General features: G+C 42.3%; 1 protein-coding gene and 1 pseudogene across 1 annotated transcript; both read left to right on the top strand.

Annotated features, from left to right (window-relative positions):
* The first annotated feature begins 3,286 nt into the window (after positions 1-3,286).
* On the top strand, positions 3,287-8,928 carry LOC117557232 (zinc finger protein 8-like). The gene is made up of 2 exons (XM_034232955.1): positions 3,287-3,637; positions 4,124-8,928. The coding sequence occupies exons 1-2, from the start codon at positions 3,457-3,459 to the stop codon at positions 5,566-5,568; spliced, it is 1,626 nt and encodes a 541-aa protein (XP_034088846.1). The 5' UTR covers positions 3,287-3,456; the 3' UTR covers positions 5,569-8,928.
* Positions 8,929-29,546: 20,618 nt separating this feature from the next.
* LOC117557229 lies at positions 29,547-70,029 on the top strand (annotated as a pseudogene).
* Positions 70,030-70,903: the final 874 nt, after the last annotated feature.

Below are 70,903 nucleotides of genomic sequence, written 5' to 3'. Positions count from 1 at the left end.
ATGGAATGACTTCGAATAATTACACTTCAAGTCTTACCTCTGCAAGTTCGGAGGGAAAACTAATGTTGAGGCTATATATATATATATATATATATTTATATATTTTTTTTTTCTTCTTGCAATTATTATTTTTTTAAATGATTATTAACAGTATTTTAAATGTATTTGACAGTGATATATGGCCATAACAAAAGTATTTTTGTAAAATACAGAAAATGCAACACATTTTGCGAACAGAAAATCATTTATTTTTACAGTTAGTTTGTTAAATTTGCATTTTAAAGGGGACCCATCTTGAAAAATGTGCTTTTTGATGTCTTTTATACATAAATATGTGTCCCCGGTGTGTCAGGAGACTCACACAGTGTCAGAAATTAAAACCCTTTCTCTTTTCCTCCGTACCCAAATCTTTTAAAACACAGGGGGTAACAACGAGCGGATACAGATTTGCTGCCGATATGACGCAAAATCGGCGGCGGACCCACAGAAAGTTGCTATCAGAAAACAATGCCTGACGTTGTTTTGGACATAATATGGTCTGTGTTTACGTTAGCAAGCATCGCTAACACTCAGAGCTAGCCTGTACTGGAGAGCACAGTGTTTAAAAAGCAGGAAATAAATAAAGGAACTCACCTTCTGATAAACCTGCAAGAGAAAAAGCATTTGAGCTCCATACTGTCTTAGAAATAATCCTTGATGTGGTTTAGAACAGGATGGTGTTTTATCACAGCAGAATTTAACTTTATCTCCGGTAGAATTCTGATCAGGCATTAGCGCCGCCTCCTCTTCTTTCTTTTTTAAGCTAAGGACCCAAAATCAGCAGCTGGAATAGAGGAATGTGAGGGATGTCTAAAATGCATGACCTGTTTTGTATTTTGAGCAAAACACATAGACATGTTTTTATATATTTGTATGTATCTGAGACCCATAATATGTGCCTTAAAATAGCCGATAGGAGATCTTTAAAAGCTGCTAAAAACAGATATTTAATGTATTCCATTTATACAGTTTTTCTTTTGTTAAAATACATGACGCATTTCAATAAACCGTTTATTCTTGTAATTTGAATAGGATTTCCTGTCATTATGAAATACATAAAACATTTTTTATTTTTGGGGAGAAAAACTGTAAAACAGTGTAACTAATGTATGAGGCATGGCTTGGTATTTTGGTACGAAACACTTCAGAGAAATGTTTTGTATAGATATAGACATTTTTAAAAACCAAAACAGTACTGAATTGTAAATAATCCTTTAGAGATGGTCATTCATCATTTTGCAATCATTTGTTTATAAGATTAATTAATTATTTTCTTTTTTCTCTTGTTCTCTGTGATTAGGACAATTCTGGAGAACTGGATCTGCTGAGGAAGGAGCTGCCATCCACACAGGACCCCCGTGGTGCTGGAGGAATCTAAACAGCATCAGGGACATCATCCTCCCAAATCTCTGCTTCCTGCCGTCCAGCTGAACAGCAGCTCAGGAAGCTTCAGAGAAACAGTGTGTTCAACAGAGACTGAAGCTTCAGAGAGAAACAGTGTGTTCAACAAGACTGAAGCTTCAGAGAAACAGTGTGTTCAACAGAGACTGAAGCTTCAGAGAAACAGTGTGTTCAACAGAGACTGAAGCTTCAGAGAAACAGTGTGTTCAACAGAGACTGAAGCTTCAGAGAGAAACGTGGTTCAACAGAGACTGAAGCTTCAGAGAAAACAGTTTGTTCAACAGAGACTGAAGCTTCAGAGAAACAGTGTGTTCAACAGAGACTGAAGCTTCAGAGAGAAACAGTGTGTGTTCAACAGAGACTGAAGCTTCAGAGAGAAACAGTGTGTTCAACAGAGACTGAAGCTTCAGAGAGAACAGTGTGTTCAACAGAGACTGAAGCTTCAAGAAACAGTGTGTTCAACAGAGACTGAAGCTTCAGAGAGAAACTGTGTTCAACAGAACTGAAGCTTCAGAGAGAAACAGTTGTTCAACAGAGACTGAAGCTTCAGAGAGAACAGTGTGTTCAACAGAGACTGAAGCTTCAGAGAGAAAGTGTGTTCAACAGAGACTGAAGCTTCAGAGAGAAACAGTGTGTTCAACAGACTGAAGCTTCAGAGAAACAGTGTGTTCAACAGAGACTGAAGCTTCAGAGAGAAACATGTGTTCAACAGAGACTGAAGCTTCAGAGAAACAGTGTGTTTAACAGAGACTGAAGCTTCAGAGAGAAAGTTGTTCAACAGAGACTGAAGCTTCAGAGAAACAGTGTGTTTCAACAGAGACTGAAGCTTCAGAGAAACATGTGTTCAACAGAGACTGAAGCTTCAGAGAGAACAGTGTGTTCAAAGAGACTGAGCTTCAGAGAAACAGTGTGTTCAACATAGACTGAGCTTCAGAGAAACAGTGTGTTCAACAGAGACTGAAGCTTCAGAGAAACAGTGTGTTCAACAGAGACTGAAGCTTCAGAGAGAAACAGTGTGTTCAACAGAGACTGAAGCTTCAGAGAGAAAGTGTGTTCAACAGAGACTGAAGCTTCAGAGAGAAACAGTGTGTTCAACAGAGACTGAAGCTTCAGAGAGAACAGTGTGTTAACAGAGACTGAAGCTTCAGAGAAACATGTGTTCAACAGAGACTGAAGCTTCAGAGAAACAGTGTGTTCAACAGAGGACTGAAGCTTCAGAGAAAACAGTTGTGTTCAACAGAGACTGAAGCTTCAGAGAAACAGTGTGTTCAACAGAGACTGAAGCTTCAGAGAAACAGTGTGTTCAACAGAGACTGAAGCTTCAGAACAGTGTTGTCCACAGAGATTGCAGCTCAGAGAGAAACAGTTGTGTTCAACAGAGACTGAAGCTTCAGAGAAGAAACAGTGTGTTCAACAGAGACTGAAGCTTCAGGAGAAACAGTTGTGTTCAACAGAGACTGAAGCTTCAGAGAGAAACAGTGTGTTTCAACAGAGACTGAAGCTTCAGAGAAAACAGTGTGTGTTCAACAGAGACTGAAGCTCAGAGAAACAGTGTGTTTAACAGAGACTGAAGCTTCAGAGAGAAACAGTGTGTTCAACAGAGACTGAAGCTTCAGAGAGAAACAGTGTGTTCAACAGAGACTGAAGCTTCAGAGAGAAACAGTGTGTTCAACAGAGACTGAAGCTTCAGAGAGAAACAGTGTGTTCAACAGAGACTGAAGCTTCAGAGAAACAGTGTGTTCAACAGAGACTGAAGCTTCAGAGAAACAGTGTGTTCAACAGAGACTGAAGCTTCAGAGAGAAACAGTGTGTTCAACAGAGACTGAAGCTTCAGAGAAACAGTGTGTTCAACAGAGACTGAAGCTTCAGAGAAACAGTGTGTTCAACAGAGACTGAAGCTTCAGAGAAACAGTGTGTTCAACAGAGACTGAAGCTTCAGAGAAACAGTGTGTTCAACAGAGACTGAAGCTTCAGAGAGAAACAGTGTGTTCAACAGGAAGTGGTGATTTAGTAAACATGAGTGTTGTGCTGCTCTCGTTGGTGAAGCAGCGACTCACTGCAGCTGCTGAAGACATCTTTGTTCTGTTTGAAAGAACGATAGCAGAGTACGAGGAGGAACTGTCTCGTTCAAAACAGGAGAACGAGAGACACCAGAAACTACTGGACGCTGTGTTACAGCCTCAGATCCACAGAGCAGGTCTGTTCCCTCTTTATTAGACTCTCTCTTTATTAACAAATAAATCAAGGTTTACCCAGATTTTATTATGATCCAATACATCTGAAATATTACTCTACAATATTATTGCCGGAAGAAATACTAAGGATAATTAATAAAATAGAAAATTAAAACAAGAATATAAATTCATGTCACATTTCACCGATCCAATGCCTACGTTTATTTATTTGCTTCATTTAATGAATTATTTAGTTTTTATTTTGGTAGGTTCCCTCCATAGTAAATTGGATAACCACAGCCTTAAACATTTTCAGCTGTAAAATGCAATATATACATTGATCTAGAAACATCATTTGCTGTGTAAACATATTCTATTAGTCCCCAAAAACATTTAAATGTAAATCAATAGGGGGTCGATGTCTGTCTTATTAGAAATTCTGAATCTTTAAAAAAAAAAAAAGACAGAATTGGAGATTTTACGAACAATTTCACGTGTGTTTCCTGCAGACGTCCAGCAGCTGGTGGTGGTTGAAGAAGAGGTTCCCCCTGAGCAGCAGGAGTGGAGCTCCAGTCTGGACCAGGAGGACCCAGAGCCCCCCCCATACATTAAAAAGGAACAGGAGGAACTCTGGAGCAGTCAGGAGGGAGAGCAGCTTCAAGTGCTGGAGGAGGCTGATATCACCAAGTCCACATTCACTCCTGACCCTGTGAAGAGTGAAGATGATGAAGAGAAACCTCAGTCCTCTCAGCTTCATCAAAGACAAACTGAACACATGGAAACAGAAGCTGATGGAGAGGACTGTGGAGGACCAGAACCAGCAAGGAACTCAGATCCAGAGAGACATTTACAACCAGAGACTGAGGACAACACTCAAGACTCTTCAGAGACTGATGACAGTGAAGGCGATGATTTTTGGAAACAGAGCAGTGAAGGCCTGTCAGATTTAAGCTCATTGAAACATGCATTTTCCTACAGTGGTGAAACATTTAACAGCAATCACCAGGGAGAGGAATTGTTTACGGAAGGTGGAAATCGAAGCCAGCATATTCCGAACCAGGAGGACCCAGAGCGCCCCCCACACATTAAAGAGGAAGAGGAGGAACTCTGGATCAGTCAGGAGGGAGAGCAGCTTCCAGGGCTGGAGGAGGCTGATATCACCAATTCCACATTCACTCCTGTCCCTGTGAAGAGTGAAGATGATGAAGAGAAACCTCAGTCCTCTCAGCTTCATCAAAGACAAACTGAACACCTGGAAACAGAAGCTGGTGGAGAGGACTGTGGAGGACCAGAACCAGCCAGGAACTCAGATCCAGAGAGACATTTACAACCAGAGACTGAGGACCACCCTGGAGACTCTTCTGAACCTGACACTGAAGACAGGGCTGATTGGAAGGAGAACAGAGAACCAGGTTCAAACTCTCAGAGAAATACACAAGACCCTGTCAGTGATTTAAGACGTAGTGCTAGAGAGAAACCATTCAGCTGCTCAGTCTGTAAGAAATATTTTACACAGAGAGGAAATTTAAAGGGCCACATGAGAATCCACACAGGAGAGAAGCCATTCAGCTGCTCAGTCTGTAATAAAGCGTTTGCCCTGAAATCACCTTTAAAACGACACATGAGAAACCACACAGGAGAGAAACCATACAGCTGCAGTGTTTGTGAAAAAAGATTTACACAGAGCTATCAGGTCAAAAGACATAAGTGTGTTGGTCGTCAGTCCTCACAGCTTCGTCAAACTCAAACTGAGGAGAACAGAGAGGCAGAGCCTCCAGCTAGTAGCTCAGCTGAACACATGGAAACAGAAGCTGATGGAGAGGACTGTGGAGGACGAGAACCAGCCAGGAACTCAGATCCAGAGAGACATTTACAACCAGAGACTGAGGACAAACCTGGAGACTCTTCAGAGACTGAAAACAGTGAACACGATGATTTTTGGAAACAGCAGTGAAGGCCTGTCAGATTTAAGCTCTTTGAAACATGCATTTTCCCACAGTGGTGAAACATTTAACAGCAATCACCAGGGAGAGGAATTGTTTACGGAAGGTGGAAATCAAAACCAACATATGCCGAATCAGGAGGACCCAGAGCCCCCCCCCCACACATTAAAGAGGAACAGGAGGAACTCTGGAGCAGTCAGGAGGGAGAGCAGCTTCAAGGGCTGGAGGAGGCTGATATCACCAAGTTCACATTCACTCCTGTCCCTGTGAAGAGTGAAGATGATGAAGAGAAACCTCAGTCCTCTCAGCTTCATCAAAGACAAACTGAACACCTGGAAACAGAAGCTGATGGAGAGGACTGTGGAGGACCAGAACCAGCCAGGAACTCAGATCCAGAGAGACATGTACAACCAGAGACTGAGGACAACCCTGGAGACTCTTCTGAACCTGACACTGAAGACAGGGCTGATTGGAAGAAGACCAGAGAACCAGGTTCAAACTCTCAGAGAAATAAACAAGACCCTCTCAGTGATTCAAGACGTAGTGCGGGAGAGAAACCATTCAGCTGCTCAGTCTGTAAGAAAGCTTTTATACACAGAGGAAATGTAAAGAGCCACATGATAATCCACACAGGAGATCAACCATTCAGCTGCAGTGTTTGTGATGAAAGATTCACCTGGAGTCAACAGGTCGAAGTCCATAAGCGTGTTGGTCATCAGTCCTCACAGCTTCATCAAACTCAAATTGAGGAGAACAGAGAGGCAGAGCCTCCAGCCAGCAGCTCGGCTGAACACATGGAAACAGATGCTGATGGAGAGGACTGTGGAGGACCAGAACCAGCCAGGAACTCAGATCCAGAGAGACATTTACAACCAGAGACTGAGGACAACACTGGAGACTCTTCTGAACCTGACACTGAAGACTCTTCTGAACAGTGATTATTGTTGGGTTTAAACTCTTTGGGTAATTCCCAGTAAGTGATATATAATGCGATAACTCGACTGTTTGTGATAAAATATGTTTGGTCCAAGTAAAGAGAGGACTGTGGAGGACCAGAACTGGCAACATTTATAAACAGAGACTGAGGAGGTTTCCAAATTGGGTTATATAATTAAAACTAAAGTTAATATAATCAAATATAATTTTGTAGAATCCAAAATGTAAAATGCATGATATGTCATGAAGCTCTATACCAGGGATGCCCAACCAGTCTGTAGGAGCCATGATCAATATTGATTGGTTGGCTTGGGTCACATGGGTATGGGTGGCACTCATTATACAATACAATACAACTTTATTTATAAAGCACTTTAAACCTCCAGACCAAAGTGCTATACAGGCAAATAGATAAAACAAAGCTTACAAACAAAGTAACACAGCTCAGCTCACACACCATAAAACAAGTACAAGTAAAAACAAAAAACAATTTAAGTGCAAAAAAGCAACACTCTGAAAGATGTTGACACGCCAAATGTTAAAACGCTAAGGAGAAGAGGTGGGTTTTAAGAAGCGATTTAAAAGCAGGCAGTGTGGAGGCCTGTCTGATCTCCAGGGGCAGAGCGTTCCACAGTTTGGGAGCCGCTACAGAGAAGCAACGGTCCCCTCTGAGCTTTGACCTGGTTTTAGGCACATTCAGGGGCCGTTGGTCCGCTGACCTGAGAGGGCGGTTCGGCGTGTAATGCTGTAGCAGCTCAGCAAGGTATGGTGGGGTCATGCCATTTAGGGATTTAAAAGTAAATAAAATAATTTTAAAATGGTTCCTAAAATAAATTGGCAGCCAGTGGAGAGAAGCTAAAACAGGGGACATGTGGTCATACTTCCGTGTGCCAGTTAAGAGCCTTGCTGCAGCATTTTGCACCCGCTGCAGTCGTGCGAGGGCGGACCCACTGACCCCCATGTAGAGAGAGTTACAGTAGTCCAGCCGGTTGGTGACAAAGGCATGGATTACTGTCTCCAACTGCTGTCTGGAGAGAAAAGGATTATAATCCTGTTCACCTGTGTGAGGTGTGGGTGTGTGGAAGAGAGGGTGATACGGGGCCGTTGTACTTTTTTGTTGACCGCAAGATTACAATTGCTTTGATTATAACAGTGTATATGTCTGAGAACCGAGTTTTTTCATTAAACTACCGTACTACGAAACAGAGCTTTTGATCTCAGCAAGTACTTTTTTAGCGTGTCATTCAACAGCAAACAGGCCCGGCCTCAGCCTCTCAGCGACTTAGTTTGTTTCCTGCTGTCGCTATATTTTGTCAACAAAAAAACAACAAGCACAAAAGGCGTAAGGCGATCATCATCAAACAGCGCATGGATTAAGGATCTATTAGATGAGAATGGAGATATGGAAATAATTCACTGAGGTAAGCACTGGCTGTTAATAGAGACTGCAGTTTGGAAGCCGCATTCAACGCGGATCACAGCCAGGTAAGCCTTACCGCTGAATGTGCACGTATTCACCGCTGTGTATCTCCGTATAACTCCGCTCTGTCGCATGGAAGTCGCGCTGCTCTGTTGATGTGGCCATGTGGAAATGTGATGCTTTGAAGGAATTGTCTTCCGATCTTCGAGTGTGTTGCAATCAAACCAATGCACTGAGGAAGCTTGAATAATCTGACGGAGAAAATGAGTCAAATAAATGTTGATGTTGAAGGTGTTGAAATGGACTATGGGAAAAGAGAACGCACACTCACTGCGAAGGCATTGGTGAATAACATCGAAAAACTTCAACGGGAACGTAAAACCAGTGTGAACAAAATAAAAGCACTCATACCAGAAATAAAAGGACACATGAGAGAAAGGGGAAAAGCCTCACGTGTGCAAACTCATTTAGATAAATTAATTCAACTGGGTGAAAAAGCCATTATTTCACATGAAATGTTGATTCCTTTCCTCCCAGAGGATGAGCTGAAGAAACAAGAGGAATGGTTTGCCAGTATCTTGGAATACAGTGAAAGCTTTCAGAGGGACATTAAATAGTGGTTAAAGGAGCCACAAGAGGATTCTGCCACAATAACTGCTGCTGTGCCGGATACTCCAACTACAGATGACATGCAAGAGGATCCAAGTGACAGTGTGTCAAACGTGGAGATCGGAAGAAGAGCAACCCGATCACAAAATTCTGCTTTGGGGAAAAAGTCTGCAACTTCTACTGCTTCGTCTGCATGCCGTAAAACAGAGGCTGACTTGGCAGCTTTAATGGCAAGAAATAAACTATTAAAGGACAAACATGAACTGGAGGAAGAGGAGGAGCGAATAAGGAGGAGAAAGGAGCATCTTCAGATGGAGGAGGATATTGCAGCACACATTGCTAAATTAGATGTGTATATGTCTGAGAACCGAGTTTTTTCATTAAACTACCATACTACGAAACAGAGCTTCAGATCTCAGCGAGTACTTTTTTAGCGTGTCATACAACAGCAAACAGGCCAAGTCTCAGCCTCTCAGCGACTTAGTTTGTTTCCTGCTGTCGCTACACAGTCGATCGCGAGATGTGTCTAAAAATAGAACAACAATATTCTGTTTTATCTTCCTGTGCCAGAATAATGCACTTGAACGCATCAAAGCTTTGTGATTGGCCGGCGTGACCCCATGTGTCGGGCGTGGCTGGTGGGCAGTGCACTAGTTAGCTGACGTTGTCCGTGTCTGTCACTACCCGATCTGCCGCCCTGCCCTATCTACAGTGTGCATGTGCAAGATGGTCCGCCATATTTGACAACTACATACGGCAACTCAAGTAGGACACTTGACACAGTGGCTTTTGGCAAAGCTCAAAAGGAAAACTCGAGAGAGATGAGTTATTGTTATTACAACGTGACTTCACTATTATTTAACAACTCTTTTTATTGGGTTCTTTTATTTGGGGTTAAGTACATTGTCTTCAGTTAAATACTTGTATGTGTGTAGATTAGAAATAGGTAAGATAAAGGATCTGCAGTATTTTATGAAGTATTCATCGTACAAAGGACAGTTTTATACAAGTAGAAGTGTGTATTTACCTGGTAGTAGGCTGGGTAATGGCTACGCCTCTCTATTTGGACTGGTAGATCTCGGCAGACTGGCAACTTTAAAAGTAGCTCTCGGTTAAAAAAAGATTGGGCACTCCTGCTCTATACTTATATACTAAATGTACAGTTTGTTAAACTGACGTGAAAGAGTGTAAGGTCTGATATAGCTTATCACTAAAGGTGTCACTATTCAGCAGAGGGAAGACACCCTTACTCTCACAGCAGGAGGCCCCTGACTCAATGGGATATTACTGTAAGCTTTAGTTTAGTCTTTGAGGCAAGTCGGGACATGTCCAGACTCACACCTGGAAGCATTGACTCTTCTCCACATACATGGGTCTGTTGGTGTGCATTCACTTCTGCTTCTGTTGGTATGATATAAAAGCAGCAGCTGAGAGAGGAAAAAAGGTCTTAGGGTTCTTAACTGGGAATCTCTCCCTAGATTGTATTACCCGCTGTCATCATGAGGACATTTCTCTGGAGATATGCAGGGAGTTTTAACAGAAAGGAAAACATGCTCACCGGTAAATTAATAATTAATACCAGAGAGTAAGACATTGTATAACTGTCACATTGTAACCAGATAAAGTAAAAAACGGTGTTAGAGTGTGGACCATTTCTTCAAATAAAACCATCCCACCCATTTGGTCTGGGGTAACTTAAATGAATGATGCGCTGTCCTCTTCTGATTTAGGGTAAGATTGCACGACTGCCACACTCACACTTAGGTAGGGCCTCATTACAGATACTAGAATCCTACGGGATCGCTGCAGCAAGATGTTGGAGATCATCTACCAGTCTGATGTTGGAGATCTTCTACCAGTCTGATGTTGGAGATCTTCTACCAGTCTGATGTTGGAGATCTTCCACCAGTCTGTTGTTGGAGATCTTCTACCAGTCTGATGTTGGAGATCTTCTACCAGTCTGTTGTTGGAGATCTTCTACCAGTCTGATGTTGGAGATCTTCTACCAGTCTGTTGTTGGAGATCTTCTACCAGTCTGTTGTTGGAGATCTTCTACCAGTCTGTTGTTGGAGATCTTCTACCAGTCTGATGTTGGAGATCATCTACCAGTCTGTTGATGGAGATCTTCTACCAGTCTGTTGTTGGAGATCATCTACCAGTCTGTTGTTGGAGATCATCTACCAGTCTGTTGATGGAGATCTTCTACCAGTCTGTTGTTGGAGATCTTCTACCAGTCTGTTGTTGGAGATCATCTACCAGTCTGTTGTTGGAGATCTTCTCCCAGTCTGTTGTTGGAGATCTTCTACCAGTCTGTTGTTGGAGATCATCTACCAGTCTGTTGATGGAGATCTTCTACCAGTCTGTTGATGGAGATCATCTACCAGTCTGTTGATTGGAGATCTTCTACCAGTCTGTTGTTGGAGATCTTCTACCAGTCTGTTGTTGGAGATCATCTACCAGTCTGTTGATGGAGATCTTATACCAGTCTATTGTTGCCACTCTTCTTTGATGTGGCTTCTCGTTGGATAACTGGACTCACAATGTAAAATATATTTGTTTAAATCTATATCTTAATTGTCCCAATATACATGGCATTAACATGCTCTTTACAAACAACATAATAATCATGCAACGAAAGGCCAGCAAGGCAATAACAACAAACAAATAAATAAATAAAAGGATAGGGATATGTCTTCATGTTATTATAGTCTTGAAGATACATGTATCTGTTAGCTATTGTTCCAGTCAAATGTCTTTGTTTTGTACGGAGCCCCCCTGGTGACATTGGTGCGAAAAAATATTAATACGTGGCCACAAATTAGTTATTGCGTTCCCACGCATTAGTAATTTGTGGGAACACAATAATTATTACGCAATAACTAAATCCAGATAGTCTATAGAAACTGATGACTGAGTGACAACAAGTCGAGTAAAGTTGGAACGATATTGGCAGATTCAGATTTCACGGATCAATAACTCATGAACAAAACGTTGTTCAGACACAAATGACGTCTCCTAAGTACCGTGGTAAGGTTGACAACGAACTACAATCACATTTTGATCCAAAAAAAAAAGCCAATACGTGCACAAACTGGAGACATTACATTGGTCTCTATCTGCAGCCGGAGAAGAAATGAGTGCTCAGGGACCGTCTGCAAAGTGCAACTCCGAAAAAAGAGAATACAATAATATTCAATCACTTCACTATTATACAGTATATTTGCAGACGGTCCCTGAGCACTTGTTTCTTCTCCGGCTGCAGATAGAGACCAATGTAATGTGTCCAGCTCGGAGCGAGGACAGCGCATATTGGCTTTTTTTTTGATCAACATGTGATTGTAGTTCGTTGTCAACCTTACCACGGTACCTAGGAGACGTAATTTGTGTCTGAATAACGTTTTGTTCATGAGTTATTGATCCATGAAATCCGAATCTGCCAATATCGTTCTAACTTTACTCAACTACGTTTCAAACCGTGCATTTTCAGCAGCCGAATCAAGTGCCTTTTGCTAAGGATGACACTGTGCTTAACTGCAAGGGATTGCAGAATATCATTATAATTCATACCCAAATGAAAATAAAATGAAATCAAATCAAAATGATCCATGCTTCGCGATAATAGCCGTAGCCTACGGTACAGAGTTTAGCTATAGTGTTGTCTATGGTTGTCACTCAGTCATCAGTTTCTATAGACTATCTGGATTTAGTTATTGCGTAATAATTATTGTGTTCCCACAAATTACTAATGCGTGGGAACGTAATAACTAATTCGTGGCCACGCATTATTAATTTGTGGCCACGCATTATTAATACGTGGCCACGTATTAATATTTTTCTCACCAATGTCACCAGGGGGGCTCCGTAGTTTTGAGTCCAATGTTCCCACTTTCTGTTGAGTTTCTTGTAATCTCAATTTATGAATCAGTTGTTCAATCAAAAAGATTTCTTCCACAATTGTTACCCATTGGTTTTTCGTTGGTGGTGCTTCCTCACCCCAGATGTCCTAGTATTAGCTTTCTTACTGGATGTTAGCAGAATTTTGATCAACTATCTGTCACTTGCAATCATTTCCTCAGTGAATTTACATAAATAGAGTACCAAACTAGTTTTAGAAACCTTATACCCTATGATTTGACATATTTCCTCACATATCATTCCCCAAAACAAAATTACAGTTGTTTTCAGTTGCTAACACATAATCTCACATGAAGCAAAATGTTTTAATCTCACACTCAAAGAGCAAAACCTCAGCTCAAATCTCCAAAACTCTTAACACATTTTCAGCTCTTCACCAAATTTGCAATTCAAAAACCTCCCCACAATCTAAAAAGGTTTTTAAAACAATAAAAAGAGGTTTCAGTCTGTGACAGTCCAGAAGGCAGTGTGTGATTGTCTCTTTGTCGGTGCAGAACGGACACTCGGAAGACACGGTGGGATTTATTTTCGACACAAAGGCGTTAACGCCAAGAGCCCCGTGGAGGATCCTCCACTGCAGGTCTCCGTGGAGGTTTGTGAGCCTCCATACAGGTTCACAGCCATGGGCGCGGGAAGGGGGGTGCTGAGGGCGCTGTGGGAAAATGGTGTTATTGCTGCTCCCGCTGTGTATAATCTGTGTAATATGTAGCCAATAAATTCCACATTGTTGGCTACAATTCTGTAGCCCCGGACAATTCTACCTCAATGATATAATACATTAACCGTGCTTTACGTGAACCTCATCATGACACTCGAGTGGACTGCAGGACTGTAATTTCCAGTGTTCAGTGAATGCAACAGAGGCATGACACCAGACCAATCAGATAGTTGCATGGAAATAAAAGTGTGTGTGTGTGTGTGTGTGTGTGTCCTTACGAAAAAACACTATAGTATTACTATTGAGAATTACTATAGAAATACCACAAAAAACTGCTATAGTATTTCTATGGTGTTTTGGGACACACTATAGAGAATTACTTTAGTAATACTATAGAGTTGGCTATGGTGATCTTATAGTGAAGTTACAGTTATACTATAGTGTTTCCTGTAGTATTTCTATGGTTTTTCGACCACTATAGGAAATTACTATAGCTATACTATTGAGTTTTATGTAGTATCACTATTAGTGCTTTATATATTATTTCTATGGTTTTTTGGAACACACTACAGAAAATTACTATAGTAATCCTATAGAGTTGGCTATGGTGATCTTATAGTGAATCTATAGTTAATTAGCTTTAATAATGATGTATTCATCCCTATAGTAAGTATGGTATCAACAAATACAAGTTAGCAAGCAGAGCAGTTTCAATTTGAAAGATAGGGACTTTATTAACAAAATAAAATACATTGTTCACAGAATATGAATACGAATAACTGAAATGTAAAACATTTACAAGAACAATTTAAGGCCGGAAACAGAAATGGTTGGGCAATGAAATTAAGGGAAAAGTGTCCCAACCCCTATATATAAACACATTTCACATTTATACTTACAACCCATGCCTCTCCACCAAGTCAGAGATGCAAACTTTGACAAGTTTGAGGCTGGTCTTCTCGGTAAGAATGGCATTAGTTTGCAGTTCATCAAATACTTCTGGAATTTTCTTCTTAAGTAGATCAGTTAGGCCATTCAGAAGAACTGGTTCTTGGCTGAACAAAACAATAAGAGCAAGCACAGCACAAAGTAAAGTTCTGGCCTGTGTGATTTTTTGAAACACAATTTAACAAGCATGGTACATGTATACCTGAGTTTGACAGACTTCTCTTAGGACAGGCTGAAGATCCGGTGCTTCAGAAAAGTGCACTTGGAATCTGTCAAAGTTACTGATGTTCTCACTTCTATCAACAGCTATAAACTCTTTGAAGTCTGTGTTGTATTTTAAAATCCTATCCAGGACAAATCCAAATTCACCTGTTACTTCCAGGAGATGGTTTGTGCTTTGGACACTGTAGATTCTTCTTTTAATTTCCTTTTTGCTAGGACTTTAACAGATTCCTGCAGCTCATTCCCGCTTCCTGTAATTATAAGAAAAAGACAAATTCATCCTGATGTTGACTAATCATATTATGCCAGATTAAATTAAATGCCATCATCTATCATCTTCTAGTTCAGTGCTTCTCAAAGTGTGGTCCGCGGACCACTGGTGGTCCGTGAGCGCCCCCTAGTGGTCCGTGAGTATATTGGTAAAATGTCACATTTGAAATAAATAAATACATTTCAGTTTTCCGCACTCTCGCGGGAATATCTCCACAATGGAGCGAGGTTAAGTTTCACTTTTGATTGCATGATATAGCCCAGCGCAACACCTTCATCACACATGTTGCCACTTGTTTACCATTTTCAGGCGATTTGTAATCTGTTCTAGAAAAACGATGTGTTTTTTGATATTTGTGGAGTTAGGTGGTCCGCGAGTGTTTTTTTATTGGTTAAGTGGTCCTTGGTATGAAAAAGTTTGAGAAACACTGTTCTAGTTAAACCCATTAATAAACACCTTATATAAATTATAAGCAGTATGGTAATTTTAAGTTAATTAACTTCACCCATAAAGACAACTTCTTGAGAAGCACAGGGGATATTCTGCTCAGCCTCCAGTGGCGTTTTCTCCTGGAGGCTGGGTATTTCTTCATATTTTTTATTTGTGTTAAAAAACATCTCTCCGCTGTTGTCAGTGAGTATTTTAAAAAGACTGAAACAGCGCCCCTCTAAATTAATGTGTGGTGAAACACAGTATTGCACGCTACACTCACTCTATTCTACACCCGCAGTCCGCTGTGTCAGGGACATGTCAAGGAAAGCCCGCCGGCCTTCCCTCCCAACGATTTGATTGGTCGGAATGAAAGCCCGCCGGCCCTAACGTGCCGTGCGTGACGCTGCATCTCACATACACAAGTTGCCTTAGCGACAAGAGGCAGATATGAAATCTCCCTTCTACACAATATAATACTTGCAAGTATAGAGTTGTGGCTGATGTTTTAGTCGGAAACAGGTAAACTGTAGTGTACACGTACTACTAATAACTTTAGTGCGAGTAAGTTACGTATTTGCACTGTAAGAGACTGTATATCAACGCAGCCTCTGTCGGTCTTCTCACTCGCACTTTCCCGCCACATCTGGCCGAACAATGAAACCTAGCCAAAGTAGCTAGATAGCATTACACATATAGCTGCTAATGCTATCAATATAATGCCGATTGAAGAATGATGGTCACAGAAAAGAGTGTAAGCTACATTAAGTTAAGATAAAATAAATATAATAAAAAAGAAGAACGGCTTAAAGGAAAATAATTGTCATCCAGGCAGCTAAACTCAAACAATAGTTAGCTGTTCAACATTGGCAAAACATATTTATTTAAGTTTAAAAATATGTATTTAGACCCCTAGCTTGCTCACATTATGACAATATATCTGCTCACTTTGTTAAAAACGTTTTGTTTCTGTAACTTACCTAGAGTTAGACTCTCCTCCGCTGACATCCATCCTCCACAGCAGCCAGAGGTGAAATGGCAGTTGGGACATTTGATGGACAGTTGGACAGTTGAAAAATGATACATTTGAAATAACTCAACCGTGATTGGGCAGGACAGTGCCCAATGACAGTGCCCAATGACAGTGCCCAGTGTTAGTCAAAACTAATGTGTAGACCAGGCATCCTCAAACTACGGACTCCGATCCGGACCGAACCACCACTGTCTCCGGACTCTGAGCAAATTATACTTTTCATATGTATGATCTCTCTGTATTATATGTGAGACATCGCCACAACGCATTCGCAACGAGTCAAAATTCTCCGCTATGTCCACTGCAAACAGCGCTCTGCATGTCTGACTGTTCCACTGTGTTCCACCTGTGTGTGTCAACGCTTTGGTCCAATCACATTCAGCATCCAGTCAGCGTTTTTCCCCCCCAAACAATCTGCGAATCAGAGGCACAGTAGGGCGGGTCTTCGCGGAATGCGGGTGGGAAAAATGTGTGTGTCTCTTTCAACCTGTCTAAGTCAGAGCGAGAATTAAAACAAAAACAAAAAAAATTCAGAGCGAGAGTTAACAGCTCATCTAGTTCCATCTGTACTGTAGCTAGTAGCCTAGTTTCACCTACCGGGGTGGCAACTGACACCCTAAAAATAGGCCTTGCCACCCCAGCTGCCACCCCAGTTGGCAGCTTTGTTTTGAAAGAAAAGTTGTGGCTCATCGGACATTTATGAGAGAAAGTCTCTAATGTTCGAGTGCAAGTGAATGCAGCACAAGATGCACGTCATGTAACCCCTCCCCCGGTCCTGGCGCGAGCGTGGACATACGATTTGGCGGCGATTTCATTTTTAACTGGACGGCGCAAAACGAGAAGCATTCGGACCCAAGCACTGAAGGAATGAGGTATTTGCGGTCTACAATGACAGAGAAGAGACTGTCAGTTTGGCTGTACTCAGCATTGAATCAAAACGCACTAAAGCGGTTGATCTTAATACGTCTGTGAGGCGTTTTGCTGAACAAGATGGTAATCGCCGCATTCAGCTGTAATAGACATGTCAACTTGATGCTCTGCTCACGGATGAGCATACAAAACTATTAAGATGATGACCTTACGTGTGTAAATATATTGTTTTCTTTGAGGGGGTCTGCCCCCAAAAAACTGTTTTAAGTCCTGAGAAAGTCAAATAAGACGGTGTTTAAAACTACACTGCCCAGCCAAAAAAAAGTAACCACTTTGATTTAACTAGGCCAGTAGGTAAGGACCTTCCACTGGATAATAACTGCAGTATAACATAATGCATGACTGAAGTGATGGCGACCATGTTGAAGGCAAACAAAAAGAGGAAATAACAGGTCAAATCAAGCAAATCCCCTCTCAGATTGCACAGCAACCAGAAGAACATAAATACTGGCTGGTGATTTGATTCATCAGCTTTGTGATGGAATACAAAATGCAGTGCATTTCCTTAGCTGTGGGTGAGTCCACTGACACCACTGACAATGCTCAGTTGCTGGTGTTTGTGAGTTTTTATGATGAGGCAAAGGGGGAGTTTGTTGAAGATGTGTTGGGCCTGACGAACCTCAGTGGACACACAAGGGGGAAGACATTTATAAAGCAATAATGGGAATGCTGAATGAAAGAGGGTGCAGCTGCCTTTATTCATAACTGTGCAGCTCTTACACTGCGACTCTGAGGGGTCAAGCACAGAAACAATAACAATGAAAACTGCTGCATACAGATTATTTTTGTTTTTGCAACCTTGTGTTAAGAATCTTGTTGCAATTGTTTAAAAGTTTGAATGACCGTAATAAACGGACCTTTGTCTTATTGAAACATTTATTTTGGACCTTTAAGATTTGTATTTGAGTACCCCTGGTGTAGACTATGTGCATTTTAATTGTCTACGTACACACATGTGTGTAAAATAGTTCAGAAATGACACTGAATGTGTTGAATTGCCTTTGACACAGCAGTGTGTTAAAAAAAAATGACACATTAATTCTAGGAGTGTAATACTTTTACAAACACAATGGTAATAATATGCATTCATTATGACAATATCATATTACTATAGGAGTGGTCTATAATGTGTTCAAAAAAACAACTACAGAAACACTATATATTATACTATAGTTATAATATTGAAAATAATATAGGAATACTACAAAGATCTAGATACATAGTATTACTATTGAAATATTATAGGGCTACTATAGCTAGTAAAATGGCACTACAGAAAAGACTATAGTAATACGATAGCTGGTGAAAAATACTATAGAACTCTACAAACTTACTATAGGATACTATACAACTCTTATAGTATACTATAGTAATACTATAGTTCATTTTCGTAAGGGTGTGTGTGTGCATAGCCGCGGGAAGTAGGGGTGCTGGGGGTGCTGCAGCACCCCCTGTTGGCGAGTGGTGTACATTTGAAAAACTGAATGACCACCTAAATAAAAATGATTAAACTACATCAAATAGTTATGATTTCACTTAAAATAAAATTAGCTGTATACAGTAGCATATAATAGTCATAGTATATATTTGTATCAGTCAGGTGGCTTGAATTTATTTTCCAAATAAATAAAATCCGAGTCATCTAGGTCGTAGGTCGTGGGAGAGTGACGTAATTGACGCGACACACACACTGCAGAGTGACAACTTTCTAGAATGGCGCAAAAAAGGATTTTTTTCTCCAACAAACAACCCAATAAAAAGAGTGGACCACCAGCTACTCCTCAGCCCACCACCTCTACAACTAGAGTAATATGACACAGAAGAGACTGACACATCTGACTTTAATGCATGTCCATAGTAACATTTTGGACAATGTGGATGTATCTGCTCTAATGAGGGTCTTCATTAGTGCCACCCCAGAGAGGAAGGCTACATTTGGAGTTTTGTGAAGCCCCAACACAAGGTAAGACGATATTTTTTTCTTTAATGCTGCTGCCGCTGTGCAGTGTTTTGCCTTGTCAATCAGTTAAAATTGAATTCATAGTTTTATTAATATTGTAAATAATATTTCCTGACTATTTGTAATGTTATGTAGGTTCGTAAGACCCATAGTTAGCATGTGCAGCTGTTGCTAAGTGATGTAGGTGGTGTATTAAGCCTAACAGAGGCGAGACACCAGGTGAATAGGGTAATTTTTTTTAACTTAAAGATATCAGCTGGAAATCTCTCCAGTTAATTATCTACAATGAGGCAATTGTTTCTTCTATTACAAGTTTTCCGAATATGCAAATTATCCATTATCTCATTAAATTTGCGCATATCTTAACACATTTCAGGAACCGAAATCTGAACTTTGGATAAAGCCAGGTTCAAAATTCTCGTTTCATTTTGTAGTAATATTAGCATCTAAGGCTTTTACAGAAGGGATATTGGATATCTCTTTTTATCACTCCATAAATCAGAAAATACTGTCAACAGCCCTAAAATATCAATTTTCGCCATGTTTCTAGGTATAAAAACTTATAGAATTCAGGCTATGAATGACATATGAACAAACCCTTCTGTAAAAGCCTTCATAATATTGATAAGAATATCACTGGAAGGTGTGGTGTATGTAAGTGCAACTGAAGTGGAAATGTCGGACTCAGAGTAGGAGAAAAAACTCATTTTGAGAAAACGACCTTTAAAGATTGCAGTGAGGCGCTAGCTAAACCCTCCTGTTCTTTGGATGACAGCTTGCGCATCGACGCACTCCGTGAAGGTATTTCATGTTCAGGGTCATTTGTTTTTTGTATAACCTTGCTTCGTGCAAGTGACAATTGTTGTTGTCTTCTATGTGAACGTTTTTTTCGCCGTTCTTTTGCCATTTTGAGATTTCAATTTCTAGCGGAAAGCTAACCAGGAAGTGTTTTAGCACACCACGTGACGCATCTGAACGAATCACGTTGTCAGAAGTTGACACCAGCCAATGAGATTTCGTTTCTTGGTTTAAGACCCTTTTGTACTTTTACGATTGGTTGCTGATACAAAGGAAATGACCATATTTGGATCCGATGAGATTGTGCAAGAGAGACACAGCTTTCCAGCGATACCTCTGTTGACATGGTGCACACAGCGGTCGCGGTACTTTATGTTACGTTAGAATGCTAACTTTTGGTGAATTTAGGAGAAATATACAGATGCAAATAGACAAACTATAGTAAAATAAACACTTAAATGTGTATTTTGTACGTTTTCCTTCCAAAAGCCTGAAAGAAAACATGTTATGGAATCAAAATAGCACAACATCTCAAAATTGACCAGTGCATGAAAAACAATGTTTTTGCCTGCCGTGTCTCGCCTTAAACAAACAATTTATGTGGCTCGTATCGCTGACAGGCGGGCCCGGCCCGGCACCGCACCGCCTTTTTTCTTTTTTTTTTAAGCGCCCCCTCCCCACTTTTGGCAGCACCCCCTGTGCAAAATGACTTATCGCGGCTATGTGTGTGTGTGTGTGTGCAGGGCCGGCCCTTGGCATAGGCAGTATAGGCGAATGCTAAGGGCGCATCAATCAGTGTGGAGCGCCAAAAATTGGAGAAAAAAAAAAAAGTTAGAAATTAAAAACACATTTTTTTTTTTTTTCATAACAACACAATTTCCCGATTTTGGATTAACAAAGTACATCTTATTATCTTATACTAACAGAACTACGCCTATATTGCGTACAGTGTCCATAAACTATGGCGCCCCCCCCCCCCAAAATCAAATTGAACTGCCCCATCCCCATAAAAACCAGAGGTTTATGTGAAATTGTTCTTTTTTTGAAATAATGGTTTTAGTGTGCAATTATAGGTTTTAATTTTGTATTAGTGTTCATTTAAAATAAATCAAACTCCCAAAAAACGTATACAGCTTCTGTGTGCTTTTATTAACATTGGAATTTACTGTGTAAGCGGGGGGGGGGGGGGGGGGGGGAGAGCTTTAGAGAGCTCTCTCCTGAAAGACTGAGCGACTCTGATAACCTCAGTTCAGTGAGGTAAAGGCACAGCTTTATATGATCATTATAGTTATAAAAAAATAAGAGAATAGATTTTCATCTATTCTCTTATAGTATAAAATACTATATGACAGTACAAAAAATGTGTTCTAAACAAGAATAGAGTTTGAAAGGGGAGTGATTTGTAAAATATCCATAAATAAAAAGGAAATCTGCTTACAGTTCTGTTTCATATGGGTGTTGAGAGAGGTATCCATAGATCTTCCCAGGGGGGCATGCCCCCGGACCCCCCAAGAGGAGGTTAGGTCCACCCCCCACTTAAATCATGTTCAAATGGATAGGATACTAAATACATTCCCACACATCTTGTGTCCATATGTTTCTGTTTTGGTGGTCATGCCACAACCGTGCACGTGCATGCATGCGCAAGTCATAGTGAGTGTCTGCATTTGGGGGGGGGGGGCCAGCTAAAATCTTGCCTAGGGCAGCAAATTGGTCAGGGCCGGCCCTGTGTGTGTGTGTGTGTGTGTGTGTGTGTGTGTGTGTGTGTGTGTGTGTGTGTGTGTGTGTGTGTGTGTGTGTGTGTGTGTGTGTGTGTGTGTGTGTGTGTGTGTGTGTGTGTGTGTGTGTGTGTGTGTGTGTGTGTGTGTGTGTGTGTGTGTGTGTGTGTGTGTGTGTGTGTGTGTGTGTGTGTGTGTCCGACCGACCGGTGCCGGCAGGGACCGTGTTGTTAGCATCTGGTTAGCTAGCTGCACTAACGGACATACGGAGCTGTTTGTTCCACAACAAGCTGGAGGAGAGCTCTCCTCTCAGACTGAGAGGCTCAGGTGAGCTAAAGGACTCTGAGTGTTTAGATAGTTCACTTTAGTCTAAGTTATCTCAGTGGGTCTCAAACGGTTTGGTCACAAATTATTCAAAAGATTATTTCCGCGGCACACCTTCATATGATCACTATAGTTAAAAACAGTTATGAAATACTATATGGCAGTAAAACAAGAATACAGTTTGAAAGGGGAGTGATTTGTAAAATATCCATAAAGAAAAAGTAAATCTGTTTACAGTTCTGTTCATCTGGTGTTGAGAGAGGTATCCATAGATCTCTTCATGTTGCTCTTAAAGTGCACCAGATTGATGCTTTTAACTTCAATATTTAACAAAAATAGGTCCGCTCCCCACTCGTAAAAAATAGCACTTTACCCCTGCCTATATGCCGTGAGCTGATTATCGAGCCTTCATTGTAACAGTCGCGGGTATACTGTGTGTTTGCGTGTGGGGAGTGCTTTTGTGCGTGCTCTATAGTGCCCGTAATAGTGTTCACTGAAGTCCAGCACCTCAGCACCCCCACTCAAAATACCTTCCCGCGCCTCTGTGCACAGCCCTCCGGAACGTTAAGCCTCTGTTTCCACACTGTGTCTCTCCTCTCACTTAGTTTCTGTTTGTTCAGGGCCAGAGTGCAGAGTCTATAAAAAACTTTTCCATTCTGCATTTGAATGTCTGATTGAGTTCTGGGTTTTAGTCCATCCTGATTGTAATGGCAATCCTTATTAGAGCGTATTTCTGGCTTATTCATTAAGGTCATGGTAAACCATATCGTGTGTGTTACTCAGTTAAGGTCACACAGAGTTAGAGAGACAATGGTCATTTTGAATTATCAATAGATGTATTCATTTTAAGTGAGCTGATGCCGAGGTCATAGGAAGTGCGTGAGGCTACTCAGAGATAATACACTTAAGTCTTTGTTGGTTAACTACTCCTAAAGACGTCATGAGATGATGACTTTTCAACATATACAAGTATAGCTTTCAGAGAGAAAAACATGTGATGGTCGTGTGGTTGGCTGCATGATAAAATGTGTGTGTTCATTGCAGTGGCTATATGCTGTATGATTGTTGCTACTGGTGGGGGGCATTTCCGTGATTGGCGGCTGTGGCAGGTGATGTTGTACTCCAGATTATTATCGTTGTTGCACAACTGAATAATAATTTAATCTCAACCATGTTTGTGTTTTATTTATCTCTCTCTGTGTTAACATTAAGGTTGGTGAGCCATACATTGCACTAACACAAGTGGAGGTCCTATACCGAGATTGCCGAATGCTGTGGGTTGCTGTGTTTTTTTCTCTCGAAGGTCTCAACTCCCTTGGCCAGGCAGACATAGATAGACCTGAACTTCTACAGGGGGAAAATACCAACTCACAGTAAGCAAAACGTATTTGGAATGAAATGACTTTTGAAGTTGTATTGGTTATAAAGAAAGAGCAGAGGAGAGTGGATTTGGGATTTACACAGCCATGGTTGAAATTAGTTGATTATCGTTTGTTGGTTGTTTGTTCTGTTTGATGGTTGTTTGTTTTGGTTGTTGTTCTTGTTTTATGTTGATAAATGTTGATGGAGAGATCACGTGTATTCTGCTCGTAGTCTGCCTGAGAAGCTTAAGGTTGACTGAGGGAATATGATCTGCTTTGCGAGCTGTAATGACATGTTATGCTGGAGGAATCACTGTATCTGACCTCGTAGTCGTGAATTCTGCCTAGGAAAGTCCTGATGATTTGTCTTAAGGTCCAGCAATTTATTGACTGAGGGAATATGATCTGCTTTGTGAGCCAAGAGCACAAAAACAGGGTGGAGGGGTGCCCATGCCTGTTCCGATCCGTCGGTAATTAAGAGATTAATAAACCCGATCTGAGTTGAGGGAGTTAAAAAGATACAATTCGCCTCGCGACTCTGTGAATTCACTAAATTCAAAAGTGGAGGTTTCCATGTTTTGTCAGGCCGTAATATGAGTTAGAGACTCAGTATAAAGCGCTAAATGTGTTTTGGCAAACCATAGTTTGTTGTTTTTTGGTCAAAGAAGCTGCAGCTTGAAATATGTTCCCCCTTCTCCTGAAAAGGCTGAGGCCCCGGCCACACGAGGACGATAACGGTCGTTTCCGTTACCGTTCTGTGTCATATAGACAATTCGGCTACACTAGGACGACAGAATATGGCACTAAACGACTACGGTAACGATAACGGGTCCCAAGGTGGATAGACCAACGGCTCCGTGTGTACGCCAAGCCCCCAGGAAGTGCACCGGACTCAGATGAAAATATTCGTGGTGGCCATACGGCGGTACTACACGTCCGTTTGGTTGCCAGGCCCGGAAACACTTTTTCCCCATTGACTTACATGGGGAAAGAGTGGTGTGTAAATCGTTGGATAATTTTTTTTAAACTAAATAAACAACCCAGTATGAACACTTGTATAGCCCTTATTAAAAACATTCGTTCCTCAAGTTGTACAAATTTGCTAATAACGTTATTCTGAGAGTTATTTCCCTCTGCATTATGAACGCGCATCTAACCCACGGGACCGCGCCGCCCGTTCTCATAGGAATGAATGAGGCCCCGCCTTCCACGCTGTATCCAGTTCTTATTATAGCCTACATCCATGGTGTACGCCATACGATAATTTTCTGATAATGATGAGGCAATAGCCCCGCCTCTGCTGCTCACCCCCGCGTCAAAGTAAACTGCACACTGAATTCAGATTATTTATCTTTCTCTCGATATGGACATAAACGCGAGTGAAGTATAATCTGACAGGACGGAGACACGCAGCTCTGCTCACCTGCAGCTCCTCCCGCTGTGATGCAGCGGTGAACGGAGCAAAACCATAGACTGTATATATAAATGGACGTAGGGTCCGTGACGTCACCATGGATGTATAATAAGAACTGGATACAGCGTGGGAGGCGGGGCCTCATTCATTTCTATGAGAGTTGCTCATTAGCGCATGATAAAATGGCCCAACTTTTGAGAGAGCGAAACGTCACAGATTACCCAGCATGCCTGAGAAGTACCCGAGATGTAGTTCATTGAGCGTTTCACACAAACAAATGTGTTACTTCACAGTTTTACGACACATTTTCTTTTTTTTTGACTTGCAAAATTATCTTTTAAATTGACAAACATCATATGTGTAATTCGTGGCACAATTCAAACGGGATCGAAAGATAATCTTTCTCTCTCCATTGACTTCAATACATAATTTTTCCGAAATAAGGTCCCATGGAGGTCCACCGGAAGGGGAGGGACTTCGCCAATCTATCGGAAGAAACAGCCCTGCCTAGCAGTTGGCACATTTAATAACACCACAGCATGCGATCTCAGGCAGTAGCCACTTACAATTCTCCGTGAGATCAGGGAGCAGATGTAGGATGGAAGTTTCTCTAACATGGCTTTGTATATAAAAATGTACCAGTGACTGAGCCTCCGTACAGTTAGTGAAGGCAAACCAGCCCTTGCATACAGGGTACAGTGATGGGTTTGTCACGTTTTGTGTAGGAAACAGGACCCAAATTCAGACTTAAGTGACAAAAAGAATTCCTTTATTTCAAGGCTACAATATCTAGATACAGAACAGAACACTCACCGCAGAATTACTCAAAACACAAGACGAACCGACAAAGACAGACGGAAAAACCAGAACTTAAATACACCCAGGACTAATCAAACAAACACGACAGGTGAGGAGGTAGGAGAAAACACAGAGGCACCAGGTTCTGGAGGCGGAAACATGGCTGTAAGGTCCGGTTCTGGAGGCGGAAACATGGCTGTAAGGTCCGGTTCTGGAGGCGGAAACATGGCTGTAAGGTCCGGTTCTGGAACCGGAAACATGGCTGTAAGGTCCGGCTCTGGAGCCGGAATCATGGCCGTAAGGTCCGGTTCTGGAGCCGGAAACATGGCTGTAAGGTCCGGTTCTGGAGCCGGAATTGAAGCCAGAATCATGGCTGCTGGGTCCGGCGCGAGAAGCCTGGACCCTGGCTGTGTAAGCCAGGTAATCCAGTATGGACGCAAAGCTGCGTGGGCCGGTACTGGAGCATGGAGGCATGGCTGCTAGCTTGGCTTTGCGCCTCCTTCTCTTAGCAGCCGCCGGAAAGCTCCGTGGACCTCCATAAGCCAGACGAGTTCCAGCATACGACTCCTGGACAGGAGCAGGAACTGGGGCAGAAGCACTGGCTGACTCCAGACGGACCACACCGAGACGTTTGTAGTCAGCAGGCTGGAAATCACACACCCAGAGGAAGTTCAAAATCCAGCCAGGCAAGAACTTCACCAAGTCTGGTTTCTCCATAGCCAACCGGTGCGCCTCTACCAGAGCGGCCTCTCTCTGCCGAACACTGGACGCTCCACTCCACCAATCACAGCAGCAAGCCAAACAAAAGGAAAATGCTGTAGCTCCACCTCAAATGGATCATCTGCTGGGTCCATTTCTGGTCGGTTCGTTCTGTCACGGTTTGTGTAGGAAACAGGACCCAAATTCAGACTTAAGTGACAAAAGGAATCCCTTTATTTCAAGGCTACAATATCTAGACACAAAACAGAACATTCACCGCAGAATTACTCAAAACACAAGACAAACCGATAAAGACAGATGGAAAAACCAGAACTTAAATACACCCAGGACTAATCAAACAAACACGAGACAGGTGAGGAGGTAGGAGAAAACACAGAGGCACCAGGTGAACACAATCGGGTAATCAGGGAGGGAAAACAGACAGAAAGCAAACAGGCAGGAAACGGGGGTGAACACTTTACAAAATAAAACAGGAAACCCAAAGATAGAAAAAGACAAGACAAAACAACAACACAGACAGATCCTAACAGGGTTAATGCTTTACAGTTTGTCACAAATCTCAGTGCGCTGTGATACGCAGCATCTAACTTGACCAGGCAATGGGCAGGTGCATTCATATAAATCAAATCACCATAGTCCAGCACAGGTCAAAAGGTCACAGAGCCTTTTCCTGGCCTCAAGCGAGAAACAGGACTTGTTCCTGTAGAAGAAACCTAGCCTAACCCTCAGCTTTTTAAGCAGGTTATTGACATGAAGTTTAAAAGAGAGACAATCATCAAGCCAGATACCAAGGTATTTGTAACAGGTAACCACTTCAAGTTTTATTCCTTGCCTAGTTACAATATCTAAAGCTGTCTCTGGTGTCTTTTTAGCTTTTGAAAAGAGCATTACCTTGGTTTTTATCAACATTTAAAAGAAGCTTTAGTTCAGAGAGCTGAGTCTGAATAATGTTAAAAACCCTTTCATGCATGAATTATTAAAGCCTCAGTCAGGATTTTTTTACCAAGTGTTTTTATTGCTCTTGGGGCATAAAAAACAAGATTTGAACTTTAGTTTTTTTTAATCTAGTTTTTTCAAATAGATTTGTATATGTCCACTCAGGTGGACAGTATGCGTTCAGGGTTTGAACTGAAGAGATGTACATTTAGAAAAAATGATAAATAAAGATGTGCACATTTTACATTATAATAACATAAGTATATTGATTTACGGCCCAAAAAGATATTGCAGATGAAGTATTTTCAAGAATAACCAGGGCTAGGGGCCAATTTGAGGCCCCACGCACAGTTATTTGATGAGTGCTAGTGGAGCCTCGCAGCGGCGAAACCGTACCGCGCCACCCTAATTGTGCCACATAAGCGCATAGGTGCGCCTCAGATGAGGCCCCCCTCCGCAAGGTGTGGCCCCCTCCACAAGGTGAGGCCCCACACAGTCTGCATGATCTGCCTGTAGGGAGGGACGGCCCTGGGAACAACAGCAGCAGTACCAGTATGAATTGTAGTTGAAATATAGCCAGTGATGCATGACGTCCACTGTAGTGGAGAGGTGGTTAATCATGATTTCCTGCAAACATAAAATCAATACTTTGATAATTTATGAATTATATGATTCCTTAGTTGTTACTTGATGTCACCACATTTTTTTTATACCTGCAGGGAGTGCTTTCCATGAAAGGATTGGCAGGATATAGATGGGTGACTTGGTCCATGTGGCTTTCTGTCATCCATCTTGGTTTAGAGACATGTACCATGCACTTACACTGACTTTCCACTGAGTGGCAGTGTATGGGATGATGCAATAGGGTCCTATGTAGTGGCTGATGGTGCAACTGTGCAAAAAAACACAATGCATGTACAAGAAAACACCTTTTGAATAGCTGTCCACTGTAGTGACCTCTATGCATGAAAGGGTTTTAAAAACAGCTTGCAATTTAACACCAGCCTCCTTAATGGAGGGACCTGCACAGTACATCACGGTATCATCCGCATAAAAATGTAAAGTTGCTCCATCGACATTTTCATCTAAACTGTTGATATAGATAGAGAATAAAAGTGGACCTAAAACAGAACCTTTAGGAACACCATTAGCAATGTTTAACCACTCAGAAGACAGCCCATCAAAGTGAACACATTGGGACCTTTCAGAGAGGTAGTTCACAAACCACCCACTGCATGGCTGGATATGCCAATACTGAGTAGCCTCTGCTTTAAGATGCGATGATCGACAGTATCAAACGCTTTGGACAGGTCAATAAATAGAGCTGCACAACTCTGCTTATTGTCTAAAATACTCGTAATGTCATTCACCACTTTCATTGTGGCAGTGATGGTGCTATGTTGCTTTCTGAAGCCTGACTGATGTTTAGACAGGATGTCATTTGTACATAAAAGCTCCTTTACCTGTTCACTCACTAGGCGTTCAAGAACCTTAGCCAGAACTGACAATTTAGAGATGGGCCTATAATTAAATACTAAAACACGTGGATCTCAGAAGCTCCTGTCTCTTTCTTAAAGTTTTCCAGAATGTATTCATATTTTCAGCCTCAGAAGAGAGAACAACATGATGCACCTCCATTACAAATAAACAACACATCAACAGTTGTAAAGACACATCTACAAGCAAATAGCAACATACAAATACCAGCACCTTCACCTCTAAAACTACAATGCATGTTAATAAAAGCACCGAATAGCAGTCAAGGAGGAACAGGCCTGCGTGTTATTAAGATAACATAAGATGAGATAAGAAGTACTTTATTGATCCCAACTAGGGAAATGTTTGTGTGGCAGCAGCATAAAAAGACAAGACATTGAACATTAGAGAAATGAAAAGACTAGAAATAAACAAACCAACATGTAAATAATACATGCACTTGTTTTGCTGGATAAACTTGTCCTCAAAATATAAATAAAGTTGTAGGAAAAGAGGATTAAAAATATAATTTTAAATATCAAATAGTTGGCGACCCCCCCCCCCCCCCCCTCAAAAGGCATTTTCCCTGTGTCCTTTCTTCTTGGTGACCAACTTCCATGTGAAATAACATCATATTATTTGTTATTTTATTTCTATTTATATAAATATTTAGAGAGATTACAAATATATATATCCTGTGTTCCTCTGCTGCCACCTTCAGGATAGCTAGACTACCTAAGAAGGTCTGATACAAACACTCTAATTCATGAATGTGATGCAGTGTTAATCAGCACTGTAAAAATCAGAGTTTGATAAAGAATCGTTGATGAATTAGCGTCCCTTCGATTTTGCAAAACATAAAATGTCCTTTTTTTATAAAAAGAAACATAGCAACGTAATCTATCTGTCTGTCTGTCTGTCTGTCTGTCTGTCTATCTATCTATCTATCTATCTATCTATCTATCTATCTATCTATCTATCTATCTATCTATCTATCTATCTATCTCTCTATCTATCTCTCTATCTATCTTATAACAGCAGGGTGATGCAGAGTGGGGTCGCCTATCCCTTTAAGAGAGAGAGGGAGGTGTGGCGCGTGCATGTGTAGAGCGAGAGTGAGCGAGCGTAGTGTGTGTCCGGAAGAGAGCGGGAGTAGCAGCAGTGATCAGTCTGTCTCCAGTTAGCTGTGTAACAAAGTCCTGAGGAAACACAGCGGCCTCCCAAGGAACAGCCTGCCTGTCTGCCTCATTTCAGAGTGGGTTATTGAAGCCGAAGCCTGGTGCTTCAGTCCGGGAAGACTGCAGATAGTCCTCCCCTGTATTCCTCCACTACGGTCTGGGAGCAGCATCTATCTCCACTGTTGCTGTAACCATGTTAATGTCCCTCTGTGGGACCAATAAAGGACTTCTGATTCTGGGACAGACAGAAGAGAGGGGGGAGGGGCGGGTTGGAAAGCTGCTTTCTTCTTTTGAAGAGTCCTCTTCCTCGCAGCCCACCGTATCCCAGGATGCAATGCGCGCCGGTGACGAGGAAACAAACAAAATGTCGGTCCGGTCTCAGAGAGAAAGCAGCACGTGAGGAGTAACTGATAAATGTGAGTATTGGGTTTAACTTACTTTAATATCTGATGAATGTGAGTATCGGGTTTAACTTAGCCTACTTTAATGACTGATAAATGTGAGTATTGGGTTTAACTTTCAATCAGGAGAGACCGTTTTGATGTAACAATACCCATTGCCGGGTATACACGGATGAATGTAATGGTGTTTGCCGATTAGACCCCGTTGTGCTGGAATATCATTCGGGGCGGAAACCGAACCGACGAAGCCCCCACTGGGGTCTAGACACTGGTGGTGGTGAAGGCATGAAGGGATTGATGGAGGTCTGGAGAGGACTGGTTTAAGCTTGACCCTGGATTTGGGAGGTGGAAGGGGTGGAGGAGGGCTGCGTCCAGTCTCCTGAAATGACAGCCGTCAGAAGGGGAGAGAGCAGATTGAAAGGGTTAGCAATGCTCTATGATAGGCTTGTGGGAACAGAGGATAAGTGATAGGTTTAGCTGGGAGTGACGCCCCGATCACTGATTGAGAGGAGAGAGAGTAGTTAGCTGGAAATATGTGAATGAATGACTAAAGACTGTCTTCCTGTTTGAACTTGTGCTAAGCTTCATTTGTACATTAGCTAAAGTGTAGATCACAGGCTCCTCCAACAGTGCAACATATAGGAAATAGAACAAATAAAACAGATACAATTGTGCAAATAAAATAGAAATATTGCAAGAAGAGTACAAGTAAATGGAATATATTAGATAAGTAATCTGTTTTGGTTATGGTGTTAGTGTGATGAGTCCATGTCAGGTCCTCAGTGATGAGTCCATGTCAGGTCCTCAGTGATGAGTCCATGTCAGGTCCTCAGTGATGAGTCCATGTCAGGTCCTCAGAGATGAGTCCATGTCAGATCCTCAGTGATGAGTCCATGTCAGGTCCTCAGTGATGAGTCCATGTCAGGTCCTCAGTGATGAGTCCATGTCAGATCCTCAGTGATGAGTCCATGTCAGGTCCTCAGTGATGAGTCCATGTCAGGTCCTCAGTGATGAGTCCATGTCAGGTCCTCAGTGATGAGTCCATGTCAGATCCTCAGTGATGAGTCCATGTCAGGTCCTCAGTGATGAGTCCATGTCAGGTCCTCAGTGATGAGTCCATGTCAGGTCCTCAGTGATGAGTCCATGTCAGGTCCTCAGTGATGAGTCCATGTCAGGTCCTCAGAGATGAGTCCATGTCAGGTCCTCAGTGATGAGACCATGTCAGGTCCTCAGTGATGAGACCATGTCAGGTCCTCAGTGATGAGTCCATGTCAGGTCCTCAGTGATGAGTCCATGTCAGGTCCTCAGAGATGAGTCCATGTCAGGTCCTCAGAGATGAGTCCATGTCAGGTCCTCAGTGATGAGACCATGTCAGGTCCTCAGTGATGAGTCCATGTCAGGTCCTCAGTGATGAGTCCATGTCAGGTCCTCAGTGATGAGTCCATGTCAGGTCCTCAGTGATGAGTCCATGTCAGGTCCTCAGTGATGAGTCCATGTCAGGTCCTCAGAGATGAGTCCATGTCAGGTCCTCAGTGATGAGACCATGTCAGGTCCTCAGTGATGAGTCCATGTCAGGTCCTCAGTGATGAGTCCATGTCAGGTCCTCAGTGATGAGTCCATGTCAGGTCCTCAGTGATGAGTCCATGTCAGGTCCTCAGTGATGAGTCCATGTCAGATCCTCAGTGATGAGTCCATGTCAGATCCTCAGTGATGAGTCCATGTCAGGTCCTCAGTGATGAGTCCATGTCAGATCCTCAGTGATGAGTCCATGTCAGGTCCTCAATGATGAGTCCATGTCAGGTCCTCAGAGATGAGTCCATGTCAGGTCCTCAGAGATGAGTCCATGTCAGATCCTCAGTGATGAGTCCATGTCAGGTCCTCAGTGATGAGTCCATGTCAGGTCCTCAGTGATGAGTCCATGTCAGGTCCTCAGTGATGAGTCCATGTCAGGTCCTCAGTGATGAGTCAGGTCCTCAGTGATGAGTCAGGTCCTCAGTGATGAGTCCATGTCAGATCCTCAGTGATGAGTCCATGTCAGGTCCTCAGAGATGAGTCCATGTCAGGTCCTCAGAGATGAGTCCATGTCAGGTCCTCAGAGATGAGTCCATGTCAGGTCCTCAGTGATGAGTCCATGTCAGGTCCTCAGAGATGAGTCAGGTCCTCAGTGATGAGTCCATGTCCGGTCCTTAGTGATGAGTCAGGTCCTCAGTGATGAGTCCATGTCAGGTCCTCAGTGATGTGGACACCAAGGAACCTGAAGTGGCTGACTCTCTCCACCTTAGTCCCATTGATGGCGATGGGGGCGTGTCCCTCGCTCTGCTGCTTCCTGTAATCCACAATCAGCTCCTTGGTTTTGCTGACGTTGAGATGCACCAAGATGGCAGGTTTTTTACCTCCCCTCTGTACGCCGTCTCGTCGCCGTCGGTGATCTGGCCGATGGCGGTCGTGTCGTCAGCAAACTTCATGAAATCTGAGACCAGTTAAACACAAAGAAAACTATACTATATATAAATTATACTTTAACTTTTTTGTCAACAACAACATCTGCTACTACACTGATGAACAATACAACCAGAGCATCAAATCAAATGAGACAACAACATCAGAGAATATTTACATACATTTACTAATCCATTCAACATAATTGCTATTTCTGAAACATGGATCGACAACGAAAAGGACATAGACTTTGAGCTGGATGGATATGAGCTCAGATCCAAAAATAGACCAAATAAGGGAGGAGGAGGAGCTGCCATCTATGTGGATACAACTCTGCACTTTAGTGTGGTGGACAGTATGACAACTGTGGTTGACAACCTATTAGAAAGTATAACAATTGAAATCTACAAGAAAAAAAATAAAAATGTCATAAGCTGTATATATATTAGTGCTGTCAAAATTATCGCGTTAACGGCGGTAATTAATTTTTTGAATTAATTTCGTTAAAATATTTAACGCATTTAACGCATGTGCAGAATGGCCCGCCCCATACGTGCCACCAGTGGCAGCGCCAGGGTATGGCTGGGGTAGGCTACACCCATACCAAGAAATGGCTTAGCCCCACCATGAAAAATGATGTTAAAGTAAGCTAAATAAAGTCTGCCAACTCGCGCGTAGTAAATTGCACAGACAGCAGTTAGTAAGATTGATTTCAGTAGCCACGGTTTTGAAAACTTTTGTCACGTAGTGATCGTCTTCTCAATAGAACATCTTTGATAACGGCGTGGTGTTGTTGCAGGAAGTCCCGACGGAGAATAAGTTTGCTGTAGTACAGGGGTGCACATAACTGGTACGCAGGTTATGTGCGTAATCTGAAATGCGTACCGTCACTTGTGTCACAAAGCGCATTTGCGTACCGACGTACTTGTGAAGCTTTTCCAGAAGGCGGTTAGATCACCGGACGACAGAGTCGGTCTCCGTGTGCACAGACAGGGCTGCTGTTAACGTCGGTCTGTACAACGGAATTGTGCCAAAACTACGCCAACCGGCGGCGGAGGGAGACTCCCCCCCCCTTCACTGGAGAACTGCGCTAAAACAGCTGATCACAACGTTCACACTCTGTGGTCACAAAGTATTCCACTAGCCGCCGCCCCCCCCCCCTCTGTCGACTTTCCTGAAGTACTCCCCCGTTGATAGAAATCAACAGGTAATGAATTAAGACCCCACGGTTTGATGATTGATAGGTGTGTGGGTTGTCTTTCATTTTGACACGCAGAAAAATTTTATAATAAACATAGATACTGTGTTAAATGGATATATCCGCCTTCTTTCATTTATCTTTCCATTCCCAACAATATACATAAATAAATGGCATATTTTGGACATAGTTCGAATGGTGATTAATCTGATTAATTAATTTTTAAGCTGTGATTATTCTGATTAAAAATTGTAATCGTTTGACAGCCCTAATATATATATATATATATATATATATGACGCCAGGGTCAAGCATTGACACTTTCACAGACTGGATGGAGGGCATGTTTTCTAAAATAAATAACAAAGCTATCTTCATATGTGGAGATGTTAATATTAACCTGCTTAATCCTAACAAGCACAACACTACTGATGAATTTATCAATACAATGTAGAGTCTGAGCCTATTTCTGAAAATAACTAGACCCAGAAGATTGACATCCCATTGTGCCACCCTAATAGATAATATATTTAACAATGACATTTAAAACCACACAGTAAGTGGCTTATTAATCAATGATATCAGTGATCACTTGCCAGTGTTCACAGTCTATGATAGCAACTACAGGAAAAATAAGCCAAACACAGAAAAAGGATACAGACGGATGCGATCAGAGGAATCCATCAACCCACTGAAAAATGAATTGCTGTAACGTAAAGACACTTTACCAAGAAAGAGACATTGATACTTCTTATGAAACCTTTCTAAGGATATTTAGGTCATTATATGACAAAAACTGCCCACTTAAAGAATACAGCAGAAAACAAAAATATATTCATTGTCCATGGATCACAAAGGGATTACAAAATGCCTGCAAAAAGAAAAATACACTATATGGACTTCATTAAACAAATAACTCAAAGTGCAGAGGATAAATATAAAACATATACAAATAAGTTGACTAATATTATAAGAACAAGCAAGAAAGACTATTGTAAGGAATTAATAGATAAAAACAAAAGCAATATTAAAGGAATATGGGATATACTTAACAGTATTGTAAGAAATAACTCTAAACAGAAAGGATATCCTGAGTATTTTACTGATAACTATAATAAAAAGTATAATGTAGCTAACAACTTCAATCAATTCTTTGTGAATGTTGGACCCGATTTGGTGGGGGAAATCCCTGATCAGGGACAACTGGGGAACATCAAGACCATGTTTTGGAGAGAAATCCCTGCTCAATGTTCATTAAACCAGTTGATGAAAGAGAGATATTAGATATTGTTCAAAAATGTACTCTATCTACTGATTATAATGACATTAGTAAAAATGGTCATTGGGGGGATTTCTAAACCATTAACGTACATCTGTGTATCTGTCATTCCAAACCGGTACTTGTCCAAACAAAATGAAAATAGCTAGTATACCTGTATACAAAACTGGGAACAAGCATCACTTCACGAACTACAGACCTATCTCTTTACTTCCCCAATTCTCAAAAATACTAGAACAAATATTCAACAACAGACTGGACGCATTCATAGAAAAGCTCAAATTAATCACGGACAGTCAATACGGATTAAGATCAAACAGATCAACATCACTGGCAATTATGGAATCAATTGAGGATATCACAGATGCCCTTGAACACAACAAATATGCAGTAGGGATTTTTATAGATATTAAAAAAGCTTTTGACACAATCAACCATGACATCCTAGTATATCAATTAGAAAGGTATGGTATCAGGGGTATAGTTTTAGACTGGATTAAAAGCTATTTAAGCAATAGACAGCAGTATGTAAATATGGGAAATGACTGTTCTTCGTGTTTGGACATTGCTTGTGGTGTCCACCAGGGGTCAGTGTTGGGTCCTAAATTGTTTATACTGTAAATCAAAGACATCTGTAGGGTATCCAATGCACTGAGGCTAGTTTTGTTTGCTGACGATACAAATATATTCTGTTCTGGGGAGGATTTAGAACAGCTAGTGGAGAACATAGAAAATGAAATGCACAAATTAAAAACATGGTTTGACAAAAATAAACTATCATTAAACTTGAATAAAACAAAATGAATGCTGTTCGGTAAACATAGAACAAAAATACAAATGCAAATAAAAATAGATGGGGTTGAAATTGAAAAAGTCCATAAAATTAAATGTCTTGGGGTAATAATAGATGACACAATAAGTTGGAAATTACACATAAAACATGTACAATCAAAGCTGTCAAGAAGCATTTCCATACTAAACAAAGTAAAACAAGTTCTAGATCAGAAATCACTTCGCATTCTCTTCTGTTCACTAGTCTTACCATATCTGACTTACTGTGCTGAAATCTGGGGCAATAACTACAAAAGTGCTATACATGAAGTATCTATTCTACAAAAACAAGCCATACGAATCATTCACACCTTGATCACACCAACAAATTATTCCTGCAAAATCTTGCAAATGTACTACAGACCTGGTAGAATAAAAAGAACAGCACAAATCATGTTTCAGGCAAATAATAACGTTTTACCAGGAAACCATCAAAAAGTATTCACTCAACGGGTGGGGGGGATTTAGTTCAAGACAATTTCAATTCGAAATTCATAGGGTCCGTACAACTAGAATAACTTTTTCTATCTCAGCCTGTGGTGTGAGACTATGGACCAGTGTGAATGTGGAGCTAAAGCGATGTCCAGACATTAACCAGACATATATACATATACACATATGTACATATGTGTATATGTACATATGTGTATATGTATATATGTCAATCAACATGTAAGCAGATTAATAATAACAATAATTAAAACTGCGGTCGCACTTGTGCGCGCAGTGATGAGCGGGCCCTCGCGTCCGTGCGCCTGTCGGGGAGGGCAGCCGGTCGTCCCGGCGTCAAGCAGACGCGCGCGAGTCCTGGGAAATGAGCCGTTTCTCATTTCTATAATTTTCGCGTCCCAGACTCCCAGGTCCTCCGGCAGCAACCCGGAAACGGATGTCGGCGCGCCGTCTCGAAGGAAAACAAATTTCTCTAAAGGGTCGTCGAGGATCGATTATCGAGGAGGCTGTCTGGAGGGGCCGTAACCGAGGATACACTGATTTAGAGGAGAGAGGAGTGTCTCTGGAGGAGCTATAACCGAGGGTACACTGAAGTATTCTCCTGAGACGATTTCAGCCAACAGTGATGTTTAAAAGAGGCGTGACGCATGTCTGGACTTCTGTCAACGAAGCACAGCTCTGCAAACTGTTCCCGTTGTGATTATAAGTTATTTGAGATGATCAAATGTGCATCAGACTTTCTGCCCTTTACCGTTTGTTTACTCACTAATCACATGTCCCCTGGATGTTAGGTGATGTTACAGTGAGAACAGCTGCTGAGGTCAGTGCAGAAAGCAGAACAGTGTATAATATATATCGCTCAATAACAAATGTAACAGGCCTACATGTCACACTTTATTTGTAGGCTTTAGTGCAGGGGTCCCCAAACTTTTTCCTGTGAGGGCCACATAACTTTTCCCTTCTCTGATGGGGGCCGGGTCAGTTTGTAACAGAAAAAGTGTGACGATCGCAGGGGTGTCTAAACGTAAACATTTATTGTGTTCTAGAAAGCCACACATAACCAAATATTAATAACCCTTTCCGGGATCTTCACAGAAAAAAAGTCATGAAATAAATAACACTATTTATGAAATGAATAATAACCAAATAACCCTCTCTGGGTTCTTCACAGAAAAAAAGTCCATTGAAAATTACTGTAACTTTCTGTTGTGCCGTGCACAATCTTAACAGGTAAAAGTTTAGCTTAGTTGTCAGAGCAGAATCTCTTACTCAAATGACTCATATGAGCAGTCTCTCAAAGTTCTTGTGTTCCTTCCTTATAATCCTTGTGTAGGTTCCAGTAGTCTTGTAGACACCGTGTTTGCAGCTCTCTCTCATCAACTTCCCTGTGAAAACCACAAAGCAAGCAAGCTGAGAAACCGAACTAAGTGATACAGCACCTAAACAGCACAATACATTTCACTACCAGTATGGTTGTGGAGATGGATTTTATCGCAGTAGATTTTATTATGATTACATTTGTTTATACTCAGAATGACTCATTCAAGTCAGAAAAGTGAGCTTACCTATGTAAGTTCATCAGTGTGAACCGTGGGCCTGCATCTGGCTGGTGAGAAGTTGAATGTCAGGTTCCATTCTAGTCACAGCCAGTCTCAAACACTGATGCAGATGTTCATCTGTCAATCTTGATCTCATCGGAGTTTTCAGGTGTTTCATGTGTGAAAAGGTTTGCTCGCAGATATACGTGCTGCCAAAAAGTGTAAACATCTTCATTGCGTGTTTTTTTTATGCAGGGTACGTGTCGTTTGGGAGGGCGGCATAGAAGTCAATGAGACTGTTGGGCTTGAATGCGTCTTTCAGAACATCACAGTTCTGTAACTCGGCCAACTCAAACTGATAAGAAGGCTGGGCTTCATCGATGTCGGCAAGAAAGGGGTTCTGGAAAAGACGGATTTCTTTTTGCATTAACATGTATTATCCGGAATCGCACACCGAACTCCGCCTTCAGCATTTCCAGTGCTTCCACACACTTTTCAGCTGGGAACGGGACCGCTGGGTTCTCTACAGAGAGGTTTTGGGTAGCAGGGAGATGGATGAAGTTGTGCTTTTTCACTTGTTCCAAAAGCAGCGCAAGTTTCACCTCAAATGCTTTTATGTGAGAATACATGTCGCAAATGAGTTTCCCCTGGCCTTGTAGCTGCAAGTTAAGGCTGTTCAGCATTTCTGTCACGTCTGTTAAAAATGCGAGGTGCCATTTCCATTCTGGGTCGATCAGCTCTGGGACCGTTTTGTCTTTTGATTGAAGAAATGCGTTAATTTCGGGTAGCAGCTCGTAAAAACGCCTCAAAACTCTGCCCCGGCTCAACCATCGGACCTCTGTGTAGTACAGCACATCGCCGTGTGCAGACTCCAGTTCAGACAGGAATTGTTGGAACTGCCTGTGTTTAAGTCCCTTTGCTCTGATGAAGTTTATGCATGACACCACAACCTTCATGACAGAATCCCACTTCAACACTTTGCAGCACAGTGCTTGCTGGTGAATTAGGCAGTGGACTTGTAGCGGGGCGGTGAGACCCCGTTCTTCCATCTCCCGGTTCATGCGTCCTATTAGACCCCGAGACGCGCCCACCATACTAGGAGCCCCGTCAGTCGTGATGCTGGCAAGCTTTGACCAGTCTAGGTCCAACTCTTCCATGGTTTGGCATACTTTGCCGAAAATATCCTCCCCCGTTGTCCCTTTGAGACTTTGGAGGGCTGCCAGCTCCTCGCACATCTCAAAGTTTGCGCTAATTCCACGAATAAAAATGAGCAGCTGCGCTGTGTCTTGCACGTCCGTGCTCTCATCCAGTGCTAATGAGGTGACGTGCAACAACATTAACCTTTCTGTTGGTCGCTTGTTAGCAGACCCTTCACGCGATGGCAGAGCGAACAGGTACAGGTACAGGCAGGGTCCATAATGATAGCCCTATAGTTTAAATCTACTACCCACACATGAACATATGGAAATGGGTTACTATTTAAAAAAATAAATGTATTTATTAATGTATTTAGGAACCTATCCATGTGATTTTTAGTGGGGGTCGACCTCAAATCCTCTAGGGGGGTCCAGGGGCATGCCCCCCCCCCGGTAAGATTTTATTTTTTATTTTGGAGTTAAATGCATCAATCTGGTGCATTTTCAGGGGAAAATAAAGAGACTAGATCTATGGAAACACCTATATTTAACAGAACTGTATACATTTCAATAATCATAAAATCAAGGCCATAACCAACAACATCCCATTTCCAATATGAAAAAAACACTGAAACTTGTTTATTAATTTATAGTTGTGAGTGTGTCTGTGCTCCTGAATCAGCCTCTCCTGTCTCCCTCCTCTCCCCCCTCTCCATCCTCTCCCCCCCTCCTCTTTGAGGCAGCAGCAAAGACTAGTTTTCTCTCAACAAGTTTTAAAAGTGTATCTTACCTTTTTTCACCTAGTTAACTTTTTATTTATTTATTCATGCATATTTTACTAATCACATTACATTTCATTTAGCTGACGCTTTTATCCAAAGCGACTTATAATGACCGATTACAGGGACATTCTCCCTGGAGTAACTAAGGGCTAAGTGCCTTACTCAAGGGCACACTAGTGGTGGTGTTCCTGGCGGGATTTGAACTCACAGCCTTCCGATCTTCAGCCCACCTCACTATCCATTAGACCAATCACTACCCTCTCAAATGGAAATATGTGTTTACATAAATGGTGACCACACCGTTTGAGACCCACTGAGAACTTAGACTAAGTTAACTATCTAAACACTCAGAGAGTGCTTTACCTCACCTGAGCTGAGGTTATCCCAAGCTTGAATGACACACAGAGACCAATCGAGGGCTTTGATTTATGATCTGTATGACAGTGGCCATGTCGGCAGGCCACATCATGTGGACAGCCAGTCACCCTGTGTGAGGCAGGCCACTTAACAGGCCAGAAGGAGGCGAGATCAGAGCAAGGGAGCGAGGGATCATTGTCTACAAGTTAATCGATCGCAGATGGCGTCGTGGTCACGGACGAATACAAAAAAATATATAAAAAAAGAAATTTATAAAAATAAAAAATAAATACTAAATGGGTCGCGAAATATACTTGGGCGGCCGTTAATATACCTGGGCGGCCCGCCCAAGTATAGTCTGTGTGGGAAACCCTGATCATAGATAACACGGCAGGGTCCGTTACAGTTTGTTTTCATCTGATTTCAATTAAACAAAGTCTTGGCTTTCAGAATATTAAACTTGTTTCGGCAAATTCAGATGATAAATACAGCTTTGAAGCTTCGGCATAATTACAAGCAGAGAACGGAGTAACTTAACGTCACAGCAGGCACAACAACAGCCGGGGTTTCTCGTGAGTGTTTTCCCCGGGAAACAAACACAATACACACAAACGCAAAATTACACAAACACACACTCGCGAGCTTCCCCTCCAAACGAAAATATCTTCCCTCCGTAATATTTTGATCATTTGCTCCGCTAATAATCAATCAGATCGATGGATTCCAGAGAAGAGAAAACTTTGAAGGCCTTTTTCTCAAAATGATGACTCGGTGACAGTCATTATATAATATGACATATTTCGCTTAATATTTGGAGTACAAAAACAATCCTGATATCATTGGAAAGCTAGGAATCTCATCTTTCCAGCAGTGTATACAACTCAAAATGTGTCTTCGGGTCAATGCGACTGATTTCGATAGAGCAGGTCACAAAATGTTGACAGGGGCTAGTCTAGGATTCGCGTGGCCAGACTGAAAAAAAATCCTAATGCGTCTGGTATTGTTCAGGGGGCCGGGCCAAATGTGGAGGCGGGCCGTACCCGGCCCGCAGGCCTTAGTTTGGGGACCACTGCTTTAGGAGATATCTACAAATAAACATTAGGGTTAGGGAGTGTCTTTTGTAATGAATATGCCGCCAGCAAAAGGGTGGGGGGGGTGGGGGGGGGGGTGGGTGGGGTGTGTGTGTGTGTGGGTGTGTGTGTGTGTGTGTGTGTGTGTGTGTGTGGTGTGTGTGTGTGTGTGTGTGTGTGTGTGTGTGTGTGTGTGTGTGTGTGTGTGTGTGTGTGTGTGTGTGTGGTGTGTGTGTGTGTGTGTGTGTGTGGTGTGTGTGTGTGTGTGGTGTGTGTGTTAGCTAGCGGTAGCTTATCTGACATATAATTGGTAAAAAATGGTACATTCTCCGTTAGCCTACGAGCTCCCCGTTTGAGCGAAGGACTATTCCTTCTCAAAGTAGCATGAAGCTGAAGTTGTCCTGGATTGGAATTTTTCCGATCATTCCCCTAGGAGGAGTTCGCAAGAACGTGCGTAAAATGGCTGAAAAACGCACATTTTTCAAAATGGCCGACTTCCTGGGGGGCGGGGCTAATGGAAGGCAATTTGAAATATGTGTGCAATCATAATAGTAATGTATATACAGCGTTTCGTGAATATCGGAAAAACTATATGCGAGCAGTTTGGAGTAATTTGCGCCATGTAAATCGTCAAAAATGGTGTATTCGCTGTTAGCTTATGACCTCCACGAGTAATTTTTCAAAAATGTGCTCCTCAATTAAGTATCATATTGGATAGGGGCTAAACCTGTCCTGCATTGGAATTTTTCTGATCATTCCCCTAGGAGGAGTTTGCAAGAATGTGCTTAAAAAGCATGAAAAACGCACATTTGTCTAAATGGCCGACTTCCTGGGGGGCGGGGCTAATGGAAGGCAATTTGAAATATGTGTGCAATCATAATAGTAATGTATATACAGCGTTTCGTGAATATCGGAAAAACTATATGCGAGCAGTTTGGAGTAATTTGCGCCATGTAAATCGTCAAAAATGGTGTATTCGCTGTTAGCTTACGACCTCCACGAGTGATTTTTCAAAAATGTGCTCCTCAATTAAGTATCATATTAGATAGGGGCTAAACCTTTCCTGCATTGGAATTTTTCCGATCATTCCCCTAGGAGGAGTTCGCAAGAACGTGCGTAAAATGGCTGAAAAACGCACATTTTTCAAAATGGCCGACTTTCTGGGGGGCGGGGCTAATGGAATGTATTTACAAATATATCCGCAATTCCATGAGAAATGTCTGTGCCAAAATTCGTGAAGTTCTGAGAAACTATATGTGACTACCACACAATAGGGGGCGCTAGTGAGCAGTTTTCTTGAAAATGTACGTTTTTTTTTACATTCTCGAAAAGGTCCTGGGCTCTGACGTGTCTCCAAAGTTTTGCGTCCGAAGCTCATTTTATGCTATCGCAATTTAAAAATAATACATAGGCCACGCCCACATTCTGCATTTGTTTCGACACTTTGAATCTAAGTTCGTAGTCGCCCCGAGAGTATGTGTAAAAAAATAAAATAAAAGATTAGTCCATCCGCTCTTGAGTTATAAATTGGTGGTGTTTTTGGCGCCCCCTATAGTACAAAATGAAAATGCTTTGGTGTGCCTATTCCCCAAGACAGACTGAACGTTTCCACCTAAATCTGTGATGTTTGGATACATTGTTGATGAATTATGAGCATTTCTTTCTAAGCCCCGCCTTTTTGCGAGTACGTTTTAATTCATGGCGGAAATATTTATCGTTTGAACATGCTCATCTCCTAGGGTAATGTGTCGGACCCTCCACCGATGCTGTATACGAAGTTTGGTGTTGATAAACTGAAAATGTAAATGTAAGTGAATATTTAACTGTGTATGTAAATTATGCCAATTAAAAAAAGAAATATGTAGGCGGAGTTTAGGGTTCCAATTGGATTATTTGTAGAGCAGGTCCACCCGGATATGTTTGCAACATTTCAGGTCATTCGGAGTTACGGTGCGACTTTGTGAATTTTTCCGAAATGGAATTGAGATAGGTGGCGCTAGCGAGCATGTTGGAATATTTTAACAAATTGAGACCAGCATATTGTAATTTTCACCGATTCTGGAATCTGTGCAAAATTATACAACTTTGTCCTAAAGGCCTCAAAAACAGGAAAGATGGCGACTAAAAATAATAATACCACCAATAACAATAGGTATCCTCGCACTTCGTGCTAGGACGCCGTTGGGTCCTAGCACTCCGTGCTCGGGCCCTAATAATTCATGATAATTATTACAGATTATAGATTATAAATAAATCATTTAGGGACAAGGGGGTGAGATTAAATACATTCTACTTCTTCTCACTCCTTTTCGAACACTAGATGTGGGACTGTTTACGTTGCTAATGCTGTTGTTGTTGTTGTACATGTCATTTTTTTTATTTCTCTTACATGACTATGCACTGCTGTTTTGTTTTGTGTTGTAATTATTTATTTGACTTGTTCAAAATAAAATGTATCAATCAATAACTGTCAGATGTTTTGCAGAAAAAATCACACATATATATATTTATATATAATATATATTTGAAAATAATAATATACATAACAAAAATGTAAACAATAAATAAAATATATTTTAAATAATAATAAAGCAGAATAGACCGGCAATGAAACATTTCAACATTTAACAATAGTCAACATTTTGCCAACATTTTGTGCCAAAGATAACATTTATAAAAACTAAAGAAATCTACCAGTGATGCGCATTTCTACTCTCTCCATTCAAAGTCAGCGATGTTTGTAGTCAATGAAAGCACCTTTGGATTGATCAAGTGCTGTTTTTTGCGGATTGATCTTGAATAGGCATCTATTAACCTGTTAAGCCCAGCAGCCAGGGCTATACTGTATATGAGGCCCTAAAGTATCTGCTCCATTATCTGTATGAAATGCACACATTGATGCCACCAAATGACGCAATAATAACAGAATGTACTACACATAAATTAATGTACATGTTGTGTAATATACAACATGTACATCCAACCTTCACATTTATATTTTAAATCAACATAATATGAGGCAATCTCAGATCATTTGTAGGGCTGTGCGAGTATGGCCAAACGTATGCGAGTAAATCTCACTGTAAGCCATTTAATTATGACCGATCATAACTCAGCTTTATGCACACACATTTAGCATGGTTTAGACGGGTCGGGGGGGTTTGGCGGCACTCTGTGTACGCCGCAGACTCTCTGTGTACACACGCATACACACCGCCGCAGACTCTCTGTACACACACATACACACCGCTGCAGACTCTCTGCACGGAGGAGCGGCGGAGTCCAGGCGGTGCTGCAGCTCCTGATCGGAGAGATCTGCTATTTAAAGCAAAGTCTACACATATCGACCCTAAATATAGCAGGGTTTTAAAAAGTCTTGAATGTGATAATCAGAATTTGAGGCCTTAAAAAGTGTTAAATAAAATAACAAAAATTAGGTCTTAAATATGATTTGAACGGTCTTCAAAATGATCTGATTTGAAAGGTACTTCTGTGTTGCGATCACGTCTAAAATGTGTTTTGGGGGAAATGTCCGGGCAGCAAAGTAATGTGATAACCGAGAGAAGATATAAACAAACAACAAATAGCGTGTGTGTTCCATTTTCACTCTACAGCGAGAAGCTCATGGGGCTTTCCCGAACCTGTGTCGAGAGCTGGAGTTAAGTTAAATTAAATCTCAGATTTGCCTTCTTAATAGTTTGTGTGGGTCCCTCACTTCCCCTTTGCTTCTCATGCACTGATTCGCTAGCTGAACAGCCAATCAGAGTGATTTATTTTGCCGACAGCCTTTGGCCGACTGCCCACCATTTCGACATGTTGAATCGGTGGGTTTTCGGCCGAAAAGGTGTCGGCACGGCTGAAAAGACACAGCGGTGCGGGACATACCAATCTGAGTATGGCGTGTCGACGCTCATCGTTGGCCTGACGCCCATCGACGGCCAAAATCGGCTTGGCAGGGCCGTATCCAGGATTTCCTAAATGCCGAGGTCCAAACATGTTAGGGGGGTTCGGGGGTATACTCCCCCGTGATTTTGGGGATTTTCATGATCTAGTTAGGTGCTTTTTAAGTCCTGTGGGGGGGCACAAATGGATAATATATTGATTTCAAACCATGTCAGTGGGCTGCAGCATACATTATTTTTGAAAGTGTGATGCATGAGAATCAGTTGATTGTTACATATTAATGATCTGGAAGCAGAAGAGGCTAAAATGATCACAACACATTGTCAACATTCATTTTCCATGTCTCTCTACTTTCCATGACCTGCAGCCTCTCTTCCATCTTCTTTAGTCTGTCTTCTTCCTGTTCATTACTCTCTCTGTCCTCTACTCTTTCTCTTTGTTCAATCTCTCCCTCGTTGCTCACTTTTTGCTCCTCCTCACTTGTCGCTCCTGCCAGTGAATTAAAAGCAATTCAGCAGTTTAGTTCATTTCACTTGTTTGTTTGCATTATGTTTTTATTTAAATCAGTTTTGTTTGATTCTCAAGAGAACAAAGATGTCAGCAAAATATGTTTTATACAATTGTATGTTATTATGACATCATAACTGCAATAGATGTATGTTGTTAAAATTATGCCTATTGTCTATATTGTAAATGAAGATAGATGGATAGATGGGGTTATTAAGCCTACATTCTTCTGTGTGACTATACCTGCAGTTCTTCCCTGATTTCTCTCTCTCTCTCTCTCTCCCTCTCTCTCTCTCTCTCTCTCTCTCTCTCTCTCTCCCTCTCCCTCTCTCTCTTTTTCTCTCTGCCTGTCCTGTCTCTCTCTTACCAAAGCTGAGCTTCGACTGACGTAGTCTTTTCATTATATCTGAGTCAGTGTAAAAAGAAAACAATACAATGTTATATCTTCAATGTTTTACTCAAATTGAAATGAAAGAAAAGCATTACAACTAGGGATGCACGATAATTATCGGCCCGATAATTATCGTGCATTACAACTAGGGATGCACGATAATTATGGGCCCGATAATTATGGGCCCGATAATTATCGGTCCGATATTAGGAATGATGACGTCATCCCGATAAACCCGATACCAGTATTAATAGCCCCGATAATATACAATATATTTTTTGGGTAAAAAAAAGGAAAAGAATACTGTGGTGTGGGTGGATTGGGATGAGGGGCGCTTGTTTTTCACTCGGCTCCTCCCGTTTTGCCAGTACTGTGGTATTAGTGGTTTAGGAAGAGGGGAGTTCTTCACAAATCCTGCGCTCCCTAACTCATGCCTGGCTGTGACGTAAATGGTGTGCGGCCGTGAAGCCAGGACAGTAAACAAACATGTCGTCGGTGGTATGGGCGTTGGAGCTATACTCAAGGCATATGCTCGAACCGGAGCTGCCTGGACGCTGCAATCATGTTGCGCACTATCCGTGCTGAGTGTGCTGACTTCTCGTACAATGTCCCACTGTCTGGCTTCCTGCATAAAGTCAAGTGCTCGGCGCAGTTGTGGCGAAATGTCGCTCCTCTGTTTTCATTTAAACAGCTCCTTATAACCGTTAGCGCAGCTAGCTAGCACCAGATGCTAACAACAACAATGCACGTAAGGTCTCTCTCTCGCTCGCTCGGGCCACACATACACACACTCTCCCGGTCCTCCCAATAGCCAGTCGGTGCCTGCCGGTGAGCGTGGAAGTGTGGTCTGCCACAAGCGGGCGGCAGGAGCGGGGCTGTCAGCATCAGCTTGTAGATGGTATTTGAAACTCGATGCGCTCTGAAACTACGGGGCGGCCAAGAAAAAAAAAATACACATGCGTTAATCGCGTTAAAATAATTAGTGGCGTAATTTTTTTTTTATTATCGGTCTTGAGAAGCAGGAAGTTATCGGTATCGGTTTCAAAAAACCAATATCGTGCATCCCTAATTACAACGTTTGTTAAAAGGTAATCCTTCTGACATTGGATGAATGTAATCAACTTTAGCTCTCTAGCTAGTTTATTCAGGCAATTTAAACCAAAGTATAGCCTATAGCTGCAATATAAGTTAGTGTGCATGTTGTCGGACGTCCACTGACTAACGCAGAGTGTTCACACAGGATCTGCTGGTCCTATGATGTCCTGATGAACATAAACACAAGCAGCCCGCTGGACTCAGATCTCTAGATACCTCATCACTCCTCCGCTGCTCCAATACAAGTCCGGGCTGCGGTGGTTTGTTGATACCAGCGCAATCTCTCTATATGGCGCTGGTTGATACGATACATGTCGTCTTCTTCTGTTTGCTTTAATCGAGGCTACGTAGTTATGCAGCGCCCCCATTGTCAGTAAATAGAAGTACTACAAATAACCCCGTTTAATGCCGTTATTTCACACGTTTTTCTATACGCAGCTCGGAAATAATTACCGAGGTCCGGACCTCAATGGTGGATACGGCCCTGGGTGTGTCGGGGCCTTTAGGAGTCCTTTGAGCACTGGAACAAGATGGCTTCCAGGTCTGAACAAAGGAAATGGGGATTACTTTGTGATTTGTGTGTTTTAAAGACTGTTACATTAATTTAGCAGCGGTGCTAAGGCACGTGGGCCCAGTATATTGTGAGCGCGGAGCGCATGGAATTTTGCCCCGCCAATTTGTTTCTATACCAGGGCCGGTTCTAGCCAATTTGCTGCCCTAGGCGAGATTTTATATATAAAGAATAAATGAAAAATATCTACAGAAAACAGAAACTTTTTGACATAGGTAATAAACGTCAAAATGGCTTCAAATGTATTCAGTATCAAATCAAATCAAATCAAGTTTTATTTATATAGCACATTTATAAACTATGTTTGGTGGAGCCAAAGTAAAAATAGCCTACAGTAGAGACACTTTACAGCAAATGCAACAGCACAGATTGTTCAGAATATCAGTATGAGAAAAACGACACCCTCTGTCCTTAGACCCTCATATCGTACAAGGAAACACTTCCAGAGAAAACCCACAGTTTAAGGGAAAAAAATGGGAGAAACCTCAGGGAGAGCAACAGAGGAGGGATCCCTCTCCCAGGATGGACAGACGTGCAATAGATGCTGTGTGTAAATCCAAGAGATAATACATTTTACAGCATATAGACCGAATGTTAGGAAATGCATGTGTCTGTAATAAGAAGATGAATCCACGAGGATGTCAGCTACAATCCTGTGGAAGCCATCAGGGAAGCAGCATGACGAGACCCAAGGCAGGACCGCAGAGACAGGTTCAGCCACGACCCGAAGTCCACGACTTAATCCAGAACTCAGGATAGAGGATCCAAGACACAGGACCACAGCAAGAGGATCAGCCTCGACTCCGGATCCCGGCGTAGATATAGATACAAAACAAGAAAAAAGATTTGGCTGGGTTAATCGGAACAAGAGAAGACACAGACAGAGAGGGAAAAGGTCATTGGATAAAAGTTATTCTTGATAACCCTCTAGAAAGATCTCATGAACTTCCCCACTCAATCTATCAAGGCCCGAGCAGTGCTATTAGATATAGGATAAGAAACAGAGATAGGGAGCACAACAACCTATCTCTTCGTCAGATGCATTCCCCCGCTTATCTAAGCGACTATGTACCCCGTTACCCTCTACAAGGCCATAGACCAGCAGAGGGTACATTGGGGGTGGGTAAGGGTTTTTAAGAATAAACCGCAAGGGTCTAAAGGGGAAAAAGATGAAATATAAGGTACTATATTTTAAGTAATCCTATCTACTATTCGAATAATGTATAAACTATTTTAAAAATACTTTATAAAATCCTATGTTATAAATATTAAAATAAAGAACTAAATGAATAAATAAATAAATGCATGAATAAATAGATAATTAAACAAAAGCCAGAGAGAAAAAGTGAGTTTTAAGTGTTGATTTATATCTGTGCCGACCTCACATGGAGGGGCAAAGTATTCCAGAGCCTAGGGCCAGCCGCTGCGAAAGCCGATGCCCTCAGGTTTTAAGCCTGGTCTTAGGCACTATCAACAGCAGCTGATCAGTCGACCTTAAGGGTCTGCCTGGGGTGTAGCGATGGAGGAGTTCGACTATATAGGCAGGAGCCAGCCCATTTAGCGCTTTAAAAACAAATAAAAGGAGTTTAAAATCTATTCTGAACCGAACTGGAAGCCAGTGCAATGAAACCAGAATTGGGGTGATGTGGTCACGCTTTTTATGGCCAGTGAGAAGACGTGCAGCTGCATTCTGAACTAGCTGCAGGCGTCTAATTGAGGCCTGGTCCATACCCACATACAGAGCGTTGCAGTAATCCAGTCTCGAGGTAACAAAGGCGTTAATAACCCTTTCTAGATCTTTTAAAAGATAAAAACGACTTGGTCTTAACCAATAGTCGTATTTTGAAAAAGCAGGTCTTGACTACAGTGCTAACCTGCTTATCAAATTTAAAGGCGCTGTTGAAGGTCACTCCAAGGTTCATAACAGAGGGGAGGATATTTTTATTGAGGGAGCCCGGAATATCAACCGGGGAGACTGTTGGTTGGAGTCCAAAAAAGATGACCTCGGTCTTGCTCTCATTGAGGGTGAGGAAGTTTTGGCTCAGCCAGGATTTAATCTCTGTTAAGCAGTCCTTCAACTGCTGTAGTGAGTTGGCATTTTGATTGAGAGGCAGATAAATCTGTACATCATCAGCGTAACAATGGAAGGGGATATTGTGTTTTGTGAGAATTGAACCTAGGGGCAGTATATACAATAGAAAAAGGATGGGGCCCAGAATCGAGCCTTGGGGAAACCCACAGGTAAGAGGGGCTTTGGCAGAGGAGAAAGCACCTAACTGCACTGAGAAGCTACGGTCCGTCAAATAAGAAGTATTGTATGAACATGTTTGAATTGGGGGGTGGACGTCACATCCTCTAGGGGGGTCCGGAGGTATGCCCCCCGTGAAGATTTATTTGAATATTTTAAAGTAAAATGCTTCAATCTGGTGCACTTTGAGCACCCAATTACTAGAGACTAGATCTAGGGGGTACAACTCTAAAACACCCATATGAAAAAGATTGGTTTACATTTTAATAATCAAATAAGTATAAGAACATAACCAATAACCTACCATAGCCAATAACAAATAAATGTAACTTATTTTATTTTTGTTGTTCATTCATATCTTATTACATTACATTACATTACATTGCATTTAGCTGACGCTTTTGTCCAAAGCGACTTACAATAAGTACATTCGACCAGGAAGACACAACCTTGAAGAAAACAGAATCATATAAGTACATCAGGTTTCATAGAGCCAAACATTTCAAGTGCTACTCAACTGGCTTTAGGTAAGCCAGTCCTTTATTGGTATAAAAGTGCTTCGTTAATAGTTCTAACGCTCGAAGTGGAGTCGAAAGAGATGAGTTTTCAGTCTGCGCCGGAAGGTGTGCAAGCTATCTGCTGTCCTGATGTCAATGGGGAGCTCATTCCACTATCTTGGAGCCAGGACAGCAAACCCACGTGTTTTTGCCGATGGGAACTTGGGTCCCCCTCGCAGCGAGGGCGCAGCGAGTCGTTTGGCTGATGCAGAGTCTTGAAGTGGATTCTAGCAGTTACCGGAAGCCAGTGAAGGGAGCGGAGGAGCGGAGTGCTGTGGGAAAATTTAGGAAGGTTGAAGACCAGACGAGCCGCTGCATTCTGGATGAGCTGCAGAGGTCGGATGGCACATGCAGGTAGACCAGCCAGGAGGGAGTTGCAGTAGTCTAGGCGTGAGATGACGAGAGCCTGGACCAGAACCTGAGTCGCTTTCTGAGTCAGCTGGGGACGTATCTTCCTGATGTTGTAAAGCGTGTATCTGCAGCAGCGGGTTGTAGCAGCGATGTTTGCAGTGAAGGACAGGTTGTTATCTAGGGTCACACCCAGATTCCTTGCAGTCTGAGTCGGGGAAACAACTGAGGTGCCGATGTTGATTGTTAGGTCAAGAGTGGGACAATCTTTTCCCGGGAGGAAGAGCAGCTCAGTCTTGTCAAGGTTGAGCTTGAGGTGGTGAGCAGACATCCACTGAGAGATGTCAGCTAGACAAGCAGAGATGCGTGCGACGACCTGGGTCTCTGAGCGGGGAAAGGACAGAATTAATTGGGTGTCATCAGCGTAGCAGTGGTAAGAAAAACCATGCGGGCTAATGACTGATCCGAGCGAGTTTGTGTACAGGGAGAAGAGGAGGGGACCAAGAATAGAGCCCTGAGGGACCCCTGTAGTTAATTGACAAGGGTCGGACTCAGACCCTCTCCAAGTCACCCTGTAGGTACGGTCTTTCAGGTATGAGGTGAGGAGGGAAAGAGCAGAGCCTGAAACTCCATGTTTTTGGAGAGTGCGAAGGAGGATCTGATGATTCACCGTGTCGAATGCAGCAGACAGGTCCAACAGGATGATGACAGAGGAGAGGGATGCAGTTTTGGCATTGTGCAGTTCCTCCGTGACAGCAATGAGAGCAGTTTCTGTGGAGTGACCTGCCTTGAAACCAGACTGGTGCGGATCCAGAAGGTTGTTCTGATTGAGATAACAGGAGAGTTGTTTAAAGACAGCGCGTTCAAGTGATTTAGACAGGAACGGGAGGAGAGAGACAGGCCTGTAGTTTATAACATCAGACGGGTTGAGAGTGGGTTTCTTTAGGAGAGGGTTTACTCTTGCCTCCTTGAGACTGTTTGGAAAGTGACCAGAAGTTAGAGAAGTGTTGAAGTGGGTGAGAAACGGTAGAATATCAGGAGCGATAGTCTGAAGGAGGTTTGAAGGGATAGGGTCCAGAGGACAGGTGGTAGGGCGGGCAGAAGTAATGAGGGTAAGAACCTCACTTGGAGAGAGAGGGGAAAAGGAGGTTAGTGTGTTGGTGGAAGGAGGGTCTGGTGACCCAGCGGTGAGTAGAGGTCAGTCAGAAAAAGAAGGGCGAATATCATCAACCTTTTTTTCAAAGTGGGTAACAAAGTCGCTTGACAGAAGTGAGGAGGGGGGAGGGGCTTTTGGAGGGTCCAAGAGGGTGGAGAAGATGGAAAATAGTTTTTTAGGATTGGAATAGGAAGATTGGATCTTATCTTGAAAGAAAGTGCTTTTTGCCTGAGAGATCGAAGCAGAGAAAGAGGAGAGGAGAGCCTGATAGGTTAGGAGGTCGTCATGGTGTTTGGATTTCCACCGTTTCCGCTCTGCTGCCCTAAGGACGGTTCTATTAGCACGCAGTGCATCATTCAGCCAGGGAGCAGGAGGGGACTGACGAGCCTGCCGAGATGTGAGAGGACAGAGAGAGTCCAGAGTGGAGAGTTTCTGCAGCAGAGTTTGGAGGTAGGAGTTGGAACGAGTCCGAGGAAGGGAGGGCTGAGAGCACCGACGAGGCAAAGGTAGAGGGGGAGAGGGAGCGAAGGTTACGGCGGACAAGTGCAGGATGAGAAGAGATTAGTTTGTTATGTTTGGAAAGGGGTAGAGAGAATGAAATGAAGAAGTGATCGGATGTGTGGAGCGGGTTTACAGAGAGGTTAGAAGTAGAGCAGTTCCTTGAGAATATGAGATCAAGGACATTGCCAGCTTTATGAGTCGGTGGGGACGGAGACAGTGAGAAAGCAAAGGCGGTTAACAGAGATGTTAGTTCGTCTATCTTCCCCGTCTGGAGGTTGAAGTCTCCGAGAAGTACAGCGGGAGGGCCAGTTTCAGGGATGAGTGAGAGGAGATTATCTAATTCCTCCAAGAAGTCCCCCAAGGCACCTGGTGGACGGTAGAGAACAACAATGGTTAACTGTATAGGATGGGTTACTGTGACGGCATGGAACTCAAAGGTGGAAGGAGTGAAATTAGGTAGTTTGAAGAGGGAAAAGCTCCATTTGGGAGAGAGCAGCAGACCAGTGCCACCTCCTCTGCCAGTGGGTCTGGGTGTATGGGAGAAGGAATATGCAGTGGAGAGAGCTGCTGGGGTGGATGTGTTGGATGGAGTAATCCAGGTCTCAGTGAGAGCAAGGAAATCCAGAGACTGCAGGGAGGCGTAGCCAGAGATGAAGTCAGCCTTAGGAACAGCTGACTGGCAGTTCCACAGGCCACCTGAAACTAGATGATGGATCTCAGTGGAGCACGTGGGATAGACGAGAGCAGGCCGGTTATATCGATTAGGAGATACACGGGGCCAGTGATAATTGCGAGAAGACACATGAACAGGAATGGAGAAAATACACATGATTATAGCATGAGGGGCTAGAAAACTAAAGAAAAGAGAAATAAGACACCAGCTCAATCAGAGTAGGATTTGCCTCCTCTGTGACTCCCGTAGGACTCCAATGTCTTTGTCAGTCTTCGGCTGTCTGACGCTGAAGCTGACGCTCCAGGAAAGAGCTACCCGAAATGGACGCCTGATTGCTCAGTTCTCACAGCTGTAGGGCCACGCCCCTCTAATTAGTTAACTATCTACAGCTGATGGGCGACAATAGACTGGCCCTGCCTATATTAATGCAGGCTTGAGTGCTGAGACCTGTGAAGCAGGTTTCGCCTGAGCAGATCTGAGATTTAAAATCTCTCAAAAGCGATTTAGCCGTTTAAGCTACAATAACAATTATACAGAGTCGAATAAATGAAACAGAGAAGTCTAATTAAACAAGAATATAACTTACAGTGGTTGCTGCGTCAATAGGTAATGTCGTCACCGGGTCCAGATGCACACTTATTTTACCAGTTAACATTTAGAATGTTAACATGCAGAATATGATTATATCCGTGACAGTGGGAATAACAAACGATATGCTACAGTATAGTAATAAAAGATAAATCCCACTTGTTGTACCTGGCAGAGCAAGAAACACTCCAGCCTTTTATTTAAACTTGTTTAAAACATATCTAAATAAATATGTTTGTCCCGGGCCATGAATGGAATTATGTTGTCAGTTTTCAGATAAAGCCACGGCATCACAATTCTTCTGTATTCTACAATATAGTTATTTTCACCTCCCATATTCCTTTTTCAACCCACCAGCTTTTATGGAGAAAATAAGTTGTATAATTATTAATCCGAGGTGTGTTTCTCACTATTTTATGCATATAAACAACAGGCAGGTGTGTTAGGAATCAGCTGTTTATTTCATATGAGTTCCATTGTGGCAGTGTCCATCACTGCTCTCCCTGGTTGCAATACACAAAGACAGCTATGGGTAACCTTTGGTCTTTGTTTAGGCCTTGGTTCACACAGTATGTTCCCTGACAGTAGTAGTTGACTTCTCAGCTTGTCACTCAGAGGGGGGTGGGGGCAGCTGAATGGTATGGTCAATGTTTGTTTGTTTAAACATGTTTGCAGTCGCGAAAGGTCTAAGCCAGTCAGACATGAACACAAAAAAAGGATTTCAGTCTCTAGAGGCTTCTCGTTTAGAGAAATGAGAACTCCTCTCCTCTGAGCGGTCATATTAAAGCGACGTCCGTTCATTATTACGTGGCAACAGCTGCATCAGCTGTCGAGTGTTTTGTCATAGCGCTGTATCTCTGTTAGATCAGCTGAACATTGTTCCCCCACATATTTACTTTGAATTCATTGAGAGTGCGGTATAATGAGACAATAACAGGCTACAGATGCGGACACACACACACAAATATATTTATATAAATATATACAATTTAAAGTATGAGAGCACTCTCATAATAACGTAACCCAATCAGAGACTGGATATACCCCCCTCTCTCTGGTCGCTGAAATGGGGAATTGAAATTACGGGCCAAAAGTTGTATTTACAAGTAGGCCTATTAAAAGTAAGCAGAGGACACCAAACCAACTGAGACCCGTCTGTCCGCCGCATCTACGCACTGTACCACACACACACACTGGACCCACACACACACCTACACACTGTACCACACACACACCTGCACACTGTACCACACACACCTACCACACACACCTACACACTGTACCACACACACCTACAGCTCCTAAAGCATAATCAGGCTACAGCCGTTGTGTATTTTATTATGTGAAGCACTAAATGGTCTTAGAAAAATATCGACTCTTTGTTTGTAGATATCTACTAAACTAAAGCAAATAAAGAGAGTAGGCCTGTTCTACTGAGTGATATATATTATACACACTGCTCTGCTTTCTGCACGGACCTCACAGCTGGACGCGATGAAAGCAGTTTCTAAAATAATATCCAGGGGATGCATGCAGAGCTGTCATTGGCTGAGATAAGTCCGGCCGTGCGTCACGCCTCCACCGTTCCCGGAAATGCATCCGCGGAGGAGCCGTGGAGGAACCATCAGTGTATCCTCGGTTAGAGCTCCTCCAGAGAGCCTCCTCGATGCTCGATCCTCGGTGTGCATTTAGAGAAATGAGATGTCCTTCAAAATGGTGCGCTGAAATTCATTTCCGGGTCACTACCGGAGGACCGAGGAGTCGAGGAGGGGAAATTTGAGTATTGAGAAGCCTCTTATGTGTCGAGGGGGAACTAGACACCCCTCTTCCTTTACAGCCATGGTCTGGTCTGACAGCACTCAGCTACGGTAGAGAGGAAGAGACAGATCACTGCATAAATACCCTACAGTTGAACTTTACTGCTGGAGAAGAGAGATCAGGGCTGATTGGCCATTAGGTGTGTAGACAAAGAGAGTCACACACACAGCTGATCACCTGAGAGCTGCCGTTTCATTCAGACTATTTAAAAAAAAAAAGACGTTCTGATTTTAACATTGCACAACAATGAACTCAATGTGTGATTGTTATAGCAGTAATATGAAACACTAAGTAAACTATTAACACTGTACATATTCTTGTTTGCCCGTGGTGAGATGACGAGGCTCCATTAAAAAAATAAACCTATTTTTAGTGAATTACTGAGTTTAGGCACGTTAATAAAGTTTTAATGAAGTTGACTACAGCAAATTCATATTTGTTAGTGCTTTCATGTCAATTTGGCGAACATATGATACATTAAATGATCGTGAGGATGATGATTAACATTTTTTTGTTTGAGCCGGGCTGCATTTCCTGATGAAAAAAACAACGTGGATTAAACAACATTATTTTGTGAAATAAAAACATGGTGATGTTTTGTAAATGATTACATGTCTCTTATTTAGCACAAAATATGATCCTATCCGTGATATATGGATCTTAACAAAGATCCAGACCTCAATAGTAATCAGCTGTTTATTTTACATTACATGTCATTTGTTAGACGCTTTTATCCAAAGCGACTTACATACATTCAGTACTGTGGACAATCCCCACAGCAGCAATTTGGGGTGAAGTGTCCAGGGACACAACGACATGCTGACTGCAGTGGGACTCGAACTTGCTACACCCTGATTCGAAGTCCAGCACTCTATCCACTTTGCCACAGCCGCCCATATTTATTTCACATGAGTTCCAGTGTGGCAGCTTTTTAATCACTGCTCCCCCTGGTGGATCCATGATCCATTGCAGCTGGTTTCATTATAATCACATTTATTTATCAAGGGGGCGTATCAAGTCATGCGGGGGTTTTCCTTTCAGCTGGGCCGACCCCGTGCCGACCACGCCCCCCCCTGCGGTTGGGGCGTCCAAAATGAGGTGCTACATCTGTATACCATATATTTTCTTGCAATTATAAATGTTTTAAATGATTATTAACAGTATTTTTTTATGTATTTGACAGTGATATATGGCCATAACAAAAGTATTTTTTTTGTAAAAGGACAAAAATGCAACTAATTTTGCCAACAGAAAATCATTTATTTTTTACAGTTAGTTTTGTTAAATTTGCATTTAAAGGGACCTATCATGCAAAATGCACATAAAATTGCTATCAGAAACAATGCCTGGCGTGTTTTGGACGTAATATGGTCTGTGTTTACATTAGCAAGCATCGCTAACACAGTACTGGAGAGCACATGTGTTTAAAAATCAGGAAATAAAAAAAGGAACTCACCTTGTGGTAAACCCGTAAGAGAAAAAGCATTTGAGCTCCAAACTGTTTCAGAAATAATCCTTGATGTGGTTTGGAACAGGATGGCGTTTTTTCACGGCAGAATTTAACTTTAACTTTTTTTTCAAGCTAAGGTCCCAAAATCCGCGGTTTTTTTTTTACAGTGTATGAGGCATGGCTACAAAGGGTGGTCTGTTTTATATTTTGAGTGAACACTTCAGAGACATGTTTTGTATAGATATAGAAATGTTAAAAACCAAAACAATACGGAATTTTTAAAATCCTTTAGGGATGGTCATGATCATCCTTTTGCAATCGTCATTTGTTAATAAGATTAATAATTGTTTTTCTTTTTCTTTTGTTTTCTCTGTAATTAGAACTGGATCTGCTGAGGAAGGAGCTGCCATCCACACAGGACTCCCCGTGGTGCTGGAGAAATCTAAACAGCATCAGGGACATCATCCTCCCAAACCTCTGCTTCCTGCCGTCCAGCTGAACAGCAGCTCAGGAAGCTTCAGAGAAACAGTGTGTTCAACAGAGACTGAAGCTTCAGAGAGAAACAGTGTGTTCAACAGAGACTGAAGCTTCAGAGAAACAGTGTGTTCAACAGAGACTGAAGCTTCAGAGAAACAGTGTGTTTAACAGAGACTGAAGCTTCAGAGAGAAACAGTGTGTTTAACAGAGACTGAAGCTTCAGAGAAACAGTGTGTTCAACAGAGACTGAAGCTTCAGAGAAACAGTGTGTTCAACAGAGACTGAAGCTTCAGAGAGAAACAGTGTGTTTAACAGAGACTGAAGCTTCAGAGAAACAGTGTGTTCAACAGAGACTGAAGCTTCAGAGAAACAGTGTGTTTAACAGGAAGTGGTGATTTAGTAAACATGAGTGTTGTGCTGCTCTCGTTGGTGAAGCAGCGACTCACTGCGGCTGCCGAAGACATCTTTGTTCTGTTTGAAAGAACGATATCAGAGTACGAGGAGGAACTGTCTCGTTCAAAACAGGAGAACGAGAGACACCGGAAACTACTGGACGCTGTTTTACAGCCTCAGCTTCAGATCCACAGAGCAGGTCTGTTCCCTCTTTATTCAGTTCAGGTTCAGGATATGTATTTGTCCCCGTAGGTAGATTTTGTTTGCAGAGAAAAAGACAAGGGATCCATCCTGACACTAAAAATAAACACAAACAACAGACACATCTCTAATAAAAGGACTAGTAAAAAGTACAAGTATACCTTGCTCAACCAAATCTCAAAATATTTAAAACACATTTAAAAAAGGAAAACACTAGTACAAACATGGATATTCATAATTAAATTAATTAATAAAAATAGGCATCTGTGTGACACTCTGATGTGTTTATTTGTGCAATAGCTGCTGGGATAAAACTGGTTTTATACCGCTTCGTTCTAATCTTTGGGACAACTAACCTTCCGGCCCGAAGGAAAAAGCTTGAATTCTGAGTGCAGAGGGTGGGAGTCATGGTCTAATATGGAGCTGGATAACCGCTTTAACTGCCTGAGGTACAGGGTCACCAGGTTTAGCTGTGGCTCACCAATCAGTCTGCTGGACCACTTTACGATCTGACTCAGAGAGTTTCTGCTCTTTAAAGTCAGGTTACCAAACCGTGACATTAGTGAAAAAGACAGAATTGACTCGATAAAACATGATCATCAATCAATCAATGTTTATTTATATAGCCCAATATCACAAATGTTACATTTGTCTCAGTGGTCTTCACAGTTTGTACAGAATATCAGTATGACAATATGACACCCTCTGTCCTTAGACCCTCTGTCCTTAGACCCTCTGTCCTTAGACCCTCACATCGTACAAGGAAAAACTTCCAGAGAAAACCCACAGTTTAAAGGGAAACATGGGAGAAACGTCAGGGAGAGCAACAGAGGAGGGATCCCTCTCCCAGGACGGACAGACGTGCAATAGATGCCGTGTGTGATAATACATTTACAACATAGGTAGACCAAATGTTTGGAAATGCATGTGTCCATAATAAGAAGATGAATCCACGAGGATGTCAACAATCCTGTGGGAGCCATCGGGGAAGTAGTATGGTGAGAGTCAGGGAGGACCACAGTGACAGGTTCAGCCACGACTTGAAATCCACGCCTCAGATCAGGACTCAGGACTCAGGATCAGCCACGACTCAGGATCCCATCCTAGATAGACACCAACAAGAAACTTGGGGGAAGCTGGGTTATTCGGAACATGAGAGTACACAGGTACAGACAGAGAGAAGGAAGAAGTACATACATTGACATAACCAATATCATCATGGTTATGTCAATGTTAAAATAGGACAGTTTCCTAAGACTACAAATGCTGGGGCCCCCTTTTGCACACAGCCTCACAGTTTGGATCAGAGCTCAATTTTGAGTCAATAATTGTCCCGAGAAATTTGTATGATTGCACAAATTCTACTTTCTGATTCTGGATTGTTAAGACTTCATGTAGGTGGGGATGTCTTCTAAAATCAATGATCATGTCCTTGGTTTTGCTTATGTTCAGTTGTAGATAGGACTCCTCACACCACCTGACAAAGTCGTCAACGACAGGGCCGTGGCTGGTCTCATCGTCCTGGAGCCTACTAACAATTACAGAGTCATCTGCATACTTTAAAATAGTCCTATTTTCCCACCTACTTTGACACATATTAGTGTAAAGTATAAATAATAGTGGCGAAAGCACACATCCTTGTGGGGAGCCAGTGGGAGGATCTGACTTGATCAGATTAGGTCCCATTCACCCTCACTCTTTGTGTCCTATTGGTTAAAAAAATCAAGAATCCGGCCCATAAGATTATTGCTTATTTCAAATTGTTCTATAAGTCTGCCAATTAAAATATGAGGTTGAATTGTGTTAAAAGCAGAGGATAAATTAACAAATAAAAGTCTATCATTGTTTGTAGCCTTTATTTAACCAGGTGAAAGCCCCTTGAGATCAAAAGATCTCTTTTTCAAGGGTGACCTGCAGGACATTAGTTACACATGTAATATAAAAACAACAGAACAACAATAAGGATGACATACAACTAGAGATGCACGATATTGGTTTTTTGAAACCGATACCGATACCGATAACTTCCTGCTTCTCAAGACCGAAACCGATAACCGATAATAAAAAAAAAATTACGCCACTAATTATTTTAACGCGATTAACGCATGTGCATTTTTTTTCCTTGGCCGCCCCGTAGTTTCAGAGCGCATCGAGTTTAAAATACCATCTACAAGCTGATGCTGACAGCCCCGCTCCTGCCGCCCGCTTGTGGCAGACCACACTTCCACGCTCACCGGCAGGCACCGACTGGCCATCTGGAGGACCGGGAGGGTGTGTGTCAGAGTTCCCGTTAGCCGGTAATTACCGGACTACGACCGGTAAAATATGATGAAGACCGGCAAATCTAAATCTCTCCGGTCAAAGTGTCCGTTCAAAATAATTTCCGCTTAGCGCAATACCACATCAGTTGCGCAACTTGCGCCATTTATGTGACAGACAAGAATAGTCAATTCTAATGTCTAACCTGTGTCTAACACGTAATGTGGAGAAAGAGATGTCCTGTATGGGTTGATTGTGCGTTGATCTGTTGGTAATGCCTCGGGGTTCCGGTGGGCATGTAAACTAATGCATAATGCTGCGCTATACTTTGTGGCCTCACCCAGTTGCATAGCGACACTTATTGTGTAGGTGTCTTTTGATAAGCAGGTAGTCATATCATTAGCTAGAACTAGCTAGATCTGATCGATATGGACATAAACGCGAGTGAAGTCTAATCTGACGGGAGAGAGAGATCAGCTGCTGCTGACGAGTGGACACGCAGCTCTGCATGATCACATGCAGTGATGAGCGGAACAAAACACACACCAGGTTAGAATATCACACGTAGCTATTTTAATGACCTCTCAAACTACCGTAACTAGTTATAGATATGTTTAGTTTTACTGTCGGTCACTCATTACTGGATCCGCGAGCTGCATGATACTGACGGGCTGTCAGGAGAGGGAGAGTGCTCCGTTTATTATTCCCGTGTTATTGTAAATTACTGTACACTTTTGAATAATGTAGTTAATCTACTATAATTAGTTTGTTTAATATCGAATCATATCAATTTGTTTTAAAGCACAATAAATAACAAAGAAGACCTTTGACCGGAACTTTTCTCATTTTGTCCGGAAGATTTAAACTTTAACGGACATGTTGACCGGCGAAAAAATATTCTAACGGGAACTCTGGTGTGTGTATGTGTGGCCCGAGCGAGCGAGAGACCTTACGTGCATTGTTGTTGTTAGCATCTGGTGCTAGCTAGCTGCGCTAACGGATATAAGGAGCTGTTTAAATGAAAACAGAGGAGCGACATTTCGCCACAACTGCGCCGAGCACTTGACTTTATGCAGGAAGCCAGACAGTGGGACATTGTACGAAAAGTCAGCACACTCAGCACGGATAGTGCGCAACATGATTGCAGCGTCCAGGCAGCTCCGGTTCGAGCATATGCCTTGAGTTGCACATAGCTCCAACGCCCATACCACCGACGACATGTTTGTTTACTGTCCTGGCTTCACGGCCGCACACCATTTACGTCACAGCCAGGCATGAGTTAGGGAGCGCTGGATTTGTGAAGAACTCCCCTCTTCCTAAACCACTAATACCACAGTACTGGCAAAACGGGAGGAGCCGAGTGAAAAACAAGCGCCCCTCGTCCCAATCCACCCACACCACAGTATCTCTTTCTTTTCTTTTTTACCCAAAAAATATATTGTATATTATCGGGGCTATTAATACTGGTATCGGGTTTATCGGGATGACGTCATAATTCCGAATATCGGACCGATAATTATCGGGCCGATAATTATCGTGCATCCCTACATACAACATAATGTACAGGGTACAGTTTACAAACTCTATTTACAGAGACAGGTACCATGAGTATCAAACAGCATGTCACCCAGCTGAGTTTCAAAGTGATGCAGGGGAACTAAAGTGCTCAGTTTTAAACATGTTTGCAGACAGTTCCAATTTAGTGGAGCTGTACAACTAAAAGCTTTCTTCCCTAAGACAGTCCTAGCACTTGGCACATTTAATAAAACAACATCATGAGATCTCAGGCAATATATACTTTCAATTCGTCGAGAGACCAGAGAGCAGATATAAAAAGGTAGTTTACCCAACATGGCTTTATAGATGAACATGTACCAATGACTGAGCCTCCGTACATTTAGTGAAGGCAGACCTGCCTTGGCATACAGGGTACAGTGATGAGTAAGTGCTTTATAGTTAGTAACAAATCTCAGGGCACTGTGATAGGCGGCATCTAACTTTTCCAGGCAATGGGCTGGTGTATTCATATAGATCAAATCACCAGAGTCCAGCACAGGTCAAAAGGTCACAGAGCATTTTCCTGGCTTCAAAAGAGAAACAGGACTTGTTTCTGAAAAAGAAACCTAGTCTAACCCTCAGCTTTTTAAGCAGGTTATTGACATGAAGTTTAAAAGTAAGACAATCATCAAGCCAGATACCCAGGTATTTATAACAGGTAGCCACTTCAAGTACTTGTCCTTGCATAGTAACAATATCCAAAACAGGCTCTGGTGTCTTTTTTTGCTTTTGAAAACAGCATTACCTTGGTTTTATCAACATTTAAAAGAAGCTTTAGTTCAGAGAGCTGAGTCTGAATAATGTTAAAAACAGCCTGTAATTTAACACCAGCCTCCTGAATGGAGGGACCTGCACAGAACATCACGGTATCATCCGCATACAAATGTAAAGTAGCTTCATCCACATTTTCACCTAAACTATTGATATATATGGAGAATAAAAGTGGACCCAAAACAGAACCTTGAGGAACACCATTAGCAATGTTTAACCACTCAGAAGACAGCCCATCAAAGTGAACACATTGGGACCTTTCAGAGAGGTAGTTCACAAACCAACCCACTGCATGGCTGGATATGCCGATACTGAGTAGCCTCTGCTTTAAGATGCGATGATCTACGGTATCAAACGCTTTGGAAAGGTCAATAAATAGAGCTGCACAACTCTGCTTATTGTCTAAAATACTGTGTCATTCACCACTTTCATTGTGGCAGTGATGGTGCTGTGTTGCTTTCTGAAGCCTGACTGATGTTTAGACAGGATGTCATTTGTACATAAAAGCTCCTTTACTTGTTCACTCACTAAGCGTTCAAGAACCTTAGCCAGAACTGACAACTTAGAGATTGGCCTATAGTTATTTAAAATAGTTGCATCCCCTCCTTTTAGCAAAGGCAAGACATAAGCTGACTTCCATACTTTTGGAATTGCATTTGTGCTGAGGGAGAGGTTAAAAAGAGTAGTAAGAGGAAGAGCAATACAATCTGCAGCCATCTTTAAAAAGAAAGGTTCTACGTTGTCCGGGCCAGCCGGTTTCTTAGGATCTAGCTTAGATAAGGCTTCATGAACAACATTGACAGTAAAAGGAGTAAAACTGAAAGGGTTTGCCAGACCACATTGTTCAGAGTCACATACTGTGGTGTTCACAGAAGCAGAGTTAGTCACAGAATCAAACACAGAACCGCAGGACACAAAATGCTCATTAAAGCAATTTAACATAGTGGCCCTGTCCGATATAGAGCCAGATGCTGTGGTAAGGCACGGAGGTAGCTCATTACGGATATCACCGGTGGATATCGATTTTATTGCTTTCCAAAATTTCCTAGGATTATTTAGGTTTTCTGTGGTAACTGACAAATAGTACTTCGACTTTGCACTTTTGACATGTGAAGTGAAGCTATTCCTTAGCTGCCTAAAACGCAGCCATTCTACCTCTGAGCCTGATTGCCTAGCCTTTGCCCAGGCCTTGTTTCTCTCATGAAGGAGACTAGACAGCTCAGCAGAAAACCAAGGATTGTCTCATTCCTTTACTCTAAATTTACGCAGGGGTGCATGTCTATCAATGATCTCCATAAAACCAAGATAAAAATAAGACCATGCGGTTTCCACATCAGCACACAGATCGATTTTACCCCAATTAAAATCAAACAGATCATGCACAAAACCCTGCTCCACCAAATGTTTTTTGTCTCTCTTTATGATAATGCAAGGTTTAACCTTTTGGACCTTAGTGTCCCTAATTGTGACTACAACACAGTGATCGCTCACATCATTTGCAAATACTCCCACAGATGAATATTTATGGGGAACATTAGTTAAAATTAGATCAATTAGGGAGGATTTATTTGGGGACTTAATATTTGGGCGAGTAGGACTGTCAACAATCTGAGTAACATTCAAAGAGATACAAAGGTTTTTAAAATCCTCTGACACTGCAGTTAACCAGTCCCAGTTAAAATCTCCAAGTAGCACTATTTCCTTGTAGTCTAGTTGTGATAAAAGATTTGCTAGTGAAGACAAGGAGTCTTTGCCAGCTGAGGGGGGTCTGTAACAGCCCACGACCATGACCTGTTGACCCTTTGCCACTTCTATATTTATGGCTAAAAATTCAAATTGCTTACTGATCGATTTGGAAACTAATGTGGTTACACTGAACTTATTCTTAACATAAATGGCAACGCCACCACCTTTATTAGGCCGGTCGGTACGATACACATTAAAACCATTTAAGGCAATGTCAGAGGCCAAAATAGATTTGTTTAGCCACGTTTCTGATAAAACAATGACGTCAGCGTCAGTCGAGCTCGCCCAAATGCGGACAAAATCTAGTTTACCTAACAGACTGCGCACATTCAAGTGGATGAAACCCAACCCAGACCTAGCTTTAAAATCAGCAGGAGTAGCGATCTGACTACTATTACTGGGCGGACCAGGGTTAGGTTGTACATTTCCTGACAGTAATAACAACAAAACCAGGCATCTTTTCCTCTTAAACGACACACATACATTGTCATCTAATTTAGAAACACCGGAAAAGTCTGCGAGAGTGTGATTTGAGCTTAAGAAGCAGTCCTGAAGAACCATCATCGCAGGAAAATAAAAAAGACAAACATATTTTGTCGAGCAGATTGACTGTGACAAGGCAACCGGTAATTGTTTGAGCAACACATCCGAACCTTTGCAGGGGATGCCCACTGCGGGTGGCAGAACAGACCTGAATCCAGTAGTCTTCTCAGAATGACTAGAGATCTTCTCATAGTCCAAAACAGTTAACAGGCACAGCAGAATCCCGATATGGGCCATTTTCCCAGACCAGCACACAGTATCCGCGATGTTCCTGGAGCAAAATCAGCACAGCAGCAAAGGACAGGCGAAAACAGCAGTGTGGAAGCGCTCCGGTCCCTCCGTGGTATCCCCGGGGTGAAAGCAGGCCTCTGCAACAGCAGAACCAGGACAGGTGGAAAGCAGGCCCCAGCGGTGGTAAAATCCTCCTCCCCACAGCAGCACACGCCCGGTGGAAGCAGGCCAAGCCCGAAGCGTGGATCCACTCCGTCTCTCCGCGACGATTCCGGGGTAAAAACATCTCCAGTACAGCCGTATTCTACAGGTGGGAGCAGGCCTCCGTAGATCGCAGATCGCAGGCAGCAACAGGTGGAGCCGCTCCGTCTCTTCGCAACATCTCCGGAGGAAAAACACGTCAGTACAGCCGCACTCAACAGGTGGGAGTAGGCCTCCACAGTTCGCAGATAACTAAAACTACTACTTGTATAAGCAGGGATGGCTAAAGGTTTGTAAGCAGGAGAGCTAGATGCTGCTAGATGCTAACAGATGCTAACAGATGCCAGATGCTAACAGGTAAGTGCGAGCCTGTAGAAATTGCGACTGCCTCCAATGCCCAGTACTTCATCCTATGAAATTAACATGCACAATGCCATGCTGGAGGGATCCATTTCCCTCCAAGTGTTTAAAAAGTAAGTTAAAGGGGACCTATCATGCAAAATGCACCTTTGTACGTCTTTTATACATGAATGTGTGTCAGGGAGCTCACCAAGTGTCAGAAAACACAACCCTCTCTCTTTTCCTCCATACCCAAATCTCTAAAAACGAGGCTTTAACGGATCTGATACAGACTGATCCAGATTTGAAAATAGTCTGACATCAGTGACGAGGAGCTCCGCCTATATGGCCAACTCTCCACCAATCAGGGGAATGAGAGGTTGCCGTGACATGGTAACAGCATGGTAACATGACGCTCGTCACTCCGCCCCCGCATGGCTAAAATGCATGATCTGTTTGGTATTTTGAAAAATAAAACGTATAAATATAGGTATGTCCCTACAATATTATTCAAATATAGCATGATAGGTCTCCTTTAAGTAAGGTGACCGTGGCATCCTCTACTCCTCTGTGTGGCCTGTAAACTGTATGGGATCGAGTGCATGCTCAGTCTTCCTTAAGATTTATGCTCTGACTAGTTTTTCCAATGTCCTCTTTAGAATTCATGTAAGTCAATGTCATGCTACTCCAGACCGAGCCAAGGTTGTTTGCAGCCATTTTGTTTTGAAGTTCAGATTTAAAATTCTGTTTAGCTTTCAGAATTTCTATTTTATGTTCCCTATTAGCATCATGCAGATCAGAGGCAATTCCCTGTTTAAAAGCTTGTTTCTTTTTCTGAATGCTGGACTTAACCGCCTTGGTCACCCTTGGTTTAGGGTATATTTTGACTTGCTTACACGGAATAATCATGTCTTTACAAAAGGCTGTATATGAGCATGTTACATCAACAAGTTCATCCAAGTTGGCACCACAAGACTCTTTAAACATATCCCAATCAGTGCAGTCATAACATTCCTGCAAACAGGCTATAGATTCTTCTGTCCAGACATGTATGTCCTTTGTCAATGTTTTCTCTCGCTTCAAAACGGTTTTGTATATGGGCAGTAGATGCACACAGTTATGATCAGCAGAGCCCAGTGGGGGTAATGGGACTGACTTATAGGCTTCCTTTACTGACCCATAACACAGGTCAAATTTTTTATCCCGCCTGGTTGGACAGAAACTCACGGGGTAGGTAGAAGGAAAGCAATGAAACGGATAAAAGTTCAACATCTGGGGTGCAAATGCGTTCTCTGACAGTCACAGAGCTACAGTATTGTTTGTTTATGTACAAACATACTCCGCCCTTGAGTTTTCCTGTCACTTCCGCCTTTCGATCCAGACGAAAGGGAGCTCCAAAACCGTCAATAAACAGATCGTTGTCCTGGTTACAGTCATTGAGCCATGTGTCAGTGAAGGCCAAAACACAGCAGTCCGAACATTGACAATCTCGTCAACCTTGTTCCTCAGCGATTGAACGTTCCCCAGGATCATCGAGGGCAGAGGAATCCAAGGGAGCCGCTGCCTTCTCAGGCGTAATCTTACGCCACCTCGTTTACTCCGCTTCCTCCTCTGGTGCCCCGTTGCACCACAGGTTTCATTTGGATTTCTCAGAATAATGTCCAGTAACTGTAACGTGGTATCTATCACGCGAGCCAGACTTGCCATGTTCAGTTGCAGCAGCACATCTCTGGTGTACTGTGTCCTCTCCCGGATGACAGCCCCATTGACATCACATGCAAACAGTTGAAGGAATATGATCCACAGAATAAAGAATGTCCATTTTGACTAGTGGCGCAGGGAGCATGCAATCATACGGACGCTTTGTCGAGTAGGTCGATGGCGCATTAAAAACCTTTAAAACACAAAACAAAACGGAGGACACCAACGTTTTTCCGGCCGGTCGCAGCGTGCGTGGGTGTTATTAACGCTCTATATTAATTCTCTTTTTTATTAACTCTTTAGACTCTATTTTAACAGTTTAGACACTTTATTCATTTTATTGGATAGCCGTGGGGGTAAAATAATGCATAAATAAATCAAGGTTTACCTAGATTTTATTATGATCCAATACATCTGAAATATTACTCTACAATATTATTGCCGGAAGAAATACTAAGGATAAAATAGAAAATGAGAACAAGAATTTAAATTCATGTCACATTTCACCGATTAAACAATGCCTACGTTTATTTATTTGATTCATTTAATTGGTTCATTTAATGAATTATTTTGTTTTTATTTTTGTAGGTTCCCTCCATAGTAAATTGGATAACCACAACCTTAAACATGTTCAGCTGTAAAATGCAATATATACATTGATCTAGAAACATCTTATTATTTTTGTTTAACACAACAGCTCTGTAAACCTATTATATTAGTGCCCAAAACATTTAAATGTAAATCAATAGGGGATCGATGTCTGTCTTATTAGAAATTCAGACATTTTTCAGAAAAAGACAGAATTTGAGATTTTACGAACAATTTCACGTGTGTTTCCTGCAGACGTCCAGCAGCAGCTGGTGGTGGTTAAAGAAGAGGTTCCCCCTGAGCAGCAGGAGTGGAGCTCCAGTCTGGACCAGGAGGACCCAGAGCCCCCCCCCATACATTAAAGAGGAACAGGAGGAACTCTGGAGCAGTCAGGAGGGAGAGCAGCTTCAAGCGCTGGAGGAGGCTGATATCACCAAGTCCACATTCACTCCTGTCCCTGTGAAGAGTGAAGATGATGAAGAGAAACCTCAGTCCTCTCAGCTTCATCAAAGACAAACTGAACACCTGGAAACAGAAGCTGATGGAGAGGACTCTGGAGGACCAGAACCAGCCAGGAACTCAGATCCAGAGAGACATTTACAACCAGAGACTGAGGACAACCCTGGAGACTCTTCTGAACCTGACACTGAAGACAGTGCTGATTGGAAGGAGACCAGAGAACCAGGTTCAAACTCTCAGAAAAATAAACAAGACCATGTCAGTGATTCAAGACGTAGTGCAGGAGAGAAACCATTCAGCTGCTCCGTCTGTAAGAAATCATATCCAACGAGAGGACCTTTCCATCGACACATGAAAATCCACACAGGAGAAAAACCGTTCGGCTGCTCAGTCTGTGAGAAAGTTTTTGCTTTCAAAGGACCTTTACATCGACACATGAGAATCCACACAGGAGAGAAACCATTCAGCTGCTCAGTCTGTAAGAAATATTTTGCACAGAGAGGACATTTAAAGGCCCACATGAGAATCCACACAGGAGAGAAACCATTCAGCTGCTCAGTCTGTGAGAAAGCTTTTGCCCTGAAATCACCTTTACAACGCCACATGAGAAAACATACGGGAGAGAAACCATTCAGCTGCAGTTTTTGTGACAAAAGATTCACACAGAGCTATCATATCATAATCCATAAGTGTGTTGGTCGTCAGTCCTCACAGCTTCATCAAATTGAGGAGAACAGAGAGGCAGAGCCTCCAGCCAGCAGCTCAGCTGAACACATGGAAACAGAAGCTGATGGAGAGGACTGTGGAGGACCAGAACCAGCCAGGAACTCAGATCCAGAGAGACATTTACAACCAGAGACTGAGGACAACCCTGGAGACTCTTCTGAACCTGTGACTAAAGACAGTGATTATTGGAAGGAGACGAGAAAACTAGGTTCAATGTCTCCGAAAAATAAACAAGAACCTGACAGTGATTCAAGACGTAGGGCAGGAGAGAAAACATTCAACTGCTCACTCTGTAATAAAGCTTTTGCACGGAGTGGTAATTTAAAGGAACACATTAGAAACCACACAGGAGAGAAACCATTCAGCTGCTCCATCTGTAATAAAGCTTTTGCACAGAATGGAAATTTAAAGAAACACATGAGAATCCACACAGGAGAGAAACCATTCAGCTGCTCAGTCTGTAAGAAATATTTTGCACAGAGAGCAGATGTAACGAGACATGTTAGAATCCACACAGGAGAGAAACCATTCAGCTGCTCAGTCTGTAATAAATCTTTTGCACAGAGAGCAGATTTAAAGAGACACATGAGAAACCACACAGGAGAGAAACCATTCAGCTGCGGTGTTTGTGACAAAAGATTCACCTGGAGTCGTTCGGTCAAAAGACATAAGTGTGTTGGTCGTCAGTCCTCACATCTTCATCAAACTGAAACTGAGCAGATCAGAGACGCAGAGCCTCCAGCCAGCAGCTCAGCTGAACACATGGAAACAGAAGCTGATGGAGAGGACTGTGGAGGACCAGAACCAGCTAGGAACTCAGATACAGAGAGACATTTACAACCAGAGACTGAGGACAACCCTGGACACTCTTGTTGAGGTCTCCATATTAGGTTGAATAATAAAAAAAAAAAGTTAATCATCATCAAATATAATCAAATATAATCCTGTATAACCCACAATGAAAATGCATTATATTTCATGTTGTTCTATAATCAGGGCTGCACATAACTGGTGCGCAGGTGCGCATGTGCACCTCCGCTAAAAAAAGTGCACCGGGTCATTTGAAACAAAGCGCATTTGCGTACCAACATTGAGAGGGAGAGAGAGAAGAGAAAAGAAAATAGAAAATAGAGGAGAGATGAGAGAGAGAGAAGAGAGAGAGAAAGAAAGATATTTGCGAGTTGCATATGAACCATGATATGAACTCAGGGCCGGCCCGTAGCACTGGCTAGATGTTCGCCTAGGGCGCCAGATCTGGGGAGGTGCTGCGCTGGCAGTTCTGGGAGGGAAAAAAACATTTTGACCGTTGGGGCTCATCCTAATTTTCGGCCTTGATGTAACAATATTCACAATGAAGTCAATGTAACACCCTTTTCCACCTTTAATTTGCCCTGTACGATGGGCGCTGTAAGTGATGAAAATGGGGGATGTTGGCTTATCTGGCGCCCGCAGCTCACAGACAAAATGCGAGTGAGCGAGGGAGAGAGGGAGGGTGGTACCAGCGCTGTTGTTATTATAATCTGGTGCCGTGCTAGCTGCTCTAACGGAGATAAGAAGATGTTTCTACAATAATGTGGAGGGAGAGTCCTCTCCAGTCAGACTGAGAGGCTGATAAGTTAACTACAGCTCAGTGAGGTAAAGGACTGTTAGTCTAAGTTCAAACGGTTTGGTCACAATTTATATAAACACATATTTCCAAGGCACTCCTTTGTAATTATTGGGATAAACAGGTTTTAAATCCTTCCAATGTATACTATAGGACAGTAACCAAAAATATCCTTTAAAACTGGAGAGATACAAAAAAAAATGCATA

The sequence above is a fragment of the Gymnodraco acuticeps genome, unplaced genomic scaffold, assembly GCF_902827175.1.
Source record: "Gymnodraco acuticeps unplaced genomic scaffold, fGymAcu1.1, whole genome shotgun sequence".
In the NCBI taxonomy this organism is placed as follows: domain Eukaryota; kingdom Metazoa; phylum Chordata; class Actinopteri; order Perciformes; family Bathydraconidae; genus Gymnodraco; species Gymnodraco acuticeps.
This window is presented reverse-complemented; position numbering and strand designations above follow the sequence as displayed.

Bases quoted from the DNA above. Each gene is read 5' to 3' on its own strand.
- LOC117557232 (XM_034232955.1), top strand. From the start codon at position 3,457: ATGAGTGTTGTGCTGCTCTCGTTGGTGAAGCAGCGACTCACTGCAGCT. The intron at 3,638-4,123 runs GTCTGTTCCCTC...TGTTTCCTGCAG, and splicing joins GCCTCAGATCCACAGAGCAG to ACGTCCAGCAGCTGGTGGTG.